The sequence below is a fragment of the Salmo salar genome, chromosome ssa01 (genome assembly GCF_905237065.1).
Source record: "Salmo salar chromosome ssa01, Ssal_v3.1, whole genome shotgun sequence".
Lineage (NCBI taxonomy): Eukaryota > Metazoa > Chordata > Actinopteri > Salmoniformes > Salmonidae > Salmo > Salmo salar.
This window is the reverse complement of record NC_059442.1, coordinates 16,612,771-16,684,859: the sequence shown is the minus strand read 5'-3', so window position 1 is coordinate 16,684,859 and position 72,089 is coordinate 16,612,771. Positions and strand designations below refer to the sequence as shown.

The 72,089-nt window shown below is 43.7% G+C and overlaps 2 protein-coding genes across 4 annotated transcripts; both read right to left on the bottom strand.

Annotated features, from left to right (window-relative positions):
- Positions 1-3,143: 3,143 nt before the first annotated feature.
- On the bottom strand, positions 3,144-10,807 carry LOC106567189 (Krueppel-like factor 11). Of its 3 annotated transcripts, none has more exons than XM_014136322.2 (4): positions 10,616-10,807; positions 9,410-9,670; positions 4,133-5,060; positions 3,144-3,919 (listed from the first exon to the last, which is right to left on the bottom strand). In XM_014136322.2, the coding sequence occupies exons 1-4, from the start codon at positions 10,655-10,657 to the stop codon at positions 3,621-3,623; spliced, it is 1,530 nt and encodes a 509-aa protein (XP_013991797.2). In that variant the 5' UTR covers positions 10,658-10,807; the 3' UTR covers positions 3,144-3,620. The 3 variants fall into 3 exon arrangements, with proteins under 3 accessions (XP_013991797.2, XP_045570612.1, XP_013991885.1); XM_045714656.1 differs by having other exon boundaries at positions 9,410-9,690; positions 10,616-10,789; XM_014136410.2 differs by lacking the exon at positions 10,616-10,807 and adding an exon at positions 9,859-10,558.
- Positions 10,808-29,794: 18,987 nt separating this feature from the next.
- LOC106567073 (grainyhead-like protein 1 homolog) lies at positions 29,795-60,059 on the bottom strand. The gene is made up of 15 exons (XM_014135981.2): positions 59,870-60,059; positions 56,673-56,859; positions 54,800-54,879; positions 53,067-53,418; positions 52,416-52,498; positions 51,694-51,847; positions 51,295-51,406; positions 49,161-49,255; positions 45,766-46,012; positions 45,427-45,554; positions 38,826-38,854; positions 37,159-37,244; positions 33,825-33,910; positions 32,268-32,332; positions 29,795-32,086 (listed from the first exon to the last, which is right to left on the bottom strand). The coding sequence occupies exons 1-15, from the start codon at positions 59,887-59,889 to the stop codon at positions 31,972-31,974; spliced, it is 1,839 nt and encodes a 612-aa protein (XP_013991456.1). The 5' UTR covers positions 59,890-60,059; the 3' UTR covers positions 29,795-31,971.
- Positions 60,060-72,089: the final 12,030 nt, after the last annotated feature.

Genomic DNA, 72,089 nt, shown 5'->3' with positions numbered 1-72,089 from the left:
TCACTACAGACCCTGGTTTGATTCCAGGCTGTATCACAACCGGCTGTGATTAGGAGTCCCGTAGGGCGGCGCACAATTGGCCCAGGGTCGTCTGGGTTAGGGTTTGGCCGGGGTAGGCCGTCATTGTAAATAAGAATTTGGTCTTAACTGACTCGCCTAGTTAAATAAAGGTTAAATAAAATTCAATTGGATGTTGGAGTTGCTACCAAATGGGGAGGACAACAGTCCATGTGGATGGCTGGACTATCTGTGTGCATAGGAGTTGTTCTCCTCTGTTTTTGAGCAATATGTTTATCTTAGGCTGACTGTCATTTCATATAAATCTGATAAAAAAAACAAATATTTCTCTGTGTAAATTCATTGGGTAGGCCTATAGGCTATTCGCTGTAGTATTATTCCTAATTCCTCTTTAGCTCTTGGAGTCCCAGGAAAAAAATAGACTTACAATAGCTTATTGTACACTTATTTCAAGCATTTTATTTACTACTACAGTCTGCTCTTGCCTGCTGAATGTAAAATGCAGAAACCAAAGGAAAACCTATTTACATTTCGCTGATTCTGTTGAAAAACATTTCTTAAACGGAAGCAAACGGTACGAAACGGGGAGGAACCTAGCTGAATTTGTCCAATAGAAACTCTTGTTTTGCTCTGTTTGCTTCTTTTGGTTATAAACGGTAAACGGTTTCTGTAATGAAGACGCCCCTGGGTGGGAATTTGAAAAGAGAGAGAGAGAGAGCGCACGCACCGTGGTGTGATCAAAATACACCATATGAGTAGCCTGATAATGTACCCTTCTGGACCTTGTATGCAAACAGTTGAGAATAGACCCATAAGTGATGGAAATGGCTGCATAATCAGTCCTAGGCTGTAGGGTACTCCTTGTATATAGCTCCATTCTTGTGTATAAAAGTTGAAAGAAAAACATTACCATCAGAACAATAACAGCACAGTGTTGTGTTATCCTATCAAACATAACCTAGACAGTGATGTAGCTGGTATGACAGTGATTATCTCTTTTGCGTATTATCTCAGATAGTCTGCAAATTTTACTGTATTATAACACAAATTAGAATATACTCTATATTCGTAGGGTAAACAAATCTGATGCCCCATGCCACCTTCCATCCTCACCTCTCTGTTCTATGGCGTGGGATATGGATGCCAGCTGTAGCATAATGGGAGCTGTGATTATTGGACCGAAACAAACAGATTTCATTGAGGGTAAAGGTCAACCCTATTGGCCACATATGCGATCCTTTGGTTGGACAGTGACATCCGCTCTTCACTGTAAGATGCTACTGTATGTGGGTACCATTTACCATTTTATTGTAATTATTATTTTTAAAACTGCATCATTGGGAATGGCTCATAATCAAGGTTAAGTCTACACCAGTTGTATTCGGCGCATGTGACAAATTCAATTTAATTACATTTTATGCAGTTTTTTGGACATGAAGCATTCAGAGCGGTACGTTTGAGCGGTCTTGCTCTTTCTTCACTATAATCACAGGGCTAATATCAATCAGAACTATGCATGCCAGTCTATTCTGGCTAAAAGTAAAGGAGAGACTGACTGCATTACTTCTTTATTTTAGAAGAAGCATAATGTGTTGAATATTCCAAATTGTTTACATAGTAAATTTACACACAGCACTGACACACACACTTAACCCCACCAAATGAGTGACGTTTAAAATGTATGTAGTTCTGTCCTTAATAAGCTGTCCTTGTCTATTAATGTTCTGTATTATGTCATGTTGTTGTACCCCAGGAAGAGTAGCTGCTGCAATCACCCCAGCTAATGAGGACCCCAAAAATATATATTTCTAATTAGCCCACATCCCTACAATTTACAGCTATGGCCAATAATTGTATATTCACTTGATAACAATATTACATTCCTCATTGCACTGTGTTGTTGTAACCTAGGTAGAATTGTTATTTTATTATAATGTAGGCCTAATCAATAGCGGAGTTTTGCGTGACGGACTGCTACAGAGCTCAGCCTGGAGGAACGCACAGATCGGCCATTTCATCATATGTAAACTTTTTTTCTTGCCCTTTGACAGGTGAATATATTTATAGCCCCAATATTTTGTTAATGAGGATCCTAATATCTAGCTTATTATTTAGCTTACTCAGCTACACAACTCCAGCGTCTCTCTGTCCAGCTTTTCCCGTGCGCAGTAGGCTATAGGCTACCAACGCAAGCCTGCGCTATTCCTGTTTTCATGAAATCCCAGGAAAAGTTGTAGTCTACAAAACCTACAGGAGATTTAGATCAGCATCATCTAACCATGAAAATAAGTTACAGTGCAGCTTTTGTCCAGAAGGTGGCACTTGTGAAGTCAGATAATGTTTCTTATGTCCACAAGGTGTCACTGTTAGAGAAAGTATGAGATAGTATGAACCCATTCAACCCATAGAGGCAGTATTGTGTAAGTCGATCCGTAAGGCAAAGGGGCGGGTATTCAGGGACCCAGTCTATTGGTCGCACCTCCCGACAGTTCAGTTTTCTCACAATCTGATTGGAGAACGGTTGTTACCGGGTGGCGGTAAGAGTGTTTCCACTAGTTACCACAGTCACAAAGTCAACATTTGCGATAAATCAACATTTGCGACAACATAGTTACTTGATGGATGCGTGTTTATGTAATACTGAATTTCTAACCTACAAGGATGACTACTGGTTACACCTTTATTAGGCTTATATAATAATCTGTATTATTAAATCAATCCAGAGACTGAGTTATCGATTGACACGAGTAATAATGTAATACTACTTGATAACGATACTTGGCCAGGCTTATAAGTACAGAGGCAAGGATATGAGTGACTAAAGTTCCACTGCCTCATAGCATAGTTTGGATTAGAGCTGCCGAATGGGACAAAAAGTCCTTTGGCCTGCACGTTCCACTAAACCAACAGGACGTGGTCCAGTCCAGAGCAGTGGTCAGTCAGCATATTGAACAGGAAGTGTTTCAGCTGACTGACTCACATAGGATGTGGCAAGACACCACTCTATTCCTCTACCATATAACTGGGGAGTGACTGGAAAGGAATGCTGACTAACTAGAGGGCTGTTCTGATTTAAAAAAAAGGACCATCTAAGGTCAAAGGGAGATTTGCTAAAAACACACCAGTTAATAATATGTCTTTATTACAAATGTGTATTAAATAATATGAAAAGTCAGTAATTATCACAGTATAGATTACTATCCAGTAAGATTGTTTTACACAATTAAGTCATTTTCCCAAATTAACAAATGTCATTTGAAATACGATACAACACATTCACATAGATATTATGTACAAATATACATACAAAGAAGACAGGTGAAATGTATAAGACAAACTTCATTACAAAGGCTTTGGCAAAAGAGTGCATACATACATACATACATACAATTGTGTAAAATATCTGAAAAGTAAACAAAACAATTCCTTTTGCAAAACAAAAATGTACAAATGAGCAGTAGAAGAAAATAAAATACAGAGTCCAGTGCATGTCTTCAGACATTCTCCATGAGTAAAATGGCAGCCTTGTGTGCTTGGCTGCCCCCCCTATCCATGTCATGGTTTGGGGTAAGAAGTCACTAGTGGGTAGTGTTGGGCAGAGTCTAGTTTAAGGCAGGTACCAGCATATTGAGAGAGAGTGAGGCAGGGTTTGACGGCAGCGGTTTGGGAGAGGACATTTTGTTGGGGCTGCGCACCTCGGCCTGCCAGGAGGGGGTCTTCTTGGTGGTCATGTGACGGCGGGCATGTTTGGTCAGGTGGTCGCTGCGCATAAAGCGCCGTTCGCAAACGGGACACACAAACTTCTTCTCGCCCGTGTGGGTCCGCCGGTGACGCGAGAGCTCGTCGGAGCGCGCAAACTTCTTATCGCAGCCCTCCCAACTGCAACTGAAGGGCTTCTCACCTGAGAGAGAAAATGAGAAAGAGAGTAAGTGAGCAAGTCATTATCATTTAGTCATCAACAAACCAACATGCTTTGAGTCAAATAAATTACCTTATAATCTTCAGTTTAAGTCATGATACACAATCAAGATCCTAAAATGTTATCCCATAAATGTCAAGTTCTTTCTCTCTCACTTCCACTCATCCATGAGAATCACTGTGAACTCTCTCTTACCTGTGTGTGTTCGGAGGTGTGCCTTGAGGTGGGAGCTCTTGAAGTAAGTCTTCCTGCAGCCGGGGAAGTTGCACACGTAGTTCCTCCGGCGGGAGAAGTCCATCTTGGTGGCGCTGCAGGGTCCGGCGGGCACGTAGACCGGGGCGGGGGCCAGAGGTAGCAGCTTGGTGTGGCCCAGGGTCATGACAGTCTGTGGGGAGCAGTGGGGTGCCTGAGACATCTGGGACTGGGGGAGAACCAGCATCACCGTACCCTGGGGCATAGCCTGGCCCATGAGGAAGGGCTGCTGGAGGGCCCCTAGAGGGCCAGACTGGGGCAGGATGGATGTGGGGGTCCTGGATGTCTGCATTGGGCCCTGGATGAACGCCGAGATCATCCCCGATTGGCTGCTCACTGGGAACATCTGGCAAATGATTGGAGGAATGGAGGTGGGGGGCGGGGAGAGGCGTGTGGGCAGGCTGTTTTGTGATTGGGCGTTAGCGGGAGGAGGGGAGGGGCTCTCCTTACAGTGGATAGCCTTTGGCTCTTCCTTCTCAGTCTTGACTGGCTGTTCCCTACAGGAAGAGATGAGGGTGAGGTTGGGTGTGAAGGGAGGTTTGCTGCGCTGTTCAGTCTTTACTGTGTGCTGTTGATGGACCACCAGCTCTGAGATCCTCTGTTGCTCGGTGGGGGGTGCTGGAATTTGCTCGCAGGGCTGTGTGTCTGCGGTGTGGCGGATGACGCTGGTTACCATGGCTCGGCAGGGTGCCGGTGGTGGGGTCTTTCCAGTGGTTGGGGACTCAGTAATGGAGGCCATGGGCGGTCGTGGGACCCCACAGACCCTTACAGAAAGGCTGGAGCTGGGCCGGCTCAGAGGAGAGGTGCTTGTGTGGATGGCAGCGCTGGTGGAGGTTTCAGCAAAGCTGGGGCTGTGAGGAGGTGTCATACACTGGAAACCACAGAGAAAAAAGGCAAGACAGAATGAGTGTATGTGCACCATACTAGAAAGATTTTTCAAACAGAAATTTGCATCCTGCAGCACTAATTCTAAAAAGTTTTGGGACACTAAAGTCCATGGAGAATAAGAGCACCTCCCCCCAGCTGCCCACTGCACTGAGGCTAGGAAACACTGTCACCACCGATAAATCCACGATATTCTAGAATTTCAATAAGCATTTCTCTACGGCTGGCCACGCATTCCACCTGGCTACCCCAATCCCAGCCAACAGCTCTGCACCCCCCACAGCAACTGGCCCAAGCCCCCCCCACCGCTTCTCCTTCACCCAAATCCAGACAGCTGATGTCCTGAAAGAGCGGCAGAATCTGGATCCCTACAAATCAGCTGGGCTAGACAATTTGGACCCTCTCCGAAAATTATCCGCTGCCATTGTCACAACCCTTATTACTAGTCTGTTCAACCTCTCTTTCGTATCGTCTGAAATTCCTAAAGATTGGAAAGCGGCCGAGGTCTTCCCTCTTTTCAAAAGGGGGAGACACTCGAGACCCAAACTGTTACAGACCTATATCCATCCTGCCCTGCCTTTCTAAAGTCTTCGAAAGCCAAGTGAACAAACAGATCACCGACCATCTCGAATCCCACAGTACCTTCTCCGCTATGCAATCTGGTTTCCTAGCTGGTCACGGGTGCACCTCAGCCACACTCAAGGTCCTAAACGATATCATAATGCCCATCGATAAAAACAGTACTGTGCAGCCGTCTTCATCAACCTGGCCAAGGCTTTCATCAACCTGGCCAAGGCTTTCATCAACCTGGCCAAGGCTTTCATCAACCTGGCCAAGGCTTTCATCAACCTGGCCAAGGCTTTCATCAACCTGGCCAAGGCTTTCATCAACCTGGCCAAGGCTTTCATCAACCTGGCCAAGGCTTTCATCAACCTGGCCAAGGCTTTCATCAACCTGGCCAAGGCTTTCATCAACCTGGCCAAGGCTTTCATCAACCTGGCCAAGGCTTTCATCAACCTGGCCAAGGCTTTCATCAACCTGGCCAAGGCTTTCATCAACCTGGCCAAGGCTTTCGACTCCGTCAGTCAACGTACTCTAATGACTGCCTCGCCTGGTTCACTAACTACTTCTCAGACAGAGTTCAGTGTGTCAAATTAGAGTGCCTGTTGTCCGGACCTCTGTCAGTATCTATGAGGGTGCCACAGGGTTCAATTCTCGGGTCGACTCTTTTCTCTGTATATATTAATGATGTCGCTCTTTCTTTGATCCACCTCTACGCAGACAACACCATTCTGTATACATCTGTCCCTTCTTTGGACACAGTGTTAACAAACCTCCAAATGAACTTCAATGCCATACAACACTCCTTCTGTGACCTCCAACTGCTCTTAAACGCTAGTAAAACTAAATGCATGCTCTTCAACCGATCGCTGCCCGCACCCGCCCGCCAAGCATCACTACTCTGGACGGTTCTGACTTAGAATATGTCGGCAACTACAAATACCTAGGAGTCTGGCTAGACTGTAAACTCTCCTTCCAGACTCATTAAGCATCTCCAATTCAAAGTTAAATCTAGAATCGGCTTCCTATTTCACAACAAAGCCTGCTTCACTCATGCTGCCAAACATACCTTCGTAAAACTGACTATCCTACCAATCCTTGACTTTGGCTATGTCATTTACAAAATAGCCTCCAACACTCTACTCAGCAAATTAGATGCAGTCTATCACAGTGCCATCTGTTTTGTCACAAAAGCCCCATATACTACCCACCATTGCGACCTGTATGCTCTCGTTGGCTGGTCCTCGCTACATATTCGTCGCCAAACCCACTGGCTCCAGGTCATCTGTAAGTCGTGGCTAGGTAAAGCGCCGCCTTATCTAAGCCCACTGGTCACCATAGCAACACCCACCCATAGCACGCACTCCAGCAGGTACAGATGAGTCGGAAGTTTACATACACCTTAGCCAAATACATTTAAACTCAGTTTCACAATTCCTGACATTTAATCCTAGTAAAAATGTCCTGTCTTAGGTCAGTTAGGATCACCACTTTATTTTAAGAATGTGAACCCCTATAAGCTATAGGATTGAGGTCAGGGCTTTGTGATGGCCTCCCCAATATCTTGACTTTGTTGTCCTTAAGCCATTTTGCCACAACTTTGGAAGTGTGCTTGGGGTCATTGTCCATTTGGAAGACCCATTTGCGACCAAGCTTTAACTTCCTGACTGATGTCTTGAGATGTATATCCACATAATTTCCCCTCCTCATGATGCTATCTATTTTGTGAAGTGCACCAGTCCCTCCTGCAGCAAAGCACCCCCACAACATGATGCTGCCACCCCCGTGCTTCACGGTTGGGATGGTGTTCTTTGGCTTGCACGCCTCCCCCTTTTCCTCCAAACATAACGATGATCATTATGGCCAAACAGTTCTATTTTTCTTTCATCAGACCAGAGGACATTTCTCCAAAAAGTATCTTTGATCCCATGTGCAGTTGCAAACTGTAGTCTGGCTTTTTTATGGCGGTTTTGGAGCAGTGGCTTCTTCCTTGCGGAGCGGCCTTTCAGGTTATGTCGATATAGGACTCGTTTTACTGTGGCTATAGATACTTTTGTACCCGTTTCCTCCAGCATCTTCACAAGGTCCTTTGCTGTTGTTCTGGGATTGATTTGCACTTTTTGCACCAAAGTACGTTCATCTCTAGGGGACAGAACGAGTCTCCTTCCTGAGTGGTATGACGGCTGCATGGTCCCATGGTGTTTATACTTGGTACTCTTGTTTGTACAGATGGACGTGGTACCTTCAGGCATTTGGAAATTGCTTCCAAGGATGAACCAGACTTGTGGAGGTCTACAATTTTCTTTCTGAGGTCTTGGATGATTTCTTTTGATTTTCCCATGATGTCAAGCAAAGAGGCACTGAGTTTGAAGGTAGGCCTTAAAATACATCCACAGATACACCTCCAATTGACTCAAATTATGTCAATTAACCTAACAAAAGCTTCTAAAGCCATGACATCATTTTCTGGAATTTTCCAAGCTGTTTAAAGGCACAGTCAATTTAGCATATGTAAAATTCTGACCCACTGGAATTGTTATACAGTGAATTATAAGTGAAATTATCTGTCTGTAAACAGTTGTTGGAAACTACTTGTGTCATGCACAAAGTAGATGTCCTAACTGACTTGCCAAAACTATAGTTTGTTAACAAGAAATTAGTGGAGTGGTTGAAAAACGAGTTTTAATGACTCCAACCTAAGTGTATGTAAACTTCCGAATTCAACTGTATATTTCACCGGTCACCCCCAAAGCCAACACCTCCTTTGGCTGCCTTTCCTTACAGTTCTCTGCTGCCAATGACTGGAACGAATTGTAAAAAAATAAAAATTAAATAATTTTTTTTTTTAAATAAATAAATCACTGAAGTCGGAGATATATCTCCCTCACCAACTTCAAGCATCGGCTGTCAGAGCAGCTTACCGATCGCTGCAGCTGTACACAGCCCATCTGTAAATAGCCCATCCAACCAACTACCTCACCTCAACTCATATGCAGATTTTCTATCATGTTATTGACTGTATGTTTGTTTATTCCATGTGTAACTCTGTGTTGTTATATGTTGTCGAACTGCTTTGCTTCATCTTGGCCAGGTCGCAGTTGTAAATGAGAACTTGTTCTCAACTGGCCTACCTGGTTAAATAAAGGTGAAATAAATAAGTAGAACAAAGAACCACTGTGGTGTTCTAGTACAGCCACTGTGGTGTTCTAGTACAGCCACTGTGGTGTTCTAGTACAGCCACTGTGGTGTTCTAGTACAGCCACTGTGGTGTTCTAGTACAGCCACTGTGGTGTTCTAGTACAGCCACTGTGGTGTTCTAGTACAGCCACTGTGGTGTTCTAGTACAGCCACTGTGGTGTTCTAGTACAGAAGTCCTAGGTTGGGTGTGTTCTGTTTCAAATTGGAGGTTTAATGTAGCTGTTAGGAGAGATACGTGAGTGGTCACGTATGCACACTACACTAATGACTAGTTCGAGCTGGGTGGCTGTAAAACAGTGATTTTTACAACCAGCATCTGAGAGAGATGAGCACTGGGTGAAGTTGAAACCGCCTATCAGGCAATTTCTCCTTATCTCTTTCCTGACACCTGTGCAGCAACCTCCCTAACCCCTATAAGCCATGCAAAGTTTTTAGCAAACACACCAACCTGAGATAAAGATACTGTCTCAACGCTGGTTTACACAGTAAGTCAAAGCTAGGACTCAGATGTTTATGTGTGATGGTTGTTTTGGGATGTGTGGTGTTTATGGCTGTCCATAGAGAATACACTCTTACCAGGGAGGAGAGCGAGACAAAGTCCTTGGGGGGCTCCGATGGGTCCGGAGGCAAGAGGGAGTCGCAGGAGTCCGAGGCAGGGGTAAGGGGTCTGGGTTTGCAGGAGTTGGGGCGGTGTTGGCCCCAAGAGCTCATGCAGACCAGAGCCTCTGCAGCCTCCAGGTCTGTGTACTCCAGACTGCAACCTGGGGACGACTGCTCACTGTAGTGCCTCTTCCTCTTCAGATAGGAGCCACAATAGTCCATCACCACCCCATTCATCTGGAGGAAAGAAAGTTTTTCTGATGATGATATAATAGAAGACTGGTGAGTCACCATAGGGACGAATCACAACAATAACTGGGAAATGAGACCCAATCAAAACCATACAGCTAGATGTATTCATTTGCATACCAAGGGAAGCATCCAAATGACCTCAAATAAAATGTCTGAAATGTTTCTATTCTTACCAGTCATTAGCTTAATGTCAAGTGCCAGTTGCTGCGAGGTTGTCACAGTGTGGCCGTTAGAGTGCTGAAGGAGCAGGCTTTTGAGATTACATCCCATCTGCCCTAAAGCTACGAGCCAAGTAACCTCCCATTGCCAAATATAGACCAACTAGTGATGTATCCCTACCACTAGCCACGTGAGACCGAAACCCGCATGCTGAGGGGATGTTACCCAGTGTGAACGCTGCATCAGGAAGTGCTTTGTCTACAATGACACTATCAGTGATAGTATGGCCACTCCCAACATCAAATAATGTGACCAGTTTCACATAGTGAAAGAGTAGCCCGCCTAGGCAAAACAATACCACTCTACTGGGCTACCTTATCATAGGGTGACGTTGGGTAACATTAACACAGGTCAATAAAACAAATGCTACATTATTGCACAATTCTGTCAACTGGGCACTGTTGAATTAAAGATATTGGACCAACAGTCAATCATTGCGAAGTCATTGGATAATATGATTGGATGGTATAAATGTAAATATGTCTCAATTAATCTTGTTTTTTTCTCAATAATTCTGAACTAACATGACTCAATTACCAACTGAATAATATTGTAACGTGAAAAGTAAAAAGTGAAACTAATAAACTAGAGTGACAAACAAATACAGTATCCTATTGACCCATTATTCGAATGCTGAACGTTAGTCATATGAAATAACACGCATGTTGACTTGAAATAATAATATTCATAAAAAAATATACATCTTCTTACCCCATACGAGACTTCAATTTCTGAAAATTTTTGTGAGGGCATTGTTTAGGTATATTTGAATTAAGTTTAGCGTCAACCGGATATGGAACAAAAGAAGCGGTGCTACTCCGCCCGATCAGTAGACTGGCTGTTCAATTCGTTTTCACTACGTCCTCTCTCAGCTGTGTAAAACATCAGGATAAAAAAAGGAAAACAAAATTCACAACACACAGGCGGGTGGCAACATGCCACCAATGAAACACAAATGTGTGTGAGACCTTAGCCAATAGCAGGTGAGACGACGCGTGATCAGTGCATGGTGGCCGGACGATTGGAGGAAATAGGGTGCGTGGCTGTTGGTGGGCGTGCAAAGGGGTCATCGGTGTCAGAAAGAACCCGATGAACTGCAAGTCTGAAAACTAGGTGAAAGGTCTTATGCTGCGTTCATTACAACTGGGACCTCGGAACTCGGAAATCTCTGACTTCAGTGCGTTCAAAACAACTGGGAACTCGGAAAAAACTAGCTTCGACTGGGAATAATCGATTTGAACGGTCAGAATGTCAGAATTCCAACTCGGGACTCTTTCTAGAGCTCCGATTTCCGACCTGAAGATCACTGACGTCCTGATTGACATAGTATTTTTCCGAGTTCCCAGATGTTTTGAACGCGGAACTAGTGCCGAATGAGGGGACTCCTGAGTTTCTCCCATATGTTTTTGACATACTTTTATGTTTATTATTTTTTACAGGATATCTAAAGCTTTTAGAGTTGGCCAATGAATGCTCTCGTTTTTTGTCAGTTAGAGTAGTTTGTCAGCTATTAAAATCACAATGTTGTGCTTTTCAGATTCAGTAAAACGTCATGCTCTATTTTACCACCTTAATGATGTGCATTTCAAGCTACACCATTGTCACATCGTATCTAACCTAACATAGCAGGGGTAAAATGAACATTTTATCAGACCTTAGTAACGTTCATATTATATCTGTTACAAAACATCTCTACTTATTGCTACTTCTAGTAGATATATTACTATGTAGCTAATACATGTTTGGCACGTGTTTGATTTATTTTGACACTTCTGTTTTCAAATACTGCATGAGACCATGTTGAACTTCAGAGGCCTCGGGTTGCCTAAAGCATAAAAATATATAACAAACATTGAACTAAATCCAAAATCACAGTGAAAAAATCAACACCCCATAGTATTATAAACATTGTTGGGTCATATTTGAGTTAAAGATTGTTTTTAGACCCACCCCACTCAACCCCATATGGTTAATATGGTCTTGTAAAAAACATCTTTAAAGGAATTCTAGGGTGGAGCTTGTGAACAACCTAGCCTCTCTGTTTTTGTCCATAGAGCCCAACATTTTGCCCCGGCCCCCATTGTTATGGTACGGAAAAACAGAGTACCGGTATGTAGGATATATCATGTCAAAATCACAGGATGTTGTATAGGCCTAATACATCATTTAATATGTCATGAACTTATAACAAAGACAATGCATCATATGGCTTCAGAGAAGGCTTACCGTAGCTCTGGACTCAACATTTCATTGCACCAAGAGCATAGCTGTGTTTTAACCATGGGCAACACATTTAATGTAATATCGAAATGGTATTAAATATCCAAATATAATTTTGTTGTTGCAGTTATTGTACATGTCTCTTCATTACAGGCGGCTGGTGGCACCTTAAATGGGGAGGACGGGCTTAATAGCTGGAATGGAATAAATGGAAAGGTATCGAACACATCAAACACTCGGTTTCCATGTGTTTGATACCATTTCATTCACTCCATTCTAACCATTATTATGAGCCATCCTCCCCTCAGCAGCCTCCTGTGCCTCTATATGTATGGTTTCTCAGAATTGCATGTCACAAATTCAAATGAGTGCTGACCTACATCTCCGAAATGTTGCATCATCAAAATTGTTTACATGATGAAAGAAACTATAGTGTATGTCAAAAACTCTGCAACTGCAGTAGCCTATGTAATTAGATTGCAATCTAAGATATCTGACACACACTTAACACATTTTTAAAAAGACTGTTTAAATGTTTTCTACATTCCCCATTCTCTGAACCTCTGAAAAGATTCAAATGAAACTGGTCATCTTCATTCTCTCTGTAGTTCAATCAACCAGTTTTCCCACCCAAACGCCCCGGTATGTCAGGAGTGACCCGGGAGGCCGTGCCCCACTTCAAGTCACATAAGCATGACCTCAGGCAGCAGGGCTGAGTAGGGCTTGGTTGTACAATGCAACCCAGTGCCAGCAGCACAGCATAAGCAGTGAGAGGTGCAGAGGGAGGAGCAGGGCTAGAGATAGAGGCTGCAGCAGCAACAGAAACTGTTTGTGATATAAGTGGGGTAGAACCGTATGAACTCGGTCAACAAGAAAACTGGAGGAAAGGTTAACGCTGGTCATATCTAGGCTCACACCTCCCCTCGCCTGCTAACTCCTCCTCTCAGGAACTTCCATGAGGGGACACAGAAAGTGGGAGTTGGAGGCAGTCGCCCTGTGAGAGTTAGATATACCACCCCAGAGGCTATCACTCACTCCCACCCCCAAGCCCTGATATGTGGACACTTCGGACAGGGAAGCAGAGTCAAGTAGAGGAATAGTCATTCTCACAGAAGTGTACCTCTCAGATATCAGGCTGGTCCCATAGACTAGACATAACATAGTACATGAAAATCCAGGACACTCAAATTTGTATGATATGTTTGGCATGGTTACATAAGACAGAATGTTACTTAAGGCAAAAACAAAAGGAGGTGGTTAGTCAGGCTGTAGCAACCCAATGGGTGCGTATTCTAATCTCATCATGGACAAGTTTAGCATTTTAGCTAATTAGCAACTTTTCAAATACTTGCTACTTTGCAACTACTTAGCATGTTAGCTAACCCTTCCTCTAAGCCTAACCCTTAACCCTTTTAGCTAATCCTTCCCCTTCCCCTAACACAAACCTTAACCCTTTAACCTAACTCCTAACCTTAACCCTAACCCCTAGCCCTAACGTTAGCCAGCTAGCTAACATTAGTATTAGCCAGCTAGCTCTAAACGTTAGCCACAACAAATTGGAATTTGTAACATATCATATGTTTTGCAAAATCGTGTAACATATTGTACGTTTTGCTAACTCGGGAACATATCATACGAAATTGAATTTGTAACATATCATACAGAATGGATGATGGACATCCACAAATTAATACATACCATAGGAAACGTAACATATCATCCTATAGGAGTTTCCCAGATTTACTTACAGAATAATACCAAATGCTCTGGGACCAGGCTGCTGCCATGCGTTATTGCAAACTTGTGCTGACTATACACCAAATAGTGTATTAATGATAACAAACCTGTTTGGATTTGTCAAGAGAGGGTTTGATATAATCAGCTGGTGTGATGGCACAATGGACAGGAATTTTGTTTTGGCAGTAACATGAGGATAATGACTAAATGCCTCAACTGAACAAACAGACAAGGGGCCTCAAAATGATTGATCAGGGTATCAACACTGTGCATGACAGCATTATAACAAACTACTATTGGGCAAATTTGATCCCACAGGCACAAATGACATGGATTACATTGCGTTCTAATTTGAACCAATACCCTAAAGTTGGTTAATAAATAATAGTTTTTTGATGGTATGACCATCTGGAGATGATCTATATGGGACTATCCAAATAAAATGTGACCATAAATGCAAAGTCCTTATTATGACTAATTGCTATGTACTATAAAAAAGGAAATACTTGTTCATAGTAAACTAAATGTGTGTTTCTCTAAAATGATGTCCTGTTCAGATGTTATCAACATCTAGTTATATGGTGAGAACTCTGAGTACGACTCTGGGTTCCAGAACTTCATTATGGTCTCCAGAAAACATACGGCAGCAGCACCTGAATCTACATCAGTGGAGGGGAGGGCGGCTCATAATAATGGCTGGAATGGAGCATATGGAATGGCATCTAACCATGTGTTTGATGTATTTGATATCATTCCACCTATTCCGCTCCAGGCATTACCACGAGCTCGTCCTCCCCAATTAAGGTTCCACCAAGCTCCTGTGGTCTACATACACACGTGTCTTCACCTGTCTTCTGCTCTGTCAATTCAGACAGGCAGCCGCGAGAAACGCTGAACCCATGCCCTAGTGTGTGTTTGTTTGTGTGTCTGAGGAATGCTGAACCCATCCCCTAGTGGAAGCTTCACTGGGCATGGGACCATGAGGTCCCGAGGAGGGCCTGCCTAAAATACCTCGGAGAGATGACATTTCGCTCTGACAGTCGGTCATGACAGTCATCGTAGCTAGCCACAGGGGGGTTGGCATCTGGGTGAAAGGACAACAGCAAGGGAGACCGTCTACCTACCGTATCACCGAGTGGCACATGTCCCAATGGTCCTATGACCTGTCACTGTGCCGGTTGGCATGCAGCATTCAACCTGCCCTGTGGGGCACAGCCACAGTGCCAAGCTATGCCATGACTGGCATAGGTAGGGGATTAGTTGTACTACTTCCTTTTACATTGCTGACAAGTTGTTAGCCTATGCACTATTTTGATGTCAATCAGTGTGTTAGCCTATCCGTTTTCGAAAAAGGTTTTGGCTTGTGCTATGCCGTTTTTCCATGGTGCTCACGGAAGAACAGGTTGTCTCTTTGTGTGTTTGTATCATTGTTGTTAAGTGTTATCCTTATCAAGACTGACTGATTTGACTCCAAGCTTCTTTGTCCCTCTATATTGACTATACATTGTACATTGATTGATTAATATAAGATCAAGATTCATCAAAATAAGCACAATTGACTGCAAATTATTAAGCAAACAAATGCTAATAAGCAGTTCTCATCAGATTTAAATGTGAAATGCTGGTTAAGCAGCAATCTCCATTTCAGGTGAACCATATTCCATACTAGGCTATCTGTTCAAGTCGGCCATTTTCCTTTTGTGGGAGTACTGTCTATCAATCATCTGAAAACAGGCCACACCCCCCCACAGACATAGCAGTGCAATTCCCAACAGGACTCACTCAGGATTGGTGCGTATTGGATGCCAAAACCAATCTGTTACTATGACACATGAACACATTAGCTGCTAAATTTGCCGGCTGTTGTCTAGGTAACTGTGGGCGGCGAGGCAGGTTTGAAGGCTTGGCGGTTCCCTAGTGGAGCTCCATTGAGACGGTCTGGGCACGTGTGGTTTATCTGATGCTTACCTCTGAAATTCGAGAGAATTGGAGTAATTTGTGTTTGGACAAGGTATTGGGATCTGTCTGTCAGTGCCTGTTTTATTGTTTGTGGTCTTTGAAGATAGGGGATTCTGGCACCAGGATCAATACAACAAGATAGTAGTGTCTACCATCCATCTGTGCTGCTTATGTCTCCCTATAAACACTCAAGCTTTATCTGCAGTTGCAAAAAAGAAACTGAACCGTCAGTGGAAGGTTGAAGAGATGTTGATATCTATGGTGCCTTCGGAAAGTATTCAGACCCCTTGACTTTTCCCATATTTTGTTACGTTACAGCCTTATTCTAAAATGGATTAAATAAAACATTTCCCTCGTCAATCTACACACAATAACCCATAATGACAAAGCGAAAACAGATTCTTTGAATTTATTTCAAATGTATAAAAAAAAAAATCTATATTTTTTTTACATAAGTATTCAGACCCTTTGCTATGAGACTCAAAATTAGGCTCAGGTGCATCCTGTTTCCATTAATCCTCCTCGAGATATTTCTACAACTTGATTGGGTCCACCTGTGGTAAATTCAATTGACTGGACATGATTTGGAAAGGCACACACCTGTCTATATAAGGTCCCACAGTTGACAGTGCAAGTCAGGGCAAAAACCAAGCCATGAGGTAGAAGGAATTGTCCGTAGAGCTCCGAGACACGATGGTGTCGAGGCACAGGTCTGGGGAATAGTACCAACACATTTCTGCAGAATTGAAGGTCCCCAAGAACATAGTGGCCTCCATCATTCTTAAATGGAAGAAGTTTGGAACCACCAAGACTCTTCCTAGAGCTGGCCGCCCTGCCAAACTGAGCAATCGGGGGAGAAGGTCCTTGGTCAGGGAGGTGACCAAGAACCCGATGGTCACTAAAAAAGCTCTAGAGTTGATGAACGGAGCAAAGTACAGGGAGATCCTTGATGAAAACCTGCTCCAGAGCGCTCAGGACATCAGACTGGGGCAAGGGTTCACCTTCCAACAAAACAATGACCCTAAACACACAGCCAAGACAACGCAGGTGTGGCTTCGGGAGAAATGTCTCTGAATGTCCTTAAGTGACCCAGCCAGAGCCTGGACTTCAACCCGATCGAACATCTCTGGAGAGACTTGAAAATAGCTGTGCAGCGACGCTCCCCATCCAATCTGACAGAGCTTGAGAGGATCTGCAGAGAAGAATGGGAGAAACTCCCCAAATACAGGTGTGCCAAGCTTGTAGCGTCATACCCAAGAAGACTCGAGGCTGTAATCGCTACCAAAGGTGCTTCAACAAAGTACTGAGTAAAGGGTCTGAATACTTATGTAAATGTGATATTTCAGTTGTTTATTTTTAATACATTTTAGAATAAGGCTGTAACGTAACAAAATGTGGAAAAAGTCAAGGGGTCTGAATACTTTCTGAATGCACTGTACTCTACTTATGGTCCTACAATCTCAATAACAACTGGAAAAGATGGGTGCTATGCAGCAAAGGGAATCTAATTGTGCACTCTAATAATCTATCCATGTTATAGTCCAACTGTGACCACTAAGCAAATTTACATGGAGGCCTTTTCCAGATCCCGCTCTGAAGTTCCCTCTATGGCCAAGTGCACTTTCACTTAAGTCCAATAATGCCTCCACTCAGTGCGTAATTTGAGCCGGACCGGAACAGGATCCAGAACCTCTCGTGGCATGAATTTTCTTCCTTCGCTTTTTGCAATGTAAAAATTATAATAAAAATTCTTAAACTTCATTTGAGTTGCCTCTTCGTTAATTCTCCTGCCCCCCCAAAGAAAACGTAATGTGAAAAAGTCGTTTTTGGTTATGGTTTATGGTTTGCGCAACATTGTAAACTATGTTTGAGACCAACGTGTGGCTATGTGAGAAGTCCGCCTGTATCTCTCACAGAACTAGAATGAAATGGACTTTCTTTTATGAGCTCTCTACTCTGATAGACACGAGCCTGTAACTCTCATCTCTCTACTCTGATAGACACGAGCCTGTAACTCTCATCTCTCTACTCTGATAGACACGAGCCTGTAACTCTCATCTCTCTACTCTGATAGACACGAGCCTGTAACTCTCATCTCTCTACTCTGATAGACACGAGCCTGTAACTCTCATCTCTCTACTCTGATAGACACGAGCCTGTAACTCTCATCTCTCTACTCTGATAGACACGAGCCTGTAACTCTCATCTCTCTACTCTGATAGACACGAGCCTGTAACTCTCATATCTCTACTCTGATAGACACGAGCCTGTAACTCTCATCTCTCTACTCTGATAGACACGAGCCTGTAACTCTCATCTCTCTACTCTGATAGACACGAGCCTGTAACTCTCATCTCTCTACTCTGATAGACACGAGTCTGTAACTCTCATCTCTCTAGCGTTGCAGCACCCCTGATAAATGTAAATACATTTGCCAAAGTTATAGAGTTACTGCTGTCTGTTCAGAAAGAAATGAAATAATTCAGAATAGCCTACTACACCCCGAGAAAGCCTGTAATTTACCCATAGAGGATCAATAGCTTCTTTTAAAACATATCCTGACTGTGGAGTTTAGTCCAATTACAAGGCCTAGCCTACAGTCGGGAACATGCAGTAAATCTGTCAGTGAACAAACAGCATGCAGACAAAACAGGCCTTTCGCAATATTTCAAATACAATCTGGGAAAACACAGGTTGGAAAGCAAATGGCTCCTGCTGAAAAGAGAAGATCGTCTGTTGCAGGCTACCAAAATATTTGATCAACTTCCAAATATTGTTTTACAAAGTAGAAGCGCACTCGCACGAGCGTATCGGCCATCACCAGAGAGTGAGCTACACATCATTGGGTGAGTCAGTGAAACTGGAAAGCATTTTTAGGACTATCATTTCTTCTTCATATTGTAGACTACAATATGTGTTTCCATATACCTAGCCTATTGATGGATTGAAGATAAGGTCATTTTTATTGATTTCAGATTCTCAGTTTGTCAATGTCAAATGATCCTGTCATTTCGATAATTTGTGTGGTATTATAAAATATTCTAGGTTAAAAAACATGAGCTGGCGCACACCCAGAAAAATTAGTTTGTGTGGAGGTGCTGACTAACGGCGAATAAACTATAAACTATCAAAATAAAGAAAGTCGCACACTCCATATATAAACTGCCAGCAATTGAATGGGTATTTACCAACGTTTCAGCATCACTGTGCCTTCCTCAGGGTAATGTCATGAATACTAGAACCAAGTTATGTAGACAAACAGTGCAATTAGTGCAACCAATGACAATAGTGAGGGGTGTGTCATAATGATTAAGTTAATTAAAATTAATTAGTGAAACTGTTAAAAAAAACAATAGTTTATGGCATATTAAATATATTACGCTATTGTTATCATATAGAAACATAATTGAATATTATACATCATATTAGCATCAACACACATTATTGTTTAATTCAATTTCACATAATTGTTTCGTATTTCATTTCATATTTGTTACATGCAATCTTTTGGTTCAACCATCAATGTATCATGAGCATCATCAACAGGGGGAACATATTAGGTGTACGCTAATAAGCTGTAGAAAGAATATATCTGTCACGTCCTGACCTGTAAAGGGGTTATTTGTTATTGTAATTTGGTCAGGACGGGGCAGGGGATGTTTGTTTTATGTGTTTCGGGGTTTTTGGTTAATGTTCTATGTTAGTATATTTCTATGTTCGTTCTAGTCTTTCTATTTCTATGTTTAGTTTATTGGGTTGACCTTCAATTGGAGGCAGCTGTTCCTCATTGCCTCTAATTGAAGGTCCTATTTAGTAGGGGTGTTTTTCCATGGGTTTTTGTGGGTAGTTGTTCCATGTGTAGCTGTGTGCCTTACAGGACTGTTTTTCGTCATTGTTTTTGTTTAAGTGTTTATTTTGGTTTTCTTCTGAATAAAGAAGATGAGTATTCACATTCCCGCTGCGTCTTGGTCCCATCCTTGTGACGAACGTGACAATATCAATTTCTAAGACTTGTTCACAAATTATAAAGATTCTGCCAAAGTCTCCAGTCATGTAAAATAACGTAGAATTGCATTGCATGAAATGCATTTATAAAAGGCAAAATTCTCATACTCACCTTTTATCACGGCACCTCCCAATTTACAAATGAAGCACTGCCCTCACTGCCAACTCACTGCCAACTCACTGTGTTGTGTATGGACACATATGGGTCTATGTGATAGGCTCAGAGATTCTTGGGAATATGGGTCAGGCGGAGGGCCAAGTAAGCCTCAGAGGTTCAGACACAGCCTTAAGAAGCAAAGTGTCACCGGCCACATCATCACGATGACGCAAAATTAATCACATGATGATGTGGCCGGTGACACTTTGCTTCTTGCAAGTCCCAAAACTTCAAAACGTGACTGCTGAACTGCAAAACATTTTGGAACTGTATCAACAATGGACTGATGAAAAATACCAAAATACCCTCAAGGAAACATACAAACAGTGAGTGGGGAAAGCTGGGGCTTTCCCATGACAAACAGGTTTGGAATATATCTCAAATGAGGTTCGTTTGAGGATTCTGTGTAAGTGTTTTTTGAGTAGGTCAAATGACCAGCAACAAAATAATCATTACACATATGTGGGTAACATTTCATGGTACTCAAGGGGAGGGTGAGTTGGTCTCATAAGTGGGGTGAGGTACTCACTCATGCAATCTATCAAGACCATGCTGAATCATAAGGACTTGTTGAAATGCGGGGGGCTGATCTATATCTCGAAGTTTGGGTACAGTCAGTGGTGACCCGTCATTCAGGGAAGGTGGGGCAGAGTTTGCAAGCAATGTACAAAAAAAATGGTCTATTTTTCCCCTCTTTAGTTAGCCTACTGTTCTGACTTGGTGGTGCACATGTGGCCTGTAGCCTGTTTTAGAGAAATGTAATCATCGAATATTGTAAGAGCTTTCATTGTCTGCTTATATGCCCCCTGTATTTATCCTACGGTTCTGACTTGGTGTACAGGGAGAACATTGTAAGAATGGCCCATGTTCTGAATTCTGTCGCTGCACATTTCAAAAGTGCTGAACAAATAGTTATATTGACTACGTCCATCCTAGCTCGCTCATTAATTTCTTAATCGAAATTACGGATGGCCTCTTATCCGCTTGTTGTCCCCTTATGCCATAATTTGTACATCTCACTTGTCAGTAGAAACCACATTTGTTTAAGCAAGTCAGCCATATCAGCAAAACAAAATGTAAAGGCAGTAAATGAGGCAGAATTAACTGTTTCGCTGACAGACAAGGCTCAGCTGATAGCCAGGTGTCGCAGTGATAAGGTGTTGGGACTGCTCTTGGGACTCTGCTATTAGGACTGCTTTATGTAGGCCCTAACAGTTTGTGGGCACCATTTGTCACCGTTATAGTGCAATTAATGTATTGTTTAGTGTTGTGTTCTGTAGTGGCTTTGCTGGCAAGCATAAAACGTATTATTTTTTATTTTTGCCGCACCAAGATTTACATGCTGAAATCGCTATTGGGTACAGTAGTCTGCAGGGGCGCTGTTGACATACAGTACTTACACAAATATATGCCACATTATAAATTGGGTGGTTCAAGCCCTGAATGCTGATTGGCTGATAGCCGGGGTATGTCAGACTATATACCACAGGTATGACAAAACATGTATTTGTACTGCTCTAATTACATTGCTAACCAGTTTATCATAGCAATAAGCCTCCTCAGGGGTTTGTGGTATATTGCCAATATACCACGGCTAAGGGCTGTATCCAGGCATTCCGTGTTGCGTCGTGCATAAGAACAACCCTTAGCCGTGGTATATTGGCCATATACCACATCCCCTCGGGCCTTATTGCTTAATTGTATACTGTATAGACTCGGGAGAAATAAAGAGAGCACCTTGCGTCTTTAGCAATAATACCATTCTTTCCAGATTAGTTTATTAGTGACCCAGAAGTATTTCAACCAGTGTTGTTAATCATGACTTGTGATCAAGAATGTTCTCCTACTATGATGCTATTTTGAGAGCTCTGAACAAACGCCTAAGAACCATCCAATCATTCATGAAGACCTGTCACAGAGTCAATAGTCCTCAAAATGAGTCCACACATTAGGATAGACTGAACAGCATTATATAACTGATACGGGATGTTTACTTCAATGGACTCCCTCAAAATATCCTGACCAGTCTTGCACAAACACGCAGACTAAAACAGAACCATCACTGATGAAAATAGAGGTGTTGACCTGCATTTGAGGTCTCACTGTCTTGCCCAAACAAAGGAACATCAGACAGTCATGCTTTCACTTGGTATTCCCACAGTAGAGCAGTCCAGGGTTACAAACCCCTGGTAGCAAAACAAACACATGTTCTCGAAAAGACACTGCTCAACTCCATTGGCTCTTTGAGATATGTTCCAAAGAGCTGAAATTAAAACACAAACTCAAGATATTAATAAAATGACTGACAGGGATGTAAGCATTAATAACTCATATACTGTACATACGGTATTGTTCAAACTGAACCTGAATGTGTGTGTTTTTTAGCAAATAATGACTTGCCATGGAAATAGTGGCTCAAAACAAACCTGTGAGCGCCAGCAGGTGAGACAAAAGAGTCTCTGGGGTAAAATGCAGGACATTCTGAGAAAAATGCAACCGAGTTGCTAAGCAACCATGTCTTCCCCACCCCACCAGTCTACAGCAGCAGGCCCAGTCAGTCTCTGGCACTACTTCCCTCAAGCTATTAAAGTCTGTTTTTCACTCCCTAAGGGCAGTCTATGGACCCCAGCCAAGAAAGACTTTACGTTGCCTCTCTTATCGGGTGTTCCTCCGCTACCCAGTCCTGTGCCAGACAAGAAAAAGGGAGGATGAGTGGAAGAGAGCAGATGGCCTAGTGCTCATGGGTAGCTCTCGAGGCTCGCCTGGGTGTATAAAGTTTAACTGAATCTGTCCGCCTCGCCTCACGCCTCTTATCTTCATACCCAGAAATCTGTTAGTGGCTCAGTCATGGTTGTATAGCTCCGCCCTGTCCACCCACCCACTCAGCCCCAGATTTAGATTTATTTCACAGTATCCTGCTTTGGTTACAGCAGGCCAGGCCCATTCACATCCACAGCCTTATAAGTCTCTCTGTCAGTCTGTCTTGTTGTCTAGGATCTAATGAGCCACTTCATAGGGCCAGGTGCGGTTTGTGATTATGCAATAGGTGACATGGAAGTACAGTATCCAGTCTGCTAAAGTCTGTGAGGATTCTACATTACGTTGAGCTGGAAAAAGCCCCTCTCTTTACTTCTAATACACGTATCAGTTTAGGAGCATTACACCTGTTACATTAGCATTACTGTAGATATTATTCAGTACAGGGGTTTCCCTTAAATGAGTAGGCCAATGTCGGTTGGTATTGTTGAGTGGGCGTCCTCTAATTACCAGGGAGCCAGAACCCACAAAAATAAATCCTCAAAAGAAAAAAACTACAATTAGTTTATCTTTCGAGGGTTCTGGCTCCCTGTTAATTAGAGGACGCCCACTCAACAATACCAACCGACATTGGCCTACTCATTTAAGGGAAACCCCTGTACTGAATAATATCTACAGTAATGCTGATGTGACAGTGATAGTTGCCTTTGTGTGCCTATTTCTCTGCTACACTCACCTGTTTCTCTAGCCTAACATGTCTGAAAATAGTACCCAAATATAAACCAGTCTGGTTGGTCTGGACGCACTATACCAAACAATGCCTTACCACTATATATTTTGTGTGGACAGGCAGAGGGAGAGGCTACGATGGCGAGTCCATTTGAGGGCATCGGTGTGTTTTCGGAGCAATGTGGTGACTGGCGAGCGAGGCTGGGTGTTACTGGTTTCACACCTGTTTCCTGTCAGTGGGGCTTTGGGGTTGGTGCCCAGACATATGGGCCTGTGGAAGACTGAGGCCAGGCTGCATTCCAAACGGCACCATATATAGTGCATCATAGCACCCTTTTCCCTATATAGTGCAGTACTTTAGACCATGGCCCATAGGGTCAGAAGTACTGCACAATGTGGGGAATAGGGTGCCATTTGGGATGCGAGATACCAGTTCAGCTCCTGGAGCTTTTTTTGTTGTTGACAGTTTGAGGAAAGACATGATGTCATTTAAAAAACAAAGACATGTTCAAATATTAAACCTTCCCTTTACATGTACTGTAAATACTATGTTATAACAATTTCATATAAAACAAGAAACATAAAACAAATTAGAAATAATGGGTACATTCTGTTTGATATACACTACATGGCCAAAAGTATGTGGACACCTGCTCTTCCAGTAGATGTTGTAACTTTGCTGCCGGACTTGCTTCCAATAAGCCACAAGAGCATTAGTGAGGTCGGTCACTGATATTGAGTGATTAGGCCTGGCTCGCAGTCGGCATTCCAATTCATCTCAAAGGTGTTTTATGGGGTTGAGGTCAGGGCTCTATGCAGGCCAGTCAAGTTCTTCCACACTGTTCTTCCACACCAATCTCGACAAACCATTTCTGTATGGACCTCGCTTTGTGCACAGGGGCATTGTCATGCAGAAACAGCAAAGGGCTTTCTCCAAGCTGTTGCCAGAAAGTTGGAAGCACAGAATCGTCTAGAATGTCATTGTATGCTGTAGCGTTAAGATTTCCCTTCACTGGAACTAAGGGGCCTGGTCCATACCATGAAAAACAGCCCCAGATCATTATTCCTCCTTTACCAAACTTTACAGTTGGCACTATGCATTGGGGCAGGTAGCGTTCTCCTGGCATCTGCCAAACTCAGATTCGTCTGTTGGACTGCCGGAAGGTGAAGTGTGATTCATCACTCCAGAGAACACATTTCTACTGCTCATAAGTACAATGACGCCGAGCTTTACACCACTCTAGCCGACGCTTGGCATTGCGAATGGTGATCTTAGGCATCTTTGCGGCTGCTCTGTCATGGAAATCCATTTCATGAAGCTCTGACGAACAGTTATTGTGTTTACTTTGCTTCCAGAGGCAGTTTGGAACTTGGTAGTGAGTGTTGCAACCGAGGACACACAAATTTTACTCACTACTCGCTTCAGCACTTGGCGGTCCTATTCTGTGAGCTTGTGTGGCCTACCACTTCGCGGCTGAGACTTAGTTGTGCCTAAACGTTTCCACTTCACAATAACAGCACTTACTGTTGTCTGGGGCAGCTCTAGCAGGGCAGAAATTTGATGAACTGACTTGTTGGAAAGGTAGAATCCTATGACAAGGTAAAAATCTGTCGTTCTGCCCCTGAACAAGGCGTTAACCCACTGTTCCCTGGTAGGCCGTCATTGTAAATAAGAATTTGTTCTTAACTGACTTGCCTAGTTAAATAAAGGTTAAATAAATGTTTTGTTTTTTGTTTTTAAATGACGGTGCCAAGTTCAAAGTTACTGAGCTCTTCAGTAAGGCCATTCTACTGCCAATGTTTCTCTATGGAGATTGCATGGCTGTGTGTTCGATTTTATACACCTGTCAGCAACGGGTGTGGCTGAAATAGCCGAATCCACTAATTTGAAAGGGTGTCAACATACTTTTGTATATTTAATGTATATAGAGTGCATTCAGAAAGTATTCAGACCCCTTAACCTTTTCCACTTTTTGTTACGTTACAGCTTTATTCTAAAATTGATTAAATTGTTGTTTTTCATCATCAATCTACACACAAAACCCCATAATGACTAAGCAAAAACAGGTGTTAGAAATGTTTGCAAATTTATTACAAATAAAAAACAGAAACATCACATTTAAATAAGTATTCAGACCATTTACTCACTACTTTGTTGAAGGACCTTTTCAGCAATTACAGCTTCGCCTCTTTTTCTGTATGACACTATAAGCTTGGTACACCTGTATTTGGGGAGTTTCTCTCATTCTTCTCTGCAGATCCTCTCAAGCTCTGTCAGGTTCGCTGCACAGCTGTTTTTAGGTCTCTCTAGAGATGTTCAATCGGGTTCAAGTCCGGGCTTTGGCTGGGCCACTCAAGGACATTCAGAGACTTGTCCTGAAGCCACTCCTGCATTGTCTTGGCTGTGTGCTTAGGGTCTTTGTCCTTTTGGAAGGTAAACCTTCACCCCAGTCTGAGGTCCTGAGCGCTCTGGAGCAGGTTTTTTCAAGGATCTCTCTGTGCTCTGCTTCGTTCATCTTTCCCTTGATCCTGACTAGTCTCCCAGTCCCTGCCGTTGAAAAACATCCCCACAGCATGACGCTGCCACCACCATGCTTCACCGTAGGGATGGTGCCAGGTTTCCTCCAGATGTGATGCTTGGCATTCATGCCAAAGAATTTAATCTTGGTTTCATCAGACCAGAGAATCTTGTTTCTCATGGTCCGAGTCCTTTAAATGCCCTTTGGCAAACTCCAAGCGGCCTGTAATGTGCCTTTTACTGAGGAGTGGCTTCCGTCTGGCCACTCAACCATAAAGGCCTGATTGGTGGATTGGTGGAGTGCTGCAGAGATTGTTGTCCTTCTGGAAGGTTCCCCCATCTCCACAGAGGAACTCTTGAGCTCATTCAGAATGACCATCGGGTTCTTGGTCACCTCCCTGAACAAGGACCTTCTACCCCAATTGCTCAGTTTGGCCGGGCGGCCACCTCTAGGAAGAGTCTTGGTGGTTCCAAACTTCTTCCATTTAAGAATGATGGAGGCCACTATGTTCTTGGGGACCTTCAATTCTGCAGAAATGTGTTGGTACTATTCCCCAGATCTGTGCCTCGACACCATCATGTCTCGGAGCTCTACGGACAATTCCTTCTACCTCATGGCTTGGTTTTTGCTCTGATATGCACTGTCAACTGTGGGACGTTATAAAGACAGATGTATACCTTTCCAAATCATGTCCAATCAATTGAATTGACCACAGGTGGACTCCAATCCAGTTGTAGAAACATCTCGAGGATGACCATTGGAAACAGGATGCACCTGAGCTCAATTTCGAGTCTTATAGCAAAGAATCTGAATACTTATGTAAACAAGTTATTCCAGTTTTTTTGCAAGAATTTCTGAAAACCTGTTTTCACATTGTCATTATGGGGTATTGTGTGTAGATTGATGAGGATTTTAAATGTTTTATTTGATCCTTCTTAGAATAGGGCTGTAACGTAACAAAAGGTGGTAAAAATCAAAGGGTCTTAATACTTTCCGAAGGCACTATATAGGTACACTACCAGTCAAAAGTTTGGACACACCTACTCATTCAAGGCTTTTCTTTATTTTACTATTTTCTACATTGTAGAATTATAGTGAAGACATCAAAACGATGAAATAAAACATTTGGAATCATGTAGTAACCAAATAAGTGTTAAACAAATCAAAATATATTTTATATTTGAGATTCTTCAAAGTAGTCACCCTTTGCCTTGACGACAGCGTTGCACACACTTGGGATTCTCTCAACCAGCTTCATGAGATAGTCACATGGTATTCATTTCAATTAACAGGTGTGTCTTTTAAAAAGTACATTTGTGGAATTTCTTCCCTTCTTAATGCATTTTAGCCAATCAGTTGCATCGTGATAAGGTAGGCTTGGTATGCAGAAGATATCCCTATTTGGTAAAAGGCCAAGTCAATATTATGGCAAGAACAGCTGAAATAAGCAAGAGAAATGCCAGTCCATCATTACTTTAAGACATGAAGGTCAGTCAATACGGAACATTTCAAGAACTTTGAATGTTTCTCCAAGTGCAGTCGCAAAAACCATCAAGTGTTATGATGAAACTGGCTCTCATGAGGACCGCCACAGGAAAGGAAGACCCAGATTTACCTCTGCTGCAGAGGATAAGTTGATTAGAGTTAACTGCACCTCAGATTGCAGCCCAAATAAATGCTTGACGGAGTTCAAGTAACAGACACATCTCAACATCAACTGTTCAGAGTAGACTGTGTGAATCAGGCCTTCATGGTCGAATTGCTGCAAAGAAAGCACTACTAAAGGACACCAATAATAAGAAGAGACTTGCTTGGGCCAAGAAACACGAGTAATGGACATTAGACCGGTGGAAATCTGTCCATTGGTCTGATAAGTCCAAATTTTAGATTTTTGGTTCCAACCGCTGTCTTTGTGAGACGCAGAGTAGTTGAAAGTATGATCTCCGCATGTGTGGTTCCCACCGTGAAGCATGGAGGAGGAGGTGTGATGGTGTGGGGGTGCTTTGCTGGTGACATTATCTGTGATTTATTTTGAATTGAAGGCACACTTAACCAGCATGGTTACCTCCGCATTCTGCAGTGATACACCATCCCATCTGGTTTGTGCTTAGTGGGACTATAATTTGTTTTTCAACAGGACAAAGACCCTAAACACACATCCAGGCTGTCTAAGGGCTATTTGACCAAGAAGGAGAGTGATGGAGTGCTGCATCAGATGACCTGGTCTCCACAATCACACGATTTGGGATGAGTTGGACCGCAAAGTGAAGAAAAAGCAGCCAACAAGTGGTCAGCATATGTGGGAACTCCTTCAAGACTGTTGGAAAACATTCCAGGTGACTACCACATGAATCTGGTTGAGAGAATGCCAAGAGTGTGCAAAGCTGTCATCAAGGCAAAGGGTGGCTACTTTGAAGAATCTCAAATATTAAATATATTTTGACTTGTTTAACTTTTTTTTGGGTTACTACATGATTCCATATGTGTTATCTTTTGCCTTGCCCATTCACCGTCTGAATGGCACACACACAATCCATGTCTCAATTGTCTCAAGGCTTAAAAATCCTTCTATAACCTGTCTATTCCCCTTCATCTACGCTGATTAAAGTGGATCATAGCTTTCACCTGGATTCACCTGGTTAGTCTGTCATGCAGCGAGCAGGTTTTCATAATGTTTTGTACACTCAATGTCTACAGTATATACAGTATACTGAACAAAAATATAAATGCAACAGGCAACAATTTAAAAGATTTTACTGAGTTACAGTTCATATAAGGAAATCACTCAATTGGAAAATTCATTAATCCCTAATCTATGGATTTCACATGACTGGGAATACAAATATGCATCTGTTGGTCACAGATACATAAAAAAAGGTAGGGGTGTGGATCAGAAAACCAGTCAGTATCTGGTGTGACTACCATTTGCCTCATGCAGCGTGACACATCTCCTTCGCACAAAGTTGATCAGGCTGTTGATTGTGGCCTGTGGAGTGTTGTCCCACTCCTCTTCAATGGCTGGGCTAAGTTGCTGGATATTGGCGGGAACTGGAACACGCTGTCGTACATGACGATCCTGAGCATCCCAAACATGCTCAATGGATGACATGTCTGGTAAGTATGCAGGCAATGGAAGAACTGGGACATTTTCAGCTTCCAGGAATTGTGTACTGATCCTTGCATCATGGGGTCGTGCATTATCCTGCTGAAACATCATGTGATGACGGCGGATGAATGGTACGACAACGGACCTCATGATCTCATCACAGTATCTCTGTGCATTCAAATTGCCATCGGTAAAATGCATATGTGTTTGTTGTCCATAGTTTATGCCTGCCCATACCATAACCCCTCCACGGGGCACTCTGTTCACAACGTTGACATTAGCAAACCGCTCTCCCACACAACGCCATACATGTGGTCTGCGGTTGTGAGGCCTGTTTGGCGTCCTGCCAAATTCTCTAAAATTACATTGGAGGCGTCTTATGGTAGAGAAATGAACATTCAATTATCTGGCAACAGCTCTGGTGGACATTCTTGCAGTCAGCATGACAATTGCACGCTCCCTCAAAACTTGAGACATCTGTGGTATTTTATTATGTGATAAAACTGCACATTTTAGAGTGGCCTTTACTTGTCCCCAGCCCAAGGTGCACCTGTGTAATGATCATGCTGTTTAATCAGCTCCTTCATATGCCACACCTGTCAGGTGGATGGATTATCTTGGCAAAAGAGAAATGCTCACTCACAGGGATGTAAACAAATTTGTGCAAAACATTTTAGAGAAATAAGCTTTTTGTGCGTATGGAAAATATCTGGGATCTTTTATTTCAGCTCATGAAAACCAATACTTTGCATGTTGCATTTATATTTTTGTTCAGTGTATATGGTAAAAAATACCCTATTTCCCATTCTCATAATAAATATATAGACATTAAAGATGCAGTCTGGGATATTAAGCACTTAACATATCATACGGAAAAAACATTTTAAAGCATTTTTTTTTTTGCAGGACGTAACTTATCATACGAAATGGATAACATAGTCGACAATATCCGGGAACAGGTTTTTGCTCGTGAGCACTACTTTTAAAACTACTGGCTGAAATTATACATAAGCGCTGGAGCATCACTTTGTTACTCTGGTGCAAAGAGGAACTGCGTTGGTACACAAGGAAAAAAAATGTCCCCCACATTTTCAAATGGGCACAAATGTCATGTTATCACACTATTACTGTGTCGGATATGTGTATGAAAAGAAAGGGAAAATCTGTCCATCTGAATGTGTTTGAGCTTCAATCACTGACTTATTGCACTTCCTTTGTACTAATAGACTAATAGTCAATCACAGGAGGTTGGTGGCACCTTAACTGGGGAGAACAAGCTCGTGGTAATGACTGGAGCGGAATCAGTGGAATGGTATCAAATACATTAAACGTGGTTTCCAGTTGTTCGATGCCATTCCATTTGCTCTGTTCTGGCCATTATTACGAGCCGTCCTCCCCTCAGCAGCCTCCTGTGGTCTGAATCCTATTCAAACCATAGCTGAGTGACAGAAGGGTTGATACACTTTTATCTTATTATAATGTTTTGACATGTAATACTTATGAAGAGGCCATATGCTAAAGCAGTATGAGGGAAAATGTCTGCTCTCCATTCTATTCAGAATCCATATGACACACACATACATTACATGCTCATTCTCAAAACACACATACAGTAGCAACAAACAGATTATATCATACTAACTGCCAGACTGTGGTAGCGTGTACATTACATACATACTAAATACTGCCAGGATGTTTAGTATCAATACAGTGAGTAAGCCAACGAGGCCAATCCATCCTCTCTATTTACAATACGCGTTTGCACTCACCTTGTGTGTGAAATATCCTACTAGATATCCTAATAGATATCCTAATAGATATCCTAATTTAATAGATTAAGATCTGTCTTCAGTACTATGGCTTTCCGAAGGTCATCACTAGTTACCACAGCCACATAGTCATAGTTATGGCTAATCCCCGCCTATTTCTATAATCTTTCTTTAAAATCTGATTTTAAACCTTACCTGAACCTTAACCTTAACCCTAACCTTAACCACACTGCTAACCTTATTCCTAAACCTAACCTTAAATTAAGACCAAAAAGCTGCATTTTTGTTTTCATACATTTTTACAATATAGCCAATTTTGACTTTGTGGCTGTGGTAACTAGTGACAACCCTTTCCAAGGGGGCAGATAGAATGCAGCCTGAGGCATAAGGATAGCTAGCCTGGTCCCAGTTGTGTTTTCACTGTCTTGTCTTGTTTGGCTTGACAATCCCCACATGAACTGGCAAGACAGACCAAACAGATTGAGGACCAGGTTAAATGATTGCATACATCTCCAGATCACTATGATGCTAATACCAAAAGCAATACACTATTAGACTGATGCTTTCACTTATACCATGTACAACGCAAAGATACTGAGAGACACGCCACACAAATAAACAAAGATTCTCAAATGGCCTCAGCATACCTATAAGACATAGCTAAGAGGGCTTCTTGTCAGACTCAATTCTTAAATACAAAAGTATCAAAAGTGTATGAAAAGTCTACATCAAGCCATCAACACAATGTCATCATGGCATAAGATCAGTGGCTTTGTAACTTGGATTAGTGACATCACAAATAAAGAAGAACATGGACTCTCAGATAGGTGGACAGTTTAAGCCTGGTCCCAGATCTGTCTATGCTGTCTCGAAACTGCAATGATCATTGGCAAGCCTAACAACAGATCTGGGACCAGGCTAGTGGACTGTAGATACGGCTAATGTCTGAGACATTCTGTCCATTTTTGGTGCCTGGGCCAATGCCATGTGTATCTGTAAACTAAGAGTCTTTACATTTACAACAACTTTACAAGCTGCCCTATCGCCACACTCTTTGCGGACTGAGCGGTGATAGTGTCAATCACTCCCCACCCCTCCCTTTGGGCCAATCAGATTTCAGTCAGGGTGAGTTTATAAATGCCCCCTAGCTCCTCCATAGAGATCTGGAAGGTGTCTTCGTTGGAATAGTGTTTGATGATGTTGTCATCCATGTTGACTAGAATCCTAACAGAAGGACAGATAGAAATGTCAGTATCATAGTAATAGAATCGAATCATTACATTTCTATGGTCTTATGTTGTGTACAAATACATAAAAGGCCTGATTCTTCACAAATATAACTTTTAATTGTTGTAGAATTCTTAAATCATGGTAAATAGATTTACCATTGATGAGAACAACTTACCCTTTCTTGCATTTCTTGTAGACTTTCCCCACTTTCTGGAGCGGCACGTTGTATTTCTCGGATATCTAGAAGAAGCGGAGCAACAAAGGCTTGTAATACAGTAGTCTCTCTTTTGAAAGAAGAGAATGGAAATGAAATATACAATACACCACTCTAAAAATTACTCAGGTCAAATGGCAGATATTAAAGAAAAGAGAGATGTGTGGTATCTTTGCCCACATTTCCTCCCCAGCTGTCCACATTTCTTCCCCAGCTGTCCACACTTCCCTCCCCAGCTGTCCACACTTCCTCCCCAGCTGTCCACATTTCCTCCCCAGCTGTCCACACTTCCCCCCCAGCTGTCCACACTTCCCTCCCCAGCTGTCCACACTTCCTCCCCAGCTGTCCACACTTCCTCCCCAGCTGTCCACATTTCCCTCCCCAGCTGTCCACACTTCCTCCCCAGCTGTCCACACTTCCTCCCCAGCTGTCCACACTACCCTCCCCAGCTGTCCACATGTCCTCCCCAGCTGTCCACACTTCCCTCCCCAGCTGTCCACACTTCCCTCCCCAGCTGTCCACACTTCCCTCCCCAGCTGTCTACATTTCCTCCCCAGCTGTCCACACTTCCTCCCCAGCTGTCCATATTTCCTCCCCAGCTGTCCACATTTCCTCCCCAGCTGTCCACCCTTCCCTCCCAGAGAAACGAAGAGGCCAGGTCCAGTCCTGTCACGACTCATTTGGCCTGTTGAGAGGCCAGGTCCAGTCCTGTCACGACTCATTTGGCCTGTTGAGAGGCCAGGTCCAGTCCTGTCACGACTCATTTGGCCTGTTGAGAGGCCAGGTCCAGTCCTGTCACGACTCATTTGGCCTGTTGAGAGGCCAGGTCCAGTCCTGTCACGACTCATTTGGCCTGTTGAGAGGCCAGGTCCAGTCCTGTCACGACTCATTTGGCCTGTTGAGAGGCCAGGTCCAGTCCTGTCACGACTCATTTGGCCTGTTGAGAGGCCAGGTCCAGTCCTGTCACGACTCATTTGGCCTGTTGAGAGGCCAGGTCCAGTCCTGTCACGACTCATTTGGCCTGTTGCGGAGGGAGTTGGAGACCCATGTCTAGTTTCCCCACAGCCCCTGCTGTCCCCTGCTGAAGGATGTCCTCTGTCCCCTTTGTCTTAGTGCACTACGCCAGCCAGACAGACCCCCCTGATCAGAACCACAGCACCCCCACGTGACGGGAAGGCTGAATGACTATGTGGAGACCCTACACACAGTTAAGCCTCTGTCCTCCTTTCTCATTCTCTCTCGCTCTCTCAGTCTGTCCCTCTATTTCATTTTGAGGAAAGAGTTGAGGTCATAGCTCTCCCTCTCTCTCATGCTGAGTTGAAATAGGATCAAGCTGAGAGAGACAGATAGTGGACATGGGTAATTGCAGGATAGAGGAGTCTGTGTGGCAGAGTGGGCCGTGTCACAAACAGTGCCACCCACCGTGTCACTGGAGTGATGCAATGTGACCAGCCTCCCATAACGGACACCGTATGTCTGGCAGTGTTCATTTCCTGTTCATATTGAGTAAGAACTTACTGCTTCCACCAGCCCGTTTATTGTTGGGTTCTTCAGCATGACCGCGTCAAACACCTCCTCTGTCTCCCTCCGCACGTACAGCAGAACTACACAGGAGAGAGGAGGCTATGCTTTGAGAAATATTGATCTATCACACACACTCAACAAACAGAAATGGACTCACACACTGAAATGGTCATAGCAGGACACACACCCTGAATCACACAACACATTAACTTGGCAAAGTCAGATATCTTTTCTGCTGAAGCTAACAGTGGTGAAGCCCTTGATGTGGGTTTGGACATCTGAGCATCTCACTATGTCCCAGTCTCAAGTGGCCAATAACACACACACACACACACACACACACACACACACACACACACACACACACACACACACACACACACACACACACACACACACAATTAGGGTTAAGTGCCTTGCTCAAGGGTACATGGTCAGATTTTTCCACCTAGTCGGCTCCAGGATTCAAACAAGTAACCTTTCAGTTACTGACCCAACGTTCTTAACCACTAGGCTACAGTTTATAAAGAAAATCAGTCAATTGAATTAAATTCATTAGGCCCTAATCTATTGATTTCACATGGGAATACAGATATGCGTCTGTTGATCACAGATACCCAAGGGGATTGGAACAGAAAAACAGTCAGTATCTGGTGTGAACACCATTTGCTTCATGCAGCGAGACATCTCCTTTGCATAGAGTTGATCAGGCTGTTGATTGTGGCCTATGGAATGTTGTCCCACTCCTCTTCAATGGCTGTGCGAAGTTGTTGGTTATTGGCGGGAACTGGAACGCTGTCGTACACGTCGATCCAGAGCATGTCAACATTCAAATTGCCATCTATAAAATGAAATTGTGTTCATAGCTTATGCCTGCCCATACCATAACCCCACTGCCACCATGGGGCAATCTGTTCACAACGTTGACATCAGCAAACTGCTCGCCCACACGATGCCATACATGTGGTCTGGCATCTACCGGGTACAGTGGATTCATCCTTCTACAGCGTGCCAGTGGCCATGGAAGGTGAGCATTTGCCCACTGAAGTTGGTTACGACGCCGAACTGCAGTCAGGTCAAGACCCTGGTGAGGTCGACGAGAATGGAGATGTGCTTTCCTGAGATGGTTTCTGACATCACTACAGACACCCTGGTTCGAGCCAGGCTGTATCACAACCGGCTGTGATTGGGAGTCCCATAGGACAGCGCACAATTGGCCCAGCATCGTCTGGGTTTGGTGTAGGCCGTCATTGTAAATAATAATTTGTTCTTAACTGACTTGCCTAGTTAAATAAAGGTTACATAAAAAAAATATTGTACAGCCAAATTCTCTAAAATTAAGTTGAGGCGGCTTATGGTAGAGAAAACAACATCAAATTCTCTGGAAACTGCTCTGGTGGACAATCCTGTAGTCAGCATGCCAGTTGCATGCTCCCTCAAAACAGAGACATCTGTGGCATTGTGTTGTGTGACAAAACTGCACATTTTAGAATGGCCGTTTGTTGTCCCCTGTACAACGTGCACCTGTGTAATGATCATGCTATTTAATCAGTTTCTTGATATGCCACACATGTCAGATGGATGGATTATCTGGGCAAAGGAGAAATGCTCATTAACAGAGATGTAAACAAATTTGTGCAAATGGAACATTTCTGGGATCTTTTATTTCAGCTCATGACACATGGGACCAACACTTTACATGTTGCGTTTATATTTTTCTTCAGTATACATGTACATACTACCGCAATTACCTCAACTACCTCGTACCCACATTGACTTGGTACCGGTACTCCTTGTGTATAGTCTCATTGTTATTTTATTTCTATTTCCTTTTTTATGTTTTGCAAAAAAAGGGCTAGTAAGTAAGCATTTCATGGTAAAGTCTACACCTGTTCTATTCGGCACATGTAACAAATAGAATTTGATTTGGTTGAGATAGTTTGTTGTTGGTTTGACATTGGTTGTGGGAACGAAGCCATACGTTTCCTGACCAGTAAAACGTAACATTTTTTAAATGTTCTGAAAACAGAAGTGAAAATGTTGCCTGTTCTAGGAACGTTTATCTTTAGGTTGCATGAAGGTTCTGAGAGCGTTTTGCTCTGGTTCCTTGAAAGTTTTCCTGAGAGGTTTCATTAATGCTTTGAGAACGGAAGTTATAGGTTATTTATTACAAAATACTCTGAAACACAACCAAAACAAACAGCAAATGCATCCAACAAAGTTTGTTAAGTCACAAGTTTGATGTAAGCATTGCGTGCTATGAATATGGGACTAAATACTACACTTTTGACTACTTTAATACACAAAAGTCAATTTGTCCCAATACTTTTGGTCCTCTAAAATGGGGGGATTATGTACAGAAAGTGCTGTAATTTCTAAACGGTTCACCCGATATGGATGAAAATGCCATCAAATTAAAGATGACACTATGCACTTTAACTTCATAATCATTGTATGATTTCAAATCCAAAGTGCTGGAGTACAGAGCCAAAACAAAAATAAATTGCTCACTCTCCCAATACTTTTGGAGCTCACTGTATGTGCAATTTTCAGGGACACTTTTGGCACAAGGGCGCTACTTTCAGAACTACTGGCTAAATTGTATCAAAAAATCAAAAAATACATTGGCAATTAACCCCCTTAACAACAACATTCTCAGTAATGGTTGCTGAAACGTTTTACTTGCTATGACTGTGATATGTTTTTTCTATCTACCCTAGTTGAATGCATAAGAGCGTCTCTAAATGACCAAAATGTAAATGATCAACTGCAAAGCACACTGGGTTTTTTATTGACCTAGTTTCGGAGTCGGAGTGCTTTAGAATAATACTCAGCATGCTTTGGAAGTGTTCATTTTGACATTTACATTTAGGTCATTTATCAGAGCCTCTTATAACACTATAGTACAATCAGACTTCTGACAACAATGCAGGCTAAAAGGGGGCTACAAAATTGTGAACCACCATAAAAAAATGGTATAGAAAAGTATTTTGAAAACAAAAATTACAACTCTCGAAAGTGTCTTGTTACATGGATTGTAACAGGCAAATGAAATACAAATTACAAAACAGTCAAAGTTAGTTGAAATACGTATTTGTAATGAATTGAACAGAAATACTGTTTTCAGGGGCTGGGTAAATAAGGAATCACGTGCCTTACAGATATGGGTAAGGTGTGTGTGTGTGGTGGGGTGTTGGTATCCTTCAAGGCAAGCCATAACACACACACTCCTCCCTCTTCTTACCTAGCCCTCTCTCTGGTTTCGTGGTAGACAGTGACCTTATCAGTAGTGTATACATTGGTGGGCGGGCACACACACACGTCATACCTTTCTTGGGCTTGTCCATTCTGGCCAGCTTATTGGAAGGTGAACCAAACTCATCCTCGGCGTAGAGCGATCTCTTCATGCCCGAACTGCAATGGACACACACGACAGTTTGGTTTAGAGCGCTTATGCACACACACACATACACTCACACTCACTCACGTATGCATACACACACACACACACACACACACACACACACACACACACACACACACACACACACACACACACACACACACACACACACACACACACACACACTCCAGTTAATGCCCTAACAACCCTAACAACCACCCTAACAACCCCCCTAACAACCCTAACAACCCTAACAACCACCCTAACAACCGTAACAACTACATAATAGACCATGTCACAAACAACTCTCAGGGTCTTTCTTAGAAGTTTAGACTCTTCACGTGAAACAGGGGGTTTTCACTGGTGGAGCTAAAGGTTGAAACTGGAAGAGCTAAAAGTTGAAACTGGAGGAGCTAAAGGTTGAAACTGGAAGAGCTAAAGGTGGAAACTGGAAGAGCTAAAGGTGGAAACTGGAAGAGCTAAAGGTGGAAACTGGAAGAGCTAAAGGTGGAAACTGGAAGAGCTAAAGGTGGAAACTGGAAGAGCTAAAGGTGGAAACTGGAAGAGCTAAAGGTGGAAACTGGAAGAGCTAAAGGTTGAAACTGGAAGAGCTAAAGGTGGAAACTGGAAGAGCTAAATGTTGACACTGGAAGAGCTAAAGGTTGAAACTGGAAGAGCTAAAGGTTGAAACTGGAAGAGCTAAAGGTTGAAACTGGAAGAGCTAAAGGTGGAAACTGGAAGAGCTGAAGGTGGAAACTGGAAGAGCTGAAGGTGGAAACTGGAAGAGCTAAAGGTGGACACTGGAAGAGCTAAAGGTGGAAACTGGAAGAGCTAAAGGTGGAAACTGGAAGAGCTAAAGGTTGACACTGGAAGAACTAATGGTGGAAACTGGAAGAGCTAAAGGTGGAAACTGGAAGAACTAAAGGTGGAAACTGGAAGAGCTAAAGATTGAAACTGGAAGAGCTAAAGGTGGAAACTGGAAGAGCTAAAGATTGAAACTGGAAGAGCTAAAGGTGGAAACTGGAAGAGCTAAAGGTGGAAACTGGAAGCGCTAAAGGTGGAAACTGGAAGAGCTAAAGGTGGAAACTGGAAGAGCTAAAGGTTGACACTGGAAGAACTAATGGTGGAAACTGGAAGAGCTAAAGGTGGAAACTGGAAGAACTAAAGGTGGAAACTGGAAGAGCTAAAGGTGGAAACTGGAAGAGCTAAAGGTGGAAACTGGAAGAGCTAAAGGTTGACACTGGAAGAACTAAAGGTGGAAACTGGAAGAGCTAAAGGTGGAAACTGGAAGAGCTAAAGGTGGAAACTGAAAGAGCTAAAGGTGGAAACTGGAAGAGCTAAAGGTGGAAACTGGAAGAGCTAAAGGTGGAAACTGGAAGAGCTAAAGGTGGAAACTGGAAGAGCTAAAGGTGGAAACTGGAAGATCTAAAGGTGGAAACTGGAAGAGCTAAAGGTGGAAACTGGAAGAGCTAAAGGTTGTCTCGGTACAACAGCAACCATATGAGTGGCCATACTTTATTTACTCCAGCCCTTTTCCACCTACTTGTCCAATAAAACTAATTAGCGTGAAGTCAATGTTTCCAGGAACTCACCTTTCCTCTCCATCTTCTTGTGAGAAGGGCTGCATGGAGAAAGGGAGAGAATAGAGGGAGAAAGAGAGAGAAGAGGGAGAAAGAGGGAGAAGAGGGAGAAAGAAAGAGAACAGTGAATGAGGGGAGGGAATGATATGGGTCAAGGGTGAAAAAACACAGTCATACATATGAAAGAGGTCATTTGATCTAATATGGAACAGGTCTATTGAACTTTGTGGGCCGTGTCAACAATCCTAAGGGACCTCTTGAATCAAAACTGATGACAGTGTTTTGGATATGATTTAAATATTTTCCCCTCAACATGAGAGCATGCTTTAATGTATTGCTGTAATATGCAGTTCAGAATATTTTGAGTAACACTTTCAGTTCATAAATCCTAAAGGCCATTCTTACAGCATAAGATAACTGCAACCTGGATAGAAGGATACATTTAATTGGCCCACTTGCCTTCTAACCTGGTTTCCGTACCTTCATTGATTGTCTCATCAATACTAAACACATTCCCAAGTAACAGAGTGCAGTCGTGTGTTGTAAATTCTCAGAGGAAACCAAGTCCCCCTGCTAATCACTAACTGATAGGAGTGCTAGAGATTTACTGGGTTGCCATTTTATACCAATCGTGTATCAAAATAAATGCTTTCCTTCCAGGCTGGATCAGAATGGTAAACAGCAAAGGTTTATTTTCAGCTCAGTCCACCCTGCGGGTCAGCAACGCCATGTGGCCGGAAACCAGAGAACTCAGTGAGCTCAGCTGGGTCATGTTCATTATGCACCCAAACGGACTGAAACAGGGAGGGACTACCTGGACTTGTCCAATGTGAAACACTCATGTTCATTTCTGTTTCAATAATATTTTCAAATACGCAAACCTCATGAACGGACCCTGGTGCCACTGTGGCCAACAGGGGGCAGTCAAAGTTCACTTTCTACAGAGCCACAGGGATTAATCAAAACAACTGTCTGCCCATTTTACAAGTCAAGTGAAAATGGTTCACTCTAGGCTTCCTGCAAGCACCCTGAGGGCCATGTGATATCACACTGCTAAGCCAAGGAGGGTTCAGAGTCCAGGGGTGGCTAGGAGCACTGCTAGTGCCAGGAAGAGGTGTGTTGTTGGGGAATGGAGAGAGAGACCTGACATACCACACGTAGACAGACAGCACTACACTCCCCTCTGTCTCCTGTCCCTGCATCAAGCCAAGTCACAAGTGCAACAGGTGCAGTCTACTCTAGACATACTGCATTAGGTGCCGTATTAAGAAACCACTGGGCTTCCATAATTAATGATATTGAAATGATGAGATATACACGCACATGAGAGTGATTCCAAACATGTTTGGATTTGTTGAAGCACCATGTAAGATAATTTGACTCGCACACCTAGAAACCTTGGGAACTCTCTCAAGGCCATCTCCACCTATCAGATGGCACTGGAACCTCCCAGGTTATATAACCAACCCCTGATCCCATGATATTACATGAATACAGTATCCTGGCCAATTGGCAGGTCTACACTGTATGTTTTAGTCACCTTGACCTGCACCTTGTCCCCGGTAGGCCGTCATTGTAAATAAGAATGTGTTCTGAACTGACTTGCCTAGTTAAATAAAGGTTAAATAAATCATAACAAACTATACGGTTGTGTTTGAAATGGCACCCTATATAGTGCACTACTTCCTGGCCCTAGTCAAAAGTAGTGCACTATAGATACACTAATTTTGACCAAGGCCCATAGGGCTATGGTCAACAGTAGTGTAAATGCACTACATAGTAAATAGGGTGCCATTTGGGACAAACCCGCTGATCTCATAGTGACAATGACATTGGCCAGGCACCAGTCGACTAGTCCGTTCTCTCTAATAGGTCTTAAAAACAGAAAGAGCTGCTTGTCCACGGTGATCATATATACATCCCAGAGAACACCACTTTGCGAGCGGTGACTGGCCCAACCAGCTGGAGAGGAATGACCCGTCACCTGGCCCAACCAGCTGGAGAGGAATGACCCGTCACCTGGCCAACCAGCTGGAGAGGAATGACCCTGCACCTGGCCCAACCAGCTGGAGATGAATGACCCGTCACCTGGCCCAACCAGCTGGAGAGGAATGACCCGACACCTGGCCAAACCAGCTGGAGAGGAATGACCCGACACCTGGCCAAACCAGGTTACCTGGCCCAACCAGCTGGAGAGGAATGACCCGTCACCTGGCCCAACCAGCTGGAGAGGAATGACCCGTCACCTGGCCCCACCAGCTGGAGAGGAATGACCCGTCACCTGGCCCAACCAGCTGGAGAGGAATGACCCGTTACCTGGCCCAACCAGCTGGAGAGGAATGACCTGTCACCTGGCCCAACCAGCTGGAGAGGAATGAACCGTCACCTGGCCCAACCAGCTGGAGAGGAATGACCCGTCACCTGGCCCCACCAGCTGGAGAGGAATGACCCGTCACCTGGCCCCACCAGCTGGAGAGGAATGACCCGACACCTGGCCAAACCAGCTGGAGAGGAATGACCCGACACCTGGCCAAACCAGCTGGAGAGGAATGACCCGTCACCTGGCCCCACCAGCTGGAGAGGAATGACTCATGAGGAGTGCTGGGCGGGCTATACAGGGTCATAACATGGCATAGACATAGCACATCCCCCTATGTAGAATTCCAAAATAAACTATTCTGTCATTTCAACCAGGATTTCTGGAAAACCTGGGAATTTCTGGGAACATTTCTGAAATTTCTTAACTCTGATCCCCACTGATTGCCCCCCATCTATCTTCAGAGCTCGTGCTACTAGGTGACCTAAACTGGGACATGCTTAACACCCCAGCCATCCTACAATCCAAGCTTGATGCCCTCAATCTCACACAAATTATTAATGAACCCACCAGGTACAACCCCAAAGCCGCAAACACTGGCACCCTCATAGATATCATCCTAACCAACGTGCCCTCTAAATACACCTCTGCTGTTTTCAACCAAGATCTCAGCGATCACTGCCTCATTGCCTGCACCCGTAATGGGTCAGCGGTCAAACGACCTCCACTCATCACTGTCAAACGCTCCCTGAAACATTTCAACGAGCAAGCCTTTCTAATCGACCTGGCCCTGGTATCCTGGAAGGATATTGACCTCATCCCGTCAGTAGAGGATGCCTGGTTATTTTTTTTAAATGCCTTCCTCTCCATCTTAAATAAGCATGCCCATTTCAAGAAATGTAGAACCAGGAACAGATATAGCCCTTGGTTCTCCCCAGACCTGACTGCCCTTAACCAACACAAAAATATCCTGTGGCGTTCTGCATTAGCATCGAACTGCCCCCGCGATATGCAACTTTTTAGGGAAGTTAGAAACCAATACACACAGGCAGTTAGAAACGCCAAGGCTAGCTTTTTCAAACAGAAATTTGCTTCGTGCAACTCCAACTCTAAAAAGTTCTGGGACATTGTAAAGTCCATGGAGAATAAGAACACCTCCTCCCAACTGCCCACTGCACTGAGGATAGGAAACTCTGTCACCACCGATAAGCCCACTATAATTGAGAATTTCAATAAGCATTTTTCTACAGCTGGCCATGCTTTCCACCTAACTACCCCTACTGCATTCAACAGCACTGCACCCCCCACAGCTACTCGCCCAAGCCTCCCCCATTTCTCCTTCTCCCAAATCCATTCAGCTGATGTTCTGAAAGAGCTGCAAAATCTGGACCCCTACAAATCAGCTGGGCTAGACAATCTGGACCCTTTCTTTCTAAAATTATCTGCCGAAATTATTGCAACCCCTATTACTAGCCTGTTCAACCTCTCTTTCGTGTCGTCTGAGATTCCCATAGATTGGAAAGCAGCTGCTGTCATCCCCCTCTTCAAAGGAGGTGACACTCTTGACCCAAATTGCTACAGACCTATATCCATCCTACCCTGCCTTTCCAAGGTCTTCGAAAGCCAAGTCAACAAACAGATTACCGACCATTTCGAATCCCACCGCACCCTCTCCGCTATGCAATCTGGTTTCAGAGCTGGTCATGGGTGCACCTCAGCCACGCTCAAGGTCCTAAACGACATCGTAACCGCCATCGATAAGAAACAATACTGTGCTGCCGTATTCATTGACCTGGCCAAAGCTTTTGACTCTGTTAATCACCACATCCTCATCGGCAGACTCAGTAGCCTTGGTTTCTCAAACGATTGCGTCGCCTGGTTCACCAACTACTTCTCTGACAGAGTTCAGTGTGTCAAATCGGAGGGCCTACTGTCTGGACCTCTGGCAGTCTCTATGGGGGTACCACAGGGTTCAATTCTTGGGCCAACTCTTTTCTCTGTATACATAAATTATGTCGCTGTTGCTGCTGGTGAATCTCTGATCCACCTCTACGCAGACGACACCATTCTGTACACTTCTGGCCCTTCTTTGGACACTGTGTTAACAACCCTCCAGACGAGCTTCAATGCCATTCAACTCTCCTTCCGTGGTCTCCAACTGCTCCTAAACACAAGTAAAACTAAATGCATGCTCTTCAACTGATCGCTGCCTGCACCTGCCCGCCTGTCCAGCATCACTTCTCTGGACGGTTCTAACTTAGAATTTGTGGACAACTACAAATACCTAGGTGTCTGGTTAGACTGTAAACTCTCCTTCCAGACTCACATCAATCATCTCCAATCCAAAGTGAAATCTCGAATTGGCTTCCTATTTCGCAACAAAGCATCCTTCACTCATGCTGCCAAACATACCCTCGTAAAACTGACCATCCTACCAATCCTCGACTTCGGCGATGTCATTTACAAAATAGCCTCCAATACCCTACTCAACAAGCTGGATGCAGTCTATCACAGTGCCATCCGTTTTGTCACCAAAGCCCCATATACTACCCACCACTGCGACCTGTACGCTCTCGTTGGCTGGCCTTTTCTTCATAATCGTCGCCAAACACATTGGCTCCAGGTCATCTACAAGACCCTGCTAGGTAAAGTCCCCCCTTATCTCCGCTCACTGGTCACCATAGCAGCACCCACCTGTAGCACGCGCTCCAGCAGGTATATCTCCCTGGTCACCCCTAAAGCCAACTCCTCCTTTGGTCGTCTCTCCTTCCAGTTCTCTGCTGCCAATGACTGGAACGAACTACAAAAATCTCTGAAACTGGAAACACTTATCTCCCTCACTAGCTTTAAGCACCAGCTGTCAGAGCAGCTCACAGATCACTGCACCTGTACATAGCCCATCTATAATTTAGCCCAAACTACTACCTCTTCCCCTACTGTATTTATTTATTTTATTTATTTTGCTCCTTTGCACCATATTATTTATATTTTAACTTTGAACTTTCTTCAAACTACAAATCTACCATTCCAGTGTTTTTCTTGCTATACTTTATTTACTTTGCCACCATGGCATTTTTTTGCCTTTACCTCCCTTATCTCACATCATTTGCTCACATTGTATATAGTCTTATTTTTTTTTCTACTGCATCATTGATTGTATGTTGTTTTACTCCATGTGTAACTCTGTGTTTTTGTATGTTGTCGAACTGCTTTGCTTTATCTTGGCCAGGTCGCAATTGTAAATGAGAACTTGTTCTCAACTTGCCTACCTGGTTAAATAAAGGTGAAATAAAATTTAAAAAAATAAAAAAATAATGCACTACGGATCCCCAGAAAATCACTGGACATCAATGGTGTTCAGGGCTTAGACTTCAAACACTAGGGTTTGGTCTCTAATTCATCTATTAACAATAGGCAAAAGCCCCTACACCCTAAAGTAAGATTGCCTTAGGGGATATCCACTGTCTAAAGAACTCCTGGTAGTTAGTGGACTGCCAGAATGAGTGGCTCTTTAGAAGTCTGAAAGAGACATGGAGAGAGTGGAGTGGACTCTTTGGTAGTCAGAGGCTGGTTGAAGTTGCATTCAAATGCCCTTTGATAAGGTTTTTATGATTGAATCTGCACCAACTACTGTATATTATCTTAATAGATATAACTACTATGTTATCTAAATGCATGGCTGTTGTTGTCCACTTGTGCAAATATACACTACTGTTCAAAAGTTTGGGGTCACTTAGAAATGTCCTTGTTTTTTAAAGTTTTTTTTTTTTGCCCATTAAAATAACATCACATTGATCAGAAATACAGTGTAGACATTGTTAATGTTGTAAATGACTATTGTAGCTGGAAACGGCTGATTTTAATGGAATATCTACATAGGCATACAGAGGCCCATTATCAACAACCATCACTCCTGTGTTCCAATGGTAGTGTACATAGATAAAACACTGGACATTTTTCTTTCTAAACGTTTTTGCGGAATGCACTCAAAAAAGGGTTGGATTTTATCATTTTGTTCCAATGAATCTGATAACAGCCTTATCACCACAACTACACTATACCAGGAAAACCAAATTGTGTCTTTATATCAGTTTGAATGTCACAGGTACCGTTGATTAACATGATTTATGTGGTAGCTGTACTCTGCATAACCCTGTCTTCCGTGACCTGGCCCAAAATGCTGACCCTTCGACGCAGATCTTGGATCAGTTTACCCTCCCCAAGTCCTAACCTTAACCTTTAGAGGGTAAAATGCTAAACTGTCCACATATCAGTGTTTAGGGGCTAGGTACTCACATGGCGCTGGAAGATGGAGAAGTGGATGTCAGGGATAAAGAGAACCGGCTGGTTCTCAAAGTCAGTCATCATCTTAAAGGTTGTGACATCATTACGCTTCTGGAGGAAAGGGACTTTAACGTCCACATCTATGGAGGGGCAAAAATGACAAATAATGAGACTTGTTGATGTGCATCATTGCAAGATGTGTGTGTGATCACAAAACATATAGCATAATATGTGCGCATATACACATGCTCTGACTGTGTGTGTGTGTGCGTGTGTGTGTGTGTGTGTGTGTGTGTGTGTATGTGTGTGTATGTGTGTGTGTGTGTGTTTCTGTGCTCAGTGGGAGCTCACATGATCCCAGACTGGTGTTGAGGTCGGTGCCCTTGCCCTTCCTACGGGACTGCTTCTTCTCCTCGTCTCTGATCTTCCTCTCAGCTCCCTTGTCACAGAACACCTTGATCTGGCAGAAGGCCCGGTGGATGGGCTTGTTGCTGCGGTTGTTGTAGCTGTAGCTGTCTATCTGCAGGTTCAGGGGCAGGCCTTTCACACCCTTCTGGGAGGAGAAGTCTGTGCTGAGGCAGTTGACCGAGATGAAGATCTGAGGAGGAGGAAGAGGAGAAGGAAAATGAGGAAGAGGAGGAAGAGGATGATGAAGGCGGAAGAGGAGGAGCAAGATTTATGACTTTGTTTTTCGAATTTTGTTTGTGGAGTAATTCAGGTACATTAAAACTGTGCATAGCAACACATAACATGCATTTCTCTCGGAGGACCTGAGCCCTAACATGCATTTCTCTCGGAGGACTACCTGGCATGATGACTCCTTGCTGTCCCCAGTCCACCTGGCCGTGCTGCTGCTCCAGTTTCAACTGTTCTGCCTGCGGCTATGGAACCCTGACCTGTTCACCGGACGTGCTTGTTGCACCCTCGACAACTACTATGATTATTATTATTTGACCATGCTGGTCATTTATGATCTTGACCATGTCTTGACTATGTTCTGTTATAATATCCACCCGGCACAGCCAGAAGAGCACTGGCCACCCCTCATAGCCTGGTTCCTCTCTAGGTTTCTTCCTAGGTTTTTGGCCTTTCTAGGGAGTTTTTCCTAGGGAGTTTTTCCTAGCCACCGTGCTTCTTTCACATGCATTGCTCGCTGTTTGGGGTTTTAGGCTGGGTTTCTGTACAGCACTTTGAGATATCAGCTGATGTACGAAGGGCTATATAAATAAATTTGATTTGATTTGATAACATTACATAGGAGGTGCTTCCTGACTGGCTCATAGGAGGATGGGGGCGGACAGAAGGGAGGAGGAGGAGGGGAGAGTTTGATACATTAACAAAAGAGATGTGTTCCATTGCCTCTATGTTAAACATTATAGTGATTGTGCACAATGTATGGTATCTTAAACTTAAGGCATATACCTTGTTTATATATTCTGGACACAGAATATAGGCACTGCATCTCAATGTAAGAGGCGTCACTACAGTCCCTGGCTCGTATCCAGGCTGTATCACATCCGGCCGTGATTGGGAGTACCATAGGGCGACGCACAATTGGCCCAGCATCGTCTGGGTTTGACCGGTGTAGGTCGTCGTTGGAAATAATAATTTGTTCTTAACTAACTTGCCTAATTAAATAAAGATTACATAAAAAAAACGAATAGATCTTTAAATAAAAAATAATAATAATGCAAATGGTTCAAATGTTAATTCTATTCTTTGTCATTGACTGATGTTCCATACACAGTAAATTAGATAATAGTTATTCAAGAGCATTCTCATTGGTTCCACTCCCACTGAATTCTCAGGTGCAAAGGATCTCTTTGTCTGGTTCCTTGTTTATGTACATGCTGTCTTCACTGGACTGGTGTGTGTCTCCCTCTTTTGGCAGAGAGTGGTAATTACATGTTGACTCTTGGTTCTACTGCCAACCATTAAAACAAGGTTGCGGAAAGCTATTTCAATAGATCGCTTTCTAGAGAAATAACTATTTCAATATGCTTACTTAACATATAACCACTATACTGAAAAACCTTTACTGCAAGTTGCACAGATTTGATGTAGTTAGACTGAACTGTTAATTTATTGGTATAGCCACCTAGTAACTATTTAGTACCTCATTTTTGCAGTTCATTTTAAGCAGAATTTAACTCGTTTTCTAAATTAGATCCTTGGTTTAATCAAATAGCCTGCTGGTGACCCAAAGTGGTAAGAAACGATGTGGCTAACTTCACGTAAAGTCATGTATGGTGCAACATAGTCTCACGAGCAAGTATGTTCCATTTCAACGTTTTTGCAATTGCTCATCTTCAGTAAAGATGATCTCATCGTATAATGCTCTATTCTCATGATCATTGCAGAGTGTTTTGCCAAGAAGCCCAAACCGCGTCAACATTTGAGAAAGGCTGCTCCTACTCTGCCTTGTTTCATTTCCTCCTTCTGAGTAAACTGTGTGCCTAAGTTATTAAATCCTCAGGGGACTCAGCGAGAGAAGGTAAAGCATCTTTCACACACACACACGCACACACACACACACACACACACACACACACACACACACACACACACACACACACACACACACACACACACACACACACACACACACACACACACGCACACGCACACGCACACACGCGCGCACACACACAACCATCCTTAGTGTGACACCTTACACCCAACTCATCTGTGGTTCTAACAAACAGACAGTGCATAGACACAGGTGATTATACACAGTACAAACACAAGGATGGAAGTCCTCGGGTCCTATGGACACAGGCCGCAGGTCATGAGATGAAAAGATCCACACCCTGGTTATATGTATGCATGTGTGTGTGTGTGTGTGTGTGTGTGTCCCTCAGTGAAAACCAACGAGCAAGGAGATGGAAGGGATAGATGAACTGTCTATCTGGTAGTTTGTTTGTGCATCCCAGGCTAACAGACCAACAGTCAACAGTAGCAGTGTCATAGCACCCCATGAACATAAAGTGCTAGCTAAAGCGTCTGTGAGATTGTCTGTTGACGCCATCCCTCACAACCCAACAAACTGGTCAGGGACGGTGGATTATGTCTGTCACCTCGTACCCGGTCGGACGGGATTCCATCGCTAGCTGTCAAATCCAGTTCTGCCCCCCTGCTGCGTTTCCTCATTCCAACTCCCATTGTTAGGCAGTAGGCAAGCCCTAGATCCTTAGGCCTCCCTTGTATGTGCATCACTTTAGCTCAGCAATTGGGGTGACATGTAGAACGAGTTTAGAATGTGGCCTCGACGGCAGACAAACACCTACGCATGTACCTATTCACTATGGTCTCTAAGCAACCAAAGGACCCAAAACACTGGAAAAACTCCCCTTACTCCCCAAGGGCCAATAAATGTCTTTATTTTTCGATCAAAACTCGAAGGACAACTTTCCATAATAGGCATCTAGAAGAAAACAAAGGACAAAGCGTGTGACGATCGCTTGCTGACAAATTGGTTTGCATCACCTGACACCTTTTCTGTGATGGCCAAAACACATCCTAACCTTCAGAGCAAGGGAAGGCAGTCTATTTTTGGAAGAATCTTCAGCCACATTTACACAGAATGTTGATGAGGAAGTTGTGATCAGATGAACCGAATCCTCCAGAAACACTTGGCATCATCACGTGTTCTAGGGAAAAACAACTAGGCTTACAACTATCTTTCCATCTCTCTTCACCTTTTTCTCTGATTCCTCATACCAAAAGGTATGTTTCCTATACCTCACCTTAGCCTCCTCATTGATGTCCCAGGTGAAGGAGATGGCGTTGTAGGAGATCTCCTCAATGTTGCTGATTGTGTTGAAGCTCTCTTTGTAGTCAGCTGGGAACCATGGAACACATAACGGACTGTTAGTACAGTTAGCACTGACAGAAGACGTTCAATGAAGAGAGGGTGCTAAGATAAGCGCGGCGGTGGCTAAGTTATGAAACTAAGTATGGAGAGGTGAAAGGCTATTTTATTAGTATTATTATTATCATTATTAGGACTGGGCTGAATGAAAGGTTTTAGGAGCCTTGCATAAGAATGAAGTGAAGGTCAGTAGCTTGTATTAGATACAACCATTGAGAATGTGCTCCCACCCTGGTGAGGTCCCATCCCACATCTTAGATGTTTGATAAACAAACAAGCTTTTTGTCCTCAAAAGGTGCGGCTTAAAAAGCTTGCTCCGTGGTATTGGTCTCGTAGTCTTGCGTTGTTGTACTACCAAGTCTAATCCTTCAGAAAATGTTTTCACTATGCCATTTTTTGGAAATTGAGGTGCTTGTCTCCAAACTTTACATTCTGACTAATCCCATCAAAGTCCCTTATTAGGCCTATACCCCTATGCCAGAAACCACACTGCTTTAGTAGAGCACTTCTACGTTGCTGACTGACTACTTTTAATCAAAAGCAAGCAGGTTGTCTCAATGGTCACCTTTCGCCCACAGTCCTTCCATCAAAGTCAGACTGCAAGTGAGACAATACACTTTCCTCTGTCAAGCCAAACTAAGTTCTCCTTTCACAGTGTGTGCGTGCAGAGTAAGATTGATCAGTCTACCTCCAGAGAATTAAGCTGCTGTATTGTCCCGACAGGGAGCCACCATGAAGCTCAGTTGACACAGGTATCATTAACAAATAGGCAGTGGTGGAAAAAGTACCCAATTGTCATACTTGAGTGAAAGTATAGATACCTTAATAGAAAACGATTCAAGCAAAAGTCACCCAGTAAAATATTACTTGAGTAAAAGTCTAAAAGTATTTGGTTTTAAATATACTTAAGTATCAAATGTAAATGTAATTGCTAAAATATACTTAAGTATCAAAAGTAAAAGTATAAATAATTTCAAATCCTTTATACTAAACAAACCAGACAGCACATTTACGGATAGCCAGGGGCACACTCCAACACTCACACATAATTTACAAACTAAGCATTTGTGTTTAGAGAGTCTGCCAGATCAGAGGCAGTAGGAATGACTAGGGATGTTTTCTTGATAAGTGCGTGAATTTGACAATTTTTCTGTCCTGCTAAGCATTCCAAATGTAACGAATACTTTTGGGTGTCAGGGAAAATGTATGGAGTAAAAAGTACATTCATTTATTTAGGAATGTAGTGAAGTAAAAGTAAATAGGACAACTGGCCTTGTCCCATATCCACCCTCATTATCACCCTCCTTCATCCAATCATGTGTATTGTTCTAATGAGGTTTGTTAAGGTTCAACCAATCAGATCCAGGATCATTTTTCCCTTTTAGAATAAGAGTATATGGACAAGGGGGACGTGCTCATCCTAGATCTCATACTAAGTTATTTACTTAAGGTGGCATAGAGGTTTTGGCTCGTTGGGTGGGTCTGTCTGCCTGGCTCCTTGGCTAGCTGGATTCTTCTCCTTCTAGGTCATGAGAGTTGAGCTGAGACAGAGACAGCATGTGACACGGGGGAGGAGATGGAGGGTGACTGTTGCACAACAACTCAGGGAACAACAGTGACTCGTGACAGTGCAGGATGGTATGGTAAGAAGAGTGTCAGGTAAATATGATGAAATGTATTCGGAACCATTCAGGCAGTACTTCGGGTGACTTTATGTGACATAAAAACTATGGCCTGATTTAATAAGCGTTTGTAATGTGAAGTTTGCACCTGTTATTTCCCCAGATGTAATAAAACATTTAAGGTTGATGAACAATCTTAAAGGGTAAATCAACTCATGTTTTAGCTAGTTTTTTGTCTTTCCTCGCTTTAGATAATAACAGTTGAAAACTTGTACTAACTTGTGCTTTGCACCGTAAATTAGGCATTTCATGTCTTGGTGTAGCGTCTCCTTCAAGAGTTTGTGAGGACTAGTGTTCCATGTAGGTTCCAGTAGCATAGGCTCTTACCAATATCAAGACACCTCTGCTTGGCTGTGTGCTGTCTGGAGTGCCAGTACTTCCAGTGCTTCAGCTGGTCGTCTCTGCACTTCTCCTCTCCAAACACCACCATCACCACACTCTGAAATGGTGCACACAACCCCAGGGCCATCAATCATGCTAGCTTAACTGACACATTCCACTTAACAAGTTCCTACTTGTTAGTACATTAGCTACTATTAGCATAATAGCTACCAACTAGCATAAGATTTCTCTGTTTATTCTGTCAAAAAATGTATCGTTAACATGAGAGACCTAGCCAAATTATCTGCACATATTTAGTTACAGACAAGGACCAATCTAAAAGTTTTCTGTTATTGACAATGAACTACTGTAGAACAACTAACTAGCTTGGTGGTGTGGTCTTACCCTGACTTTGCTGATGGGGTGCTGCAGCTTGCTGTTGTCTATCTCCCTGAGGCTGATGGGGTAGAACTGTCCCTTGTTCAGGTACGTCATGGTACCGTCACCTGTCTTCTGACGCAGCGACTTGGAAGCATCCAGGGTGTACTCAAAATTATTCCTAATCAGGAAATAAATATTAGTGACAAAACCACAGTAGGCTACATTTGTATTTTCCTTTAGGGAAAGAGGAGCCTGAAATCTAGACCTGCTTTGTGCTGACATTCCACTCCTTGTACTCCGTGTCATATGTTTGGCACAAAACAGGCCTGGATTTCAGGCTAGGGAAAGAGTAGGCATAGAGATGGAAAAAGTGATGTATCTAGTATTCAGCTGATGTTTGTCTGGTATCTATCTTTATTCTAAACCATCTAGATGTGTTTTCAGTATTTATGAATATACCGTATGCAAATATTGATAACCTATATTTTCCACATGTGAAATACATTGCAAATGTCACCCCTTGATTAAGACCACCCTCATCAGTCCCTTCCCATTGGCTTGATTGTGACCCCGAATCCTCGTAGTGTCACTGAGTCCCTGATAACATTACGTTTGGCATTGTAGCTTTTAAACTGAGGGAATCTGCTGACCCCCAGGTGACTGTAGTGAATGAGGTTATTCTCCTATCAGGGGCTGAATGGCAGGGTGCGAGCGACAGCGGGCAGGCGCCGGGCTGGAGGGCTTACCCCGGCATGGTGTCAAACACGCTGTATTCCTCTGCCGAGATGGAGGCCATGCGTAACTGGAGATCCCCTGGGAAGGAGAACACCTGTGGCACACAAAGAGGACAGAGAAGTGGGGAGAGAGGGTCTGGATTTAGACAAGCATCCATGACAAGGGTTGTAGCTAGCACTCTCAGGGGTTACAGGAAGTAAAGGGAGCCCTCTCTCTCTCTCTCTCTCTCTCTCTCTCTCTCACTGAAGTGGAAACAAACCACTTCCCATCCTACCCTCCCTCTCTCCTTCCCTCACTCCTTCCTCTGCTCCCCGTGTGAAGGGGGTTGTGTTGGGTTATCCCTTTCCAAGGTAATTCCCCTCCAGGTTAAATGGAGAGAGAGGAGAGAGAAGAGAGAGGAGAGAGGCTATTGAAGGGGGGAAATAGTACAGCACTTTATTGTGTGGGCCAGACAATGGCATAATAACACACTGGCCTGCTATTTTGGAATGTTCAAATAAAAACAGGGAAGGCTGAGACCCACTGTTGTAAGCTCCAGAGGCTCAGGTGAAAGGGTTATTGTCTGACTGGAGAGAGAGATCTGAGAGTGGGGGTGTGGAGGAGGGTGGTGGGAGTTTTAGACTAGAGAAGAGGCTATTGGATTCCTGTTGTTGTGTCCACACCTCTTGGGAACCATCCTTGTAGGTCTCTGGGAAGGTGGAGTCGGGGGTACGGGGCTGGGTGCTAGGGCTGAACTGGCTGTGTGTGAGCTGCCTGGCGAACTCTGCCGTGTGGCTGTCGGACTCAGCACAGTGGAAGCTGTGGGAGGGCACCTCCATCTTGACGTTGGGGTAGTTGGGGGCGGCGGCGATGGAGACGGTGACAGTGGTGTCCGGGGAGGGGAAAAGGACCCCTCTCTTGTTGTCCTGGCCAGCTAGCTGGTTGGGCAGCAGGATGTTGATGGGGCCCTTCAGGAACTGGATCCTGCTCTCCACTGACGCCATGGAAGCTTCCTGCAGGGGGGCCATCAAGTGCCTGAAGAAAAACAAAAAACACGGCAGGTAAAATGTCAGTTTATGATGAAATGTCACAAGGACCAAACCGACGGTGAGGTGAGGTGAGGTGTGGTGTGGCGAGGTGAGGTAAGGTGTAGTGAGGTGAGATGTGGTGAGGTGAGGTGAGGTAAGGTAAGGTGTAGTGAGGTGAGGTGAGATGTGGTGAGTTGAGGTGAGGTGAGGTAAGGTAAGGTGTAGTGAGGTGAGGTGAGGTGAGGTGAGGTGAGGTGAGGTGAGGTGAGGTGAGGTGAGGTGAGGTGAGGTGAGGTGAGGTGAGGTGAGGTGAGGTGTGGTGTGGTGAGGTGAGGTGAGGTAAGGTAAGGTGTATTGAGGTGAGGTGAGGTGAGGTGAGGTGAGATGTGGTGTGGTAAGGTGAGGTAAGGTGTAGTGAGGTGAGGTGAGGTGAGGTGAGGTAAGATGTAGTGAGGTGAGGTGTGGTGAGATGTGGTGAGGTGAGGTAAGGTAAGGTGTAGTTAGGTGAGGTGTAGTGAGGTGAGATGTGGTGAGGTGAGGTAAGGTATAGTGAGGTGAGGTGTAGTGAGGTGAGATGTGGTGAGGTGAGGTAAGGTAAGGTGTAGTGAGGTGAAGTGTGGTCTGGTGAGATGTGGTGAGGTGAGGTAAGGTAAGGTGTAGTGAGGTGGGGTGTAGTGAGGTGAGATGTGGTGAGGTGAGGTAAGGTGTAGTTAGGTGAGGTGTAGTGAGGTGAGATGTGGTGAGGTGAGGTAAGGTAAGGTAAGGTGTAGTGAGGTGAGGTGAGGTGTAGTGAGAAGTGGTGAGGTAAGGTAAGGTGTAGTGAGGTGTGGTGAGGTGAGAGGTGGTGAGGTGAGGTGTAGTGAGGTGTGGTAAGGTGAGGTGTAGTGAGGTGTGGTAAGGTAAGGTGTATTGAGGTGTGGTAAGGTAAGGTGTAGTGAGGTGGGGTGAGGTGAGAGGTGGTGAGGTGAGGTGTAGTGAGGTGTGGTAAGGTGAGGTGTATTGAGGTGTGGTAAGGTAAGGTGTAGTGAGGTGTAGTAAGGTGTGGTAAGGTGAGTTGTGGTAAGGTGAGGTGTAGTGAGGTGGGGTAAGGTAAGGTGTAGTGAGGTGTGGTAAGGTAAGGTGTAGTGAGGTGTAGTAAGGTAAGGTGTAGTGTGGTGAGGTGTAGAGAGGTGTGGTAAGGTAAGGTGTAGTAAGGTGTAGTGAGGTGTAGTGTGGTGAGGTGAGGTGAGGTGTGGTAAGGTGTAGTGAGGTGAGGTAAGGTAAGGTGAGGTGTGTGGAGGACCTGTATTCCTCTCACTTCTAAATTCCTAGTAGTTCCTATAAATGCACACAGGCGCACACAGCACATTTGCCCTCCCCAGTGGTTTGTAAAGGGATGTTCTACCTACATGGACCTTTTGTTGGGATCCACATCAGAGCCCATTGACTCCGTCTTGGTCTGGGATATTGTTCTCTTCTCTCTGGGCACCTGCATGGGAAGGTAAACACAGCCGCTGTGAGTCTGACCACATCCAATAGAACCATGTCTACATAGACAACACTACTAGTTGTTGCTGTTTCACAGATGCAGGAAGTAAAGCAACTTCAGTCGTAACTAAGAGGCAATAGTACTAAGGCCTCACAGCTGTTAATTCAATTAGTTTCCCCAACGCTGTCGATCTCTATGGCTCGGATTGTTGTGGAACAGTGTCGTAACACCTGTGAGTGAACATGGCTCCTGTAGCAGTAATAAGTGTGTGTGAACATGGCTCCTGTATCAGTAATAAGTGTGGGTGAACATGGCTCCTGTACCAGTAATAAGTGTGGGTGAGCACAGCTCCTGTACCAGTAATAAGTGTTGGTGAGCACAGCTCCTGTACCAGTAATAAGTGTGGGTGAACATGGCTCCTGTACCAGTAATAAGTGTGGGTGAACATGGCTCCTGTACCAGTAATAAGTGTGGGTGAGCACAGCTCCTGTACAAGTAATGACTCAACTGATTCTTGTTTTTTTAGGCCACCTTGTTACAGTCGTACCAGCCTGTCGTCAACCAGCCTGGGTCCTGTACTCGTACCAGCCTGTATTCGACCAGCCTGAGTCCTGTGTTACCTTGTAGTAGGCGTACCAGCCTGTAGTCGACCAGCCTGGGTCCTGTGGTACCTTGTAGTAGGCGTACCAACCTGTAGTCGACCAGCCTGGGTCCTGTGTTACCTTGTAGTAGTCGTACCAGCCTGTAGTCGACCAGCCTGGGTCCTGTGTTACCTTGTAGTAGTCGTACCAGCCTGTAGTCGACCAGCCTGGGTCCTGTGTTACCTTGTAGTAGTCGTACCAGCCTGTATTTGACCAGCCTGGGTCCTGTGTTACCTTGTAGTAGTTGTACCAGCCTGTAGTCGACCAGCCTGGGTCCTGTGTTACCTTGTAGTAGTCGTACCAGCCTGTAGTCGACCAGCCTGGGTCCTGTGTTACCTTGTAGTAGTCGTACCAGCCTGTAGTCGACCAGCCTGGGTCCTGTGTTACCTTGTAGTAGTCGTACCAGCCTGTAGTCGACCAGCCTGAGTCCTGTGTTACCTTGTAGTAGTCGTACCAGCCTGTAGTCGACCAGCCTGGGTCCTGTGTTACCTTGTAGTAGTCGTACCAGCCTGTAGTCGACCAGCCTGGGTCCTGTGTTACCTTGTAGTAGTCGTACCAGCCTGTAGTCGACCAGCCTGGGTCCTGTGTTACTTTGTAGTAGTCGTACCAGCCTGTAGTCGACCAGCCTGGGTCCTGTGTTACCTTGTAGTAGTCGTACCAGCCTGTAGTCGACCAGCCTGGGTCCTGTGTTACCTTGTAGTAGTCGTACCAGCCTGTAGTCGACCAGCCTGGGTCCTGTGTTACCTTGTAGTAGTCGTACCAGCCTGTAGTCGACCAGCCTGGGTCCTGTGTTACCTTGTAGTAGTCGTACCAGCCTGTAGTCGACCAGCCTGGGTCCTGTGTTACCTTGTAGTAGTCGTACCAGCCTGTAGTCGACCAGCCTGGGTCCTGTGTTACCTTGTAGTAGTCGTACCAGCCTGTAGTCGACCAGCCTGGGTCCTGTGTTACCTTGTAGTAGTCGTACCAGCCTGTAGTCGACCAGCCTGGGTCCTGTGTTACCTTGTAGTAGTCGTACCAGCCTGTAGTCGACCAGCCTGGGTCCTGTGTTACCTTGTAGTAGTCGTACCAGCCTGTAGTCGACCAGCCTGGGTCCTGTGTTACCTTGTAGTAGTCGTACCAGCCTGTAGTCGACCAGCCTGGGTCCTGTGTTACCTTGTAGTAGTCGTAGAGCACGCCCAGGGCAGCGGCGCTGTCCTCGTCACCGTTGATGCTCATCATGGCCTTGGTGGCGGCTGTCAGGGGGTTCTCCAGGAACGACTTCCACGCCTCGTCTTCGTTGGTGTAGGGCCGACGCTGGCCGTAGCTGGGCTCATTCTGCAACAACAGGACCGGTCTCTTACTGGGGAGGGGGAGAAAGAGAAGGGAGAAGAGACGGAGAAAGGAGAAGAAAAAAAAGACAAAGAGAGAGAGAGACATGTTAGCAGGAGTGCAGTGACAATTTTCTTGAAGGAAAGTAATGTGCTAGCTAGATAAAGTGTATGTCAAAACCAGGAGCTGCATAATTATAAGCTACACACAAAAGATGGACTGAGTTATAAATATTTAGTTAATATGGTCTTGTTTCTCTAACTGGTTCACTTCAGATTCAGACAGGGAGTCACTGGATAGGCCGGACTGACAGCACGTAAATCAGCACGTAAATCAACACGTAAATCAACAGACAGTCAGAGCAACAATCACTGCATTGCTCACAACCGACGAACAAGTTGGAAATATCAACAACGTCACTCTTTATCTTCCAGACCTGTTGTACAAGAAAGTCGATTGTGCAACAAATCTCAGCAACCTGTGAGAGAAAAGATGCTCTACTGCTCTACCTGTCTGCTGTTAAGTGTTTCCTATTGGTTACCTGTCTGCTGTTAAGTGTTTCCTATTGGTTACCTGTCTGCTGTTAAGTGTTTCCTATTGGTTACCTGTCTGCTGTTAAGTGTTTCCTATTGGTTACCTGTCTCTGTCTTCAGTTAAGTGTTTCCTATTGGTTACCTGTCTTCAGTTAAGTGTTTCCTATTGGCTACCTGTATGTTAAGTGTTTCCTATTGGTTATCTGTCTGCTGTTAAGTGTTTCCTATTGGTTACCTGTCTGCTGTTAAGTGTTTCATATTGGTTACCTGTCTACTGTTAAGTGTTTCCTATTGGTTACCTGTATGCTGTTAAGTGTTTCCTATTGGTTACCTGTCTACTGTTAAGTGTTTCCTATTGGTTACCTGTCTTTTGTCTCCAGGCAGGGATCTAGTACAACATTCCAGAGTTTATATGACTGGGTTGTTGTTTTATTTTTAAAGAACCTGTTTGGAACAATCATCGTTCGTCATCATCATAATCATAGGCCCTTAACTGACTCAATGCCAAAGAGAATCAGTCCTCCTCTCTGTACTGTATCAGACAGTCAGTCAGTCATGGTCGATTAGGTACAAGGAACAAAACTGTATCTACCTTGAGAACATAGGAGTGAGCATACAGGATGGGTGATTCTACGTATTAGAGAAAGGGTCCATTATTACAATATCTAAATTTTTGGTACTTACAGTAAGCCTATAAGTAATTTTTACCAAGATTTATTGCATAGAATGTGAGAGGGTGTTACATAGCCCACAAGCCCTACATTATTGAACAATGAGATTGTAGTATTTCAGTGATTTAAATGTAGGCTAACATGCATGGGTTAATTCTATGTTAAATACATGTGTATGATGATCACACAAATATTGTTTTAATAAATAGTTTGCCTTTATTTTTAATTTAATTATTTTACAGTCACAAACAGAACCTTTGAGGTTTAATTTTTAGCACAATATTTAAAGTGCAAACAATGATGAGATCTTAGACATAAAGACACCCCTTATTTGTTTAATTGCTTAAATCTACTCTCTCAAATGAACAAACAAAATGCTATATAGGCTAGTGTGAGATAAGAGACATTTTCTGTCCTCAATTCACACAAAAGCGTCTCCAGAGTGGCACAAACAGAATGTACGGATGGTTTCCAAGCTATAGTTGCTACAGCAAATTATTTTATTCGGAATGGTCAAGGCAAACGTATTATTAGTAATCCAATATCTAATTGTTTCATTCACAAAATGTTTCCCGGGTCGAATTGGGGCGTTAAGGATTTGCAACCCGATAGATCCGTTATTCACCCCCCCGCCCAAATGTTTTGTTTTTGTTTTGGATGATATGCAATCCACTGTAAAACAAAAGAGGATAAAAGTTTTCAATGTGGAAAAAAGGATAAAAGTTTTCAATGTGGAAAAAAGCATTAAATTGGATACTGACAAAATAGCTTAGCCTAAATTGTTTTTCCTGAAAGATTGAAGAGAGAGAAATCCATTTGCCTCACACCGTATTTTGATATCACGTGAAACTGGCTGGCCTATGCAGTAAGGCCTAAATTAAACGCTTAAAAATGATGAGATTAAGAAAAGAAAACGAAAAAGCTCGTCTTTATCATTGTATCATTTTTCTTTACAAGGGCCTATTTGTGAATATTATAATCCCTTTTCTTAATACAACATTTTCGTATTGACTATCTCAATCAATTAAATAATTATGTCAACATGAATTATTCGTCCAGTGACTGTGTCTACAATACAACGGAGAAAATCTTGCTTACATTGTTCCTCTGACTAAAGGGGCCAACGCCTAAAAGGTGTACGATTTCACTGGAGTCAACAGTCTCCTTGTCATTGCCCTCAAAAACGGACAAAATACATTCACACATTACCACTCTGGAGCAAAGATAAAAAATCCTACAAAAAAATAAGGATATTTTTTTCGATTCAAGTTACATGTTCGATTAGAAATGCAATTACAACCATGGATTAGGGCATCAAATAATACATTTCAAACCTCAACTAGGAAAATAATATGGGGGGGTTAAGACGAATATCTTCGACAAACAAAATAAAGTCTAACCACATAACTGTGAGCCAAATCAAATAATGAACCGCCCATCAATAACACACGGGTTGGCAGAACGTTACTCGGAACAGGCGCCTGAACCAGCACGACAGGTGGCGAGATATACACCTGTGGCGTGCAGGCTAGAACCCGACCAGAGAAACAGCGCTTCTAGCTATGAACCCCAAACGGCGCTCACACGGATCCTAAACACGATAAATAGATATTGAATCACTAAGCACAATAAATATGGAGATTGAATCATAGTCGTTTTGCCTGGCAGGAAAAAAGTCAACTTTCCCACAGTCCAGGACACTCCGTTAGAATCCACCTGCGCGGGTAAACCACCTAAAAAAATATCCATTCGTCAATTTGCACCAAAGTTCAGTATACTGTTAAGAGCTCAACACCTTGGTTCTGCTGGACTTGCAGTGGCGACTAAAAACACTTACTTGTCATGATCCTGTGACATCTCGGTTGGTGGAACTGGACTTTCTAGTTGGTACTGTAAATCCGATCTGTCTACTTTCACCAGAAAAACTGAAGCACGATGAGGGCCACGGCAAAGGTGTCTCTGAACGAACGGGTTTTGTCGGCTTTTGGAGTGTAGAGTGAGAATATGTGACCGGTTTTACCTGTGACAGGGCATCGGATTGGATTAGGCTACAACGAGGAAAGGGGCGGAGACCAATAGTCAATGACATGTGTTGGTACTTTGTGTTGGTCTACCTGTTGGTCTACCTGTTTGTCTACCTGGTGGTCTACCTGGTGGGCTACCTGGTGGTCTACCTGTTGGACTACCTGTTGGTCTACCTGTTTGCCTACCTGGTGGGCTACCTGGTGGTCTACCTGTTGGTCTACCTGTTGGTCTACCTGTTTGCCTACCTGGTGGGCTACCTGGTGGTCTACCTGTTGGTCTACCTGTTGGTCTACCTGTTTGCCTACCTGGTGGGCTACCTGGTGGTCTACCTGTTGGTCTACCTGTTGGTCTACCTGTTGGTCTACCTGGTGGGCTACCTGGTGGTCTACCTGTTAGTCTACCTGGTGGTCTACCTGTTGGTCTACCTGGTGGGCTACCTGTTGGTCTACCTGTTAGTCTACCTGGTGGTCTACCTGTTAGTCTACCTGGTGGTCTACCTGTTGGTCTACCTGGTGGTCTACCTGTTGGTCTACCTGGTGGTCTACCTGTTGGTCTACCTGGTGGTCTACCTGTTGGTCTACCTGGTGGTCTACCTGTTGGTCTACCTGGTGGTCTACCTGTTAGTCTACCTGGTGGTCTACCTGTTGGTCTACCTGGTGGTCTACCTGTTGGTCTACCTGGTGGGCTACCTGTTAGTCTACCTGGTGGTCTACCTGTTGGTCTACCTGGTGGTCTACCTGGTGGTCTACCTGGTGGTCTACCTGTTAGTCTACCTGTTGGTCTACCTGTTGGTCTACCTGTTGGTCTACCTGGTGGTCTACCTGTTGGTCTACCTGGTGGTCTACCTGTTGGTCTACCTGTTGGTCTACCTGTTGGTCTACCTGTTAGTCTACCTGGTGGTCTACCTGTTGGTCTACCTGTTGGTCTACCTGTTGGTCTACCTGTTGGTCTACCTGGTGGTCTACCTGTTGGTCTACCTGTTGGTCTACCTGTTTGTCTACCTGGTGGTCTACCTGGTGGTCTACCTGTTGGTCTACCTGGTGGTCTACCTATTGGTCTACCTGTTCGTCTACCTGGTGGGCTACCTGGTGGTCTACCTGTTGGTCTACCTGTTGGTCTACCTGTTTGTCTACCTGGTGGGCTACCTGGTGGTCTACCTGTTAGTCTACCTGTTGGTCTACCTGGTGGTCTACCTGTTGGTCTACCTGGTGGTCTACCTGTTGGTCTACCTGGTGGTCTACCTGTTGGTCTACCTGGTGGTCTACCTGTTGGTCTACCTGGTGGTCTACCTGTTGGTCTACCTGTTGGTCTACCTGTTTGTCTACCTGGTGGTCTACCTGTTGGTCTACCTGGTGGTCTACCTGTTGGTCTACCTGGTGGTCTACCTGTTGGTCTACCTGGTGGTCTACCTGTTGGTCTACCTGGTGGTCTACCTATTGGTCTACCTGGTGGGCTACCTGTTAGTCTACCTGGTGGTCTACCTGTTGGTCTACCTGGTGGTCTACCTGGTGGTCTACCTGGTGGTCTACCTGTTGGTCTACCTATTGGTCTACCTGTTAGTCTACCTGGTGGTCTACCTGTTGGTCTACCTGGTGGTCTACCTGTTGGTCTACCTGTTGGTCTACCTATTGGTCTACCTGTTAGTCTACCTGGTGGTCTACCTGTTGGTCTACCTATTGGTCTACCTGTTCGTCTACCTGTTGGTCTACCTGGTGGTCTACCTGTTGGTCTACCTATTGGTCTACCTGTTGGTCTACCTGGTGGTCTACCTGGTGGTCTACCTGTTGGTCTACCTGGTGGTCTACCTATTGGTCTACCTGTTCGTCTACCTGGTGGTCTACCTGGTGGTCTACCTGTTAGTCTACCTGGTGATCTACCTGGTGGTCTACCTGTTGGTCTACCTGGTGGTCTACCTATTGGTCTACCTGTTCGTCTACCTGGTGGTCTACCTGGTGGTCTACCTGTTGGTCTACCTGGTGGTCTACCTGTTAGTCTACCTGGTGATCTACCTGGTGGTCTACCTGTTGGTCTACCTGTTTGTCTACCTGGTGGGCTACCTGGTGGTCTACCTGTTGGTCTACCTGGTGGTCTACCTGTTGGTCTACCTGTTCGTCTACCTGGTGGTCTACCTGGTTGTCTACCTGTTAGCCTACCTGGTGGTCTACCTGTTGGTCTACCTGTTGGTCTACCTGTTGGTCTACCTGTTGGTCTACCTGGTGGTCTACCTGTTGGTCTACCTGGTGGTCTACCTGGTGGTCTACCTGGTTGTCTACCTGGAGGTCTACCTGTTGGTCTACCTGTTGGTCTACCTGTTGGTCTACCTGTTTGTCTACCTGGTGGTCTACCTGTTGGTCTACCTGGTGGTCTACCTGGTGGTCTACCTGTTGGTCTACCTGGTGGTCTACCTGTTTGTCTACCTGTTGGTCTACCTGGTGGTCTACCTGTTGGTCTACCTGGTGGTCTACCTGTTGGTCTACCTGGTGGTCTACCTGGTGGTCTACCTGGTGGTCTACCTGTTGGTCTACCTGGTGGTCTACCTGTTAGTCTACCTGGTGGTCTACCTGTCTGTCTACCTGGTGGTCTACCTGTTGGTCTACCTGTTTGTCTACCTGTTGGTCTACCTGTTGGTCTACCTGTTGGTCTACCTGGTGGTCTACCTGTTGGTCTACCTGTTGGTCTACCTGGTGGTCTACCTGGTGGTCTACCTGTTGGTCTACCTGGTGGTCTACCTGTTGGTCTACCTGTTGATCTACCTGTTGGTCTACCTGGTGGTCTACCTGTTGGTCTACCTGGTGGTCTACCTGTTGGTCTACCTGTTGGTCTACCTGTTGGTCTACCTGTTGGTCTACCTGGTGGTCTACCTGTTGATCTACCTGGTGGTCTACCTGGTGGTCTACCTGTTGGTCTACCTGGTGGTCTACCTGTTGGTCTACCTGGTGGTCTACCTGGTGGTCTACCTGTTGGTCTACCTGTTGGTCTACCTGTTGGTCTACCTGTTGATCTACCTGTTGGTCTACCTGTTGGTCTACCTGGTGGTCTACCTGTTGATCTACCTGTTGGTCTACCTGGTGGTCTACCTGTTGGTCTACCTGGTGGTCTACCTGGTGGTCTACCTGTTGGTCTACCTGTTGGTCTATCTGGTGGTCTACCTGGTGGTCTACCTGTTGGTCTACCTGTTGGTCTACCTGGTGGTCTACCTGGTGGTCTACCTGTTGGTCTACCTGTTGGTCTACCTGTTGGTCTACCTGGTTGTCTACCTGTTGGTCTACCTGGTGGTCTACCTGTTGGTCTACCTGTTGGTCTACCTGTTGGTCTACCTGTTGGTCTACCTGTTGCACTACCTGTTGGTCTACCTGGTGGTCTACCTGTTGGTCTACCTGGTGGTCTACCTGTTGGTCTACCTGGTGGTCTACCTGTCGGTCTACCTGTGGGTTGGTTAGAAGCCAGAGCATGAGACAATGAGGATGACCGTGACATGGGACTGTGACAGAATGAAGGGTAAACTAATGTAGCAGGCGTAAATAACCGTGTCTCACAGTCAGTGGCGATTTTAGCATGTAAATCTTGGTGGGGCAAACAGAAAGAAAATGTATTTAGATGGTTTATTATATTTCCTAGTAAGTAAATGCTTAATAATTGTGTAGTTCTAGACAGTGGCGACTTTAGCATGTAAACCTTGGTGGGGCAAAAAAATAAAAAGTGGGACGCATGCCAGCAAAGCCACTACACTACACTAAACAATACATGTATTGCACTATACCACTGCTACACCTGGCTATCAGCGGAGCCTTGTCTGGCAGCGAAACAATTAATTCAGCCTCGTTTACTGCCTTTTTAAAACACATAGCTGATATGGCTGACTTGCTTAACAAATGTGTTTTCTACTGACAATTGAGATGTACAAACTATGGCATAAGGGAATGATGTGCGGATGAGAGGCATTCTGTAATTTCGATTACGATATTAATGAGCCATCTAAAACGGACATAGTCAATATAACTGTGTTCAGCACTTTTGAAATGTACAGCGACAGAATGCAGAACATGGGCTGCTCTTAAAGTATTTTCCCTGTACAACAAGTCCGAACTGTTAGATAAATAAAGGAGGCATATAAGCAGACAATGAAAGCGCTTACAATATTAAATTATGACATTTCTCAAAAACAGGTTATTGACTCCATGTGCAGCACCACCGAGTCAGAACAGTAACATTAGGCAAAATTAAGAGGTGAAAATAGACCAAATTATTAGGGTGAGGCACATGGGCTACTAACAGTTTACTACATACAACATACATATACATGTCTCCCTGGCATATTGCATAATTTATGTAGCAGCATATAATACATTTTTGGACTCACCTTGTTGTGATGTGCTCACTTGAACAGGAAGTTGGCGCAGCGGTCCTTCGTGGGCAAATTTTGTCATCAAAGAAAGAGAAAGAATGTACAATTCCAAGTTGGATGACCATTCAAAACGTATTTTGAGCTCGTTTATTCCCGACTTCCCAGTTGCAATGCTAGCAGTTAGCCACTGTCACCGATTCTATCCAAACCACTCATTGTTGAATTTGCGATTTCCAACTTGCTGTATAATGTTTATGACCAATGGCTGATGAGCACCGATAGGTTTTATCTAAAATTTCTCTTCATTATTTCTCTTCATATGACAAGGATTAAAAATTATTTCCCAGTATATTGTTCACTTGATTCATGATGATGACTGATCAGTCCTTTCAAAGCTACTTTACATATAACGTGATTTGAGTCATTTTATCTGTGGCCAATGACCTTGAGACTTCTTGGAAGGGCACTTGTAATATAACTTTATGCAGGACCCAAAGGGCTGAAATGTTGGATGTCTACCCTTACTAAGGACTTAAACTTGGCGATGACTAGTGTCCCCATGAGTGAAAGAACACTGAGCCAATCACGGTGCAATGCTCCTATTTTCGGCTGGCTTGCCCCACAACCACAGAAAGCACTGAGCTAGGCTGAAACACCTGCCTTGAGCAAGGCACTTATCTCCTGTAACTCGCTCTGGATAAGACTGTCTGTTAAATAACAAAAATGTAAAATATAAGACAAGCAACATGATTGCCAGCAATTCTAATTGGTATGTGCTTTGCATAAACTAGAATCATTAGTTGCTACATAGCTGAAATTTTGGGATTTATAAATTAATAATATGCAATCCTTTATTCTTGAAGAATATAACTTAGGCCTACTATGGGCGGTAAATCATTGGATCTGATTAATTTGATTCAATCCAATACCATCTTTGAGGACTGCAACCATAGAAATACAATGTATTTTTGCCTAGTAATAAGTCATTGCCAACTTCCTATCTATGGTTATTTTGCTCACTGTCACACTATAGGCTTATTATTGATTTTGTACATAATTTTTGTTTTGCGAATGCAACTGGGGCCATGAAATAATTATTAGGGTACTCATTTTGAATACACCTGTTGCACTTTGTGTGACCATACAAGTCTGTGTGTGACCAAGCACAGTAAAAATATTTGTTTGCAAATGCAAAATGTAAATAATAATTAGGCTACTCATTTTGAATACACCTGTTGCACTTTGTGTGACCATAAAAGTCTGTGTGCGACCGGGCACAGTAAAATAATTTGATTGCAAAAATGACTGGCTTGTCCTAGACCTTAGAAGGCCCTTCACCATAGAAATAACTATTACAACTATTGTGATGCATCATTTCCATGGTAATTTCGAATGTTCAGTCAATTGGTTATGGTAGCAGTCATTCTACAGATTCAAAATGGGCCTATAAACGTTTGCATTAAGACAGCTGAATCTGCCACAGTAAACGTGCCATTCCAAAAACAAAAAACGGAAAAATAAACAAATATACAAAACACAGCAGAATATAAAGTGGGCAGTGGCATGTAAGAGGGCGACGCCCTTCTTTTGATCCTAAAACTCATCACTGTGTTCTCTAGCAGAAAGTTGGTGGGCGCTCTTTCATGTTACTAGGTTGCTACATTGCTATATGTTTTCATTTATAAAGCCTTTTTACAAAAAGTCCCACTGTACCTAAAAGACATACGAGTTACCACACCCGGTCTCAGGGATGGTTCATCCAGGAACATTTCTCTACGGTGTTAGGTAAATCAGTTTTTAGTTTTTCTGCACCTTATTTGTGGAACAATCTCCAAAATGTTCTTAAACGTTAAATGTGATGTTTTGGTGCTTCTAGGTCAATTCAGAAAGCTGAGGGAGGACCTTATTACTGATGAATGTGTTGGTTTTTTATGACCTTGTTTTCCTTTCTACTTGCATTTTGTATTTATATTGATGTGTGTATTTTCTGTAATATATGTCATTTAGGCCTCATCTGTAAAAGCAGCTGAGAGGCTCACTGTGTTAGAATATAGATGATTTACCATTTATAATGGTTGAATCTTGAAATGATCCTCTATCAACTAATAGCCTATTTCATTTATATTCACGTGTCTATGCTCTTCCGTAGTTGTCTGTCAATGTTGTGCAATGTTATAGCTATAGTGATTTGCCTATAATGGTTGGACCGTTGGATCAACCATTGGATCAAGAAATGATGGACCTATACTGTAAATGAGCTCAAACTAAATCATTATGGTGCAATCCATCTGACTTGACTGTTGATGATTGAATGTGTCAATGTTTTAAATATAACATTGTTTTAATGTATTTATTTATTTGTTAGGAATAGATAGGCATACTGTCACGACTTCCGCCGAAGTCGGCTCCTCTCCTTGTTCGGGCGGCGTTCGGCGATCGACGTCACCGGCTTTCTAGCCATCGCCGCTCCGTTTTTCATATATCCATTTGTCTTGTCTTGTTTCCATACACACCTGGTTTTCATTTCCCCAATGAAGCTACTTGTATTTAACCCTCTGTTTCCCATCATGCTTTGTGTGTAATTGTTTCATGTTATTGTGGTGTTAGTTTACGAGCTTTACTTTTATGTTCTGTTTTTTTGATTTATGTAGTGCTCTCGTTTTTGGAACTATAATAAAAGTGCGCCTGTTCATTATACTCTGCTCTCCTGCACCTGACTTCGCCTCCAATACACCTTTTGACACATACAATTATTACTTTTTTAAATTGTATATGTATGTCCCTAACAGATTAGGCTATTATCTACTTATTTATCATTAACTCAACTGCCTAAAACTCTTATAAAACATCTAATAATAAAAAGTCAAAGTCATAACAGTTTTAGTTGAAAGTCCATCTTTTATTTAAGCAGACTTTAACACTAACAGGGGTCGGTCCGGAACGGGGCAGTTAGGTCAGGTATGTTACCCGGCCAGTCTAACGCCTCCTGCGGCCTCCTCTCCTGTGACTCCGGGCCCTGGGGCGGTGGCGCCTGCGTCTTCTGGCCATTTTGATTGATAGTTAAGACTATGAATGACTTTTAGACGGGCTGCGTCCCTTTCATATGGCTGGAGGGGTGCGGAAGTGACGTCATCATGGGATAAATTATGACGCAATAATGACAGTTAGAATTGTTTAAACTATTGCCTTCAGTGAGGTCAAAGTAGCATTGGCAGGATGACGCAATAGTGATATTTTTGATTTAGCAAATGTAAATAGCATTCAGTTTCTTTGGCCTACTCAATGAAACCTGGTAGAGGTAATCACTCAGGGCTTTATTTAATAATACTTTGGAATGTCAAGTCAATGAGCATTATGGGTAAAAAAGACAAAACACGTGGAATATAAAGTGGCCTGTAAGAGAATGATACACTTCTTTTGAGCCTAAAATTAAGAAAATCTGCACAAAGTTGTAGGAGGAGATCCTCCCACAGCTTAGAATGCTTAGCATATTATAATAGGCTATGGATAAATGCCACAGGAGCTTAGTTCAATTGTTGTATCCCATCAGAACCCAAAATATAAGCTTGTTTTTGTCCAATGTTTGTAAACAATGTAAATGTCATTATAAACTGGGTGGTTCGAGCGCTGAATGCTGATTGGCTGAAAGCCGTGGTATATCAGACCGTATACCAAAATTGTCTTTACTGCTCTAATTACATTGGTAACCAGTGTATAATAGCAATAAGGTACCTCGGGAGTTTATGATATATGGCCAATATACCACGGCTAAGGGCTGTGTCCTAGCACTCCGCATTGCGTTGTGCGTAAGAACAGCCCTTGCCGTGGTATATTGGCCATATACCATACCTCCGCTGGCTTTATTGCTTAAACATACAGTACCAGTCAAAAGTTTGGGCACACCTACTCATTCAAGAGTTTTTCTTTATTTTTAATACATTGTAGAATAATAGTGAGGACATGAAAACCATGAAATACCAGATATGGAATCATGTAGTAACCAAAAAAGTGTTAAACAAATCAAAATATATTTTAGATTTTAGATTCTTCTAAGAAGCACGCTTTGCCTTGATGACAGCTTTGCACACTCTTGGCATTTTCTCAACCAGCATCATGAGATAGTCACCTGGAATGCATTTCAATTAACAGGTGGGCCTTGTTAAAAGTTAATTTGTGGAATTTCTTTCATTCTTAATGCGTTTGAGCCAATCAGTTGCATTGTGACAAGGTAGGCTTGGTATACAGAGGAGAGCCCTATTTGGTAAAATACCAAGTCCATGCAGTTAGCTCCACGCAGTATGGCATTTACATGGACCACTAATCTTTAATTCCCAGCTTTTACGCAGATCAAATTAAAAAGAAACACACAGGGGGAAAATAAACAGCAGTTCTTCTTAGTCTGAGGAGCTTTGGAGATGCTATCAGCAAGATGCAAAGTTTATCCCAATGTGCTGATAGAGGCAACCCCCCCCCCACACACACACACACCCGCACACCAACACCCACAAGCACACACACGTCCTGTTTTATTGTTGATCTATCCCATTGGAAGGGCACCTGGTCTGCTTCTCCTGGAAGACGTGTTTTTGTTTGCACTCGGGACATGCAGATCCAGAAGGTAGGGATGCAGGTAGGGGGGGAGTTGGGAGTATCCGTCATGCAGCCAGGTCTGGAGATTAGGCCGGAAATACACTGGGTGTTGACTAAATAGTATAGCATGCAGCACTCCATCACTTTCCTTCTTGGTCAAATAGCACTTAAACAGCCTGGAGGTGTGTTTTGGGTCGTTGTTCTGTTGAAAAACTGTAACGATCTGCGCTGAGAGTCGGGAAGTAAGTTCAGGGAGTGAGTGTTTTAATAAAACAAACACAACATAATACAAAACAAGAAACACAGACATGAAACTGAAACAGAAACAAGGATGCCTGGGGAAGGAACCAAAGGGAGTGACATATATAGGGAAGGTAATCAGGGAAGTGATCGAGTCCAGGTGAGCGTAATGATGGTGACAGGTGTGCTCCATAACGAACAGCCTGGTGACCTAGAGGCCAGAGAGGAAGCGCATTTGACAAAAACAAATGATAGTCCCACTAAGCGCAAACCAGATGGGAGGCGTATCGCTGGGGTAGCCATGCTGGTTAAGTGTGCCTTGAATTCTAAATAAATCACCGACAGTGTCACCAGCAAAGCACCCCCACACCATCACACCTCCTCCTCCATGCTTTACGGTGGGAACCACACATGAAGAGATCATCCGTTCACCTACTCTGCGTCTCACAAAGACACGGCGGTTGGAACCAAAAACCTCAAATTTGGACTCATCAGACCAAAGGGCAGATTTCCACCGGTCTAATGTCCATTGCTCGTGTTTCTTGGCCCAAGCAAGTCTCTTCTTCTTATTGGTGTCCTTTAATAGTGGTTTATTTGCAGCAATTCGACCATGAAGGCCTGATTCACGCAGTCTCCTCTGAACAGTTGTTGTTGAGATGTGTCTGTTACTTGAACTCTGTGAAGCATTTATTTGGGCTGCAATTTCTGAGACTGGTAACTCTAATGAAATTATCCTCTGCAGCAGAGGTAACTCTGGGTCTTCTTTGCACACACACACCAACACTCACAAGCACACACACGTCCTGCTTTATTGTTGATCTATCCCGTTGGAAGGGCACCTGGCCTGCTTCTCCTGGGAGACGTGTTTTTGTTTGCACTCGGGACATGCAGAGCCAGAAGGTAGGGATGCAGGCAGGGAGGGAGTTGGGAGTACCCGCCATGCAGCCAGGTCTGGAGATTAGGCCGGAAATACACTGGGTGTTGACTAAATAGTATAGCATGTAGACTAGACTGGAAGTACGTATGCAGCGAATAGGCAGGACAAACCCATGGGATCAACCTATGGGACTCTTCAAGAGAGTATGGTTACCCATAAGGTGATCTTACCTTGAGACATTATATTTCAAATATAGAATCCGACTATTACCCTACTGTTTCCAACACCAATGAAGAATGATTTTGATGACATATCTTAGCCTAAATTCCGTTGAGCATCAGACACAATGCTTTCATTAGAACTTGGGCCCTGAGTTTTCCCCATAATGACATGACTGTGGTGAGGAACAACTCACGTCTCCCTGAATATTGCTTAGTATAGTACGACTAGTCACTAGGCTATAACCAGGAAGTGACAGAGAGCAATGAACTGGTTGGTTCTTTCTTTTGAAGACTTTCAAATTGTTTCCAAGGAATAAGTCTTTGCAAGCTTTGATAAAGCATGCTTTGAGCAAAACAACTGAACCGTCAGGATGTATGTTGCCATCTTGTTTGGTGAAGAGAGACACGTGGTGAGCCACAAGACTCTTTTTCTGTTTCATATGATTACAATACATAATGTATGTTGAAGACCAAATCAAAATCACCAGATCTGTGGCTGATTCCTTGTTTTATGTCCACTACCAAATCAACCTGATATTAATTTCTGTATTATATTACCATGCATTCTAAAAGAGCTCTAAATCCCGAGGATAACTTACAATCCATTCAAAGCTTCAACTAGGACCATATAGTTTTGTTTAAAACATAAAGCATTGACATAGATTAGAAGCTTTCAGTGTCTCATTGGGAATTGTCTGGACTTGAGTCTGTCTAAGCAACAAAGCGCAGTCAGTGAATTCAGTGTGGTCTTTGCGAAATCAGCAATAACATCAGCTCCTCAAGCACTTGTCTGTGGTTTCCAACAGGTTAGCAACTCTTCGTGATCACCAGATCTCTAACTGTTCCAAACTGTCTATATATTTAGTGGGTTTGGAATAATACGCCTGTTTTGTGCTGGCAAAGCCTCTTATCCTGTTCACTCTCACATCCCCTTTTCCGTTGGTTCATCCTGGAATCCCTGACAGTTGGTTCAAACAGCCTGCTCTACACTCCAGGCACTCTCCAACTAACCAGGATCTCATGGAAATGACATGCAAATGAATCCTCTTATCCAGGCTTGTTAGCGCATGTCTCAGCTGAGCCTTATTCCGTGGTGAGTGAATTATGTTATGTTGTCCCGCGCACATGATTGTGGATGTCACTTTTCTTGTAGTACCTTGATGAAACTAAGTAAACGTGAATATGAGTATTTAATGGAGTTTCTTATATTGTACATTTTAGTCATTTAGCAGACGCTCTATCCAAAGCAACTTACAGTTACTGCATTCATCTGAAGATAGCTAGGTGGGACAACCACATATCGCAGGCATAGAAAATGCCTATTTTCAAGTGCAAGTGCTGGTGAAGTATTTTTTTTTCAAGGTGAGGAGGAGATACTGTTTGAAGAGATACTGTTTGAAGAGGTATCCTTTATATCCTATTTGAACCGAGCAACGGTATGCCTATTTGAAGGTTTCTATCAGACCAGTAGTCCTCAAATCAACAGTCAAGCGAGGTAAAGATGACAAAGTAGTAAGGTAAAGATGACAAATTAAAACACCCTCTTCCAAAAATTACTTTTTTGTTAACATACTTTATTCTTAAGACAAACACACACAAAAAATAATGGCACATGGTATGTATCCAATAGCCTGAAGACTGAGAGGGTAGCCGATAATAGATAGGAAAGGCATAAAGGAACGCCAAGCACATGCACGTAGAATTAGATAAAACACAGGGTGGAAACACCTGCACGTAGAATTAGATAAAACACAGGGTG

Bases quoted from the DNA above. Each gene is read 5' to 3' on its own strand.
- LOC106567189 (XM_014136322.2), bottom strand. From the start codon at position 10,657: ATGCCCTCACAAAAATTTTCAGAAATTGAAGTCTCGTATGGG. The intron at 9,671-10,615 runs GTAAGAAGATGT...TCTTTCCTCCAG, and splicing joins AAATTGAAGTCTCGTATGGG to ATGAATGGGGTGGTGATGGA. The intron at 3,920-4,132 runs GTAAGAGAGAGT...TTTCTCTCTCAG, and splicing joins ACACCTCCGAACACACACAG to GTGAGAAGCCCTTCAGTTGC.
- LOC106567073 (XM_014135981.2), bottom strand. From the start codon at position 59,889: ATGTCACAGGATCATGACAA. The intron at 53,419-54,799 runs GTAGGTAGAACA...GTTTTTCTTCAG, and splicing joins GATCCCAACAAAAGGTCCAT to GCACTTGATGGCCCCCCTGC. The intron at 33,911-37,158 runs GTATGACGTGTG...TCTCCTGTGTAG, and splicing joins AATGGACAAGCCCAAGAAAG to TTCTGCTGTACGTGCGGAGG.